We start from the raw sequence: 72,089 nt of genomic DNA, 5'->3' as shown, positions 1-72,089 counted from the left end.
TTGGTTCTTTTGGAAAGATTTGGACTTTAAAAATCCCAATTCAGCCCCAAAGGTTCTTCATGTTCCGCAAGCAGAAAAAAACCCCAACTTTCTGTTCCACTCCAATCCCTGTCATTCCCCCTGTCAGCTGTTTACTGCCTGTTCACAGCATGGATTCGGGCAGCTAATTGTGTAATAGATGATCTTGTTTGTTGGGCTTATTGTCAGCCTTGTTAACCTCCCATCAGGGGTTTATCTCATTTCTCCCTAACTGCATTGTGCCTCTGGTTTAGCTATCCTAGCTTGGGGCCTTTCCTGCATAGTCATTTATTTGCTCAAAGAGGCTTCTTCTTAATTCTCATTTGTGGTGCCCAATTTAGCAGCAACACCTACCAGAGTGTGAGACTATGACTCTTACCATTCGTAGCCAGGCTTTTCCCATGCCAGTTTTATATGCAAGCAACTGCTGTCTGAAATCTGTTTGGGTGCAAGTCACAAATTGAATTGTTTTAGTTGGACACTGAGCATAAAGGGGCCTGTTAGTATTTAGGCTAACAGCTAGCCCAGGATCCTGTTTTAAAAGTGATAATCACAATTTCTTATAAGCTGAGCATGGGCATATAGAGCTTTTACCATACTTTATCTAATATTCTGGAAGCATATTGGTTCTGAATTAGGTATGTCAAAGAATTTTGTTTTATTACCATTTTTAAGCAGATCGCCCAAATGTTCATATCTTGCAGTACTTTACAGATTGGGACACTTGCCTGGATTTTGTTATTGCATTCTCAGCTGAAATATTAAAATATATCTACGAAAAAGTGTGTGTGTTTGTATGTTACATGCACACTCTTTCACTTCACCAAAACCAGAATACAAAAGACATAACTCTGTACTAAAACAGAAACCTTGCTTCAAAAAGACTCCAGGTTTGTTTCTGGCGTATTTATTGAAAACCTTCTTAGGGCGTCACATCTGGAAAAGAAGTGATTGCTACCTAAACGGTCTACTGTTGTCTTCAGTGTAAAAGAATTTCAGAATCTGTACTTCTTCTCCAGATGTTGTTGAGATTCCCAACTTTCCTCATTTTTGCCAGCCTGGTAATTATCACAGGTAACTGAAACTAAGTATTTGGAGGTCCACTGCTTCTTCATTCCATTGCCTTGCAGAAAATCCTTCTTAAATGATTATCTTTAACAACACCATAATCAAAAGGTTTTGTAGAGAGCAGCTTTTCCAAAAAAATTTTTAACTTTTCCTCTATAACAGGTGCTTGTGTTTGGTATGTATGTAAAGTCAAAGCAGGTCACTATAGTATGAAAAGATTGGAAGATCAGACTACATAAAATCCATGAATGAGCCAAGAGTATCATAATTATAAAATTAAGCTTGGCAAGAAATATTCCAGTTTAAATCATTGACTCCTCCTGTTGATTGTTTATTCTAACGTTCCCCAATATTTTGCCTTTCAACTGACAATGCTGCCAGTTAGAGCTGAGCTGTGCTGAATTATGGCACCACTTTAGTAATGCTGAGAGGCAAGCATGACTTTAAAATATGATTAAGTCTGGAGGGTCTTCTCTCAATATTTTCTAACTGAGTTGTTGCTTTTAAGAGAGGGTAACCAGAATTATGATAGTTATTCCTACAAATGGCCTTCAGGGAACAGCTGCAGATCAATAAATTCAGGGACTGATGCTTCAATGTAGGATTGTGCAGTTCATATCTTAAGACTTCTCGGCATATAGGTTGTGAAGTAAGCTGTCAGGTTCCGAAAGAAATAACTTGTTGTTTTTTTACTGTGCTGGACCGTGTTTCCCTGAAAATAAGACCTACCCCAAAAAATAAGACCTAGCTTAATTTTGGGGGGTGGGCTTAATATAAGTCCTACCCCCAAAATAAGACTTAGTTAAGGCCCCGCCCACCTGCCCGCCTCTTCCCTTTAACTCCCCTTCTGAGCCAGACTGCTGGCGCTTTTGGCCCCCTGGCCCCTTTTGCATCTCTGCCCACACAGCCACTGAAGCAGCAGGTGGAGCCCCGGAGGGTCAGAGAGGGTGCTGAAGTCAGCCGGCATCCTTCCTGCAGCACCCATGGCAGTTGCCTCTTTCCTGCCAGAGCCAGAATGCTGCCACATTTCAGTAGATGCCAGCCTTCCCTCCAATGGGCCTGGGTAGCTTCTGAAGAGAGATAGGCCCATTTCAGTGCCTGCTGCCCTTGGGGGGGGTTGCCTTGCAACCTGCTTTCCAGCTCTGATGCATTTTTTCACTGTTGCAGAGCTGGAGAGCTTGCCGCACCACTGCCCAGATGCCCTTGCTTCCCCCAAGCATTTCTTCACTAACCTGATTTCCAATTCCGTCACATTTCTCCATAGCGTTTTTCTGCCGCTGCATGCAGGGAAACAAAAGAAGTTTGTGGGACTAAAAAAAAAAAGTTCAATCAAACCTTCCAACTTCTCATGAAAAAAAATCTGGAAAGCAGGTGGCGCGGGGAGTAGATCAGGGGGGAATCTGCCAAGCCTCATGGCAGGAGCACTGGTGCACATGACACACGACTCAGCATCCTGCTGCGAGCAGGCAAAACTGGCTGCAGAAGAAGTGGGGCGGCAGCCATGAGGTCTGCCATGGCAAGGCGAGACAAGTGTGTGTGGGGGGTTAAAATAAGACACACACCCCAAAAATAAGACCTAGTGCCTCTTTTGGAGGCAAAAAATAATATAAGACCTGGTCTTCAGGGAAACACGGTAGTTCGGTTCTATTAAGTTCAGGGCTTCCTGGGAAGGCAAAATCTTTCTGGACTGCAGGTGAGCACCAAGTGACAGAAAAGACTTATTCTATCTGGGAAAATCAAAGATGGAATCTGGATTTTTTTTGCATGCAAAGCACACAGTCAACTATTCAGCTACAGTGATAACTGACATTCCATATGCCTGGATACAGTGCAATGTAGTAGAGATTCAGCATTATCATCATGGCCATAAAATGTTTCAAGTCTGCCAGATCATATATTACATTTCCATTTACAGCATCAATTGAGACAACTGTGTTCTTTAGGAAAGTTAAGACCATTTCTACAGCAGGATCCTCAAGATAAGAAAAAGCCTGAAGGGCAGCAAATACATCTCTCTTTGTAGTTGTCAGCCCACTATGTAGACCAGACTAGGAGATCAACTTCACATTACTCAATAAAATTACTTTTACTGAGATTGGCTATATAATAGGTTCTTGTGAATCTGATTACTCTGTATCTTCTCTGCCTTCTTATACTTCAGTAAATGTAGGGAGGTGTGTGTCTGAGCTGCTTCCAAATGTTATCTCATTCTGAACTTTCAAAATGTTTCATCCCCTTTTGTCTATGTAACAGTTCCTGTATATTTCCATCAAAATCATCCTCCTTACTCTACAATAGCAAAGTTCAGATATCTCTTAGAACAAAATTCCTAGGCTATTCCAATGAAATGCTTCATTTTTAGTACAACCAATATTCAAGAGTTTTGGGCTCATATTAAATTCTCAGTGATATCTATAGAAAAAGCCAAGAAGGACTGTCTGACAGTGAGATGGGTAGAGTTGCTTACACTTGTCCTATCTGAAAACCAAACTGTCATTGAAAAGTCAGAACCAAAGTTCTGGATGAGGAAGCTTGGAAGAGTGCTGGGTTGCAGCACTTGCTATCATCTCAGGACTCCAGACAGTAACTTCTCCACATGTGGTCCATTCAGTTTCCATCCAATTAACTCGTTTAATGCTCAGCTTAACTCTATTGAATAGGATTTGCGGGAAATGTTGACTGGATCATCTCCTTTGTAATGTAGTGTACCAAATGCCAGGTCTCAGTAGATTCCTTTGAATTCTTCTCTCCCTTGTATTTTTGATGTCAAAAGCCACATGGAATTGTCTCTTCCTTTCTCCTTTTCTCTCATTTGTGGTATCAAATAGAATATGGCATATCCCATTGACTCATTAGAAAGCAATGCTCAAAAAAAATTCAGGGGAGTTATATTTTATTAGAGCTGTACCAGCTTTTTGTTTTGTTTTGTTTCTTAACCAAAATTGTATTATTATGATTGGTCCCTCCAGTATACAGTAAGCCTTTATGGTATTAATTGTTTATTGTTATGTGTGGATAATCTACAATTAGATTCACAGTCTAAGACTATTGGAAATTTAATAATTCAAATCTAACCAAGGAGCTAAGAATTATTAAGCCAGCATCTAAGAATATATGCATTCCGAAGCTGGGTGTCTTTCTGTAAAATTAGGGGATTCAGGACAGATCAATTCAATATTTCCAGATATTGAGGAAGTACTTTAGGTATCTCTCCAAGGGCTCCAATCACAATTGGTATAGCAACAGATTGCTTTTTTCCATAAGTGTTCAACTTCAACCTACATGTCCTAGTATTCTATTTTTTCCAATTGTTTTTGCACAGTCCTGGCATCACCTGGTATAGCAACATCAGTAAATCAGACTTTCTTCTTTTCAAAAACTGTTATGACAGGAATGTTGTGAACAAGATGCCTGACTTTTTGGATCTTAGTCCCATAAGATCTTAACCTGCTCATTTTGCAAAACCTTCTCAACTTGGTCAACCCAGTTGTTTTTGCTATGCTCAAATTTAAAGTTCTGGGAAATTTCCAATGAATAATTCTGGCAACTCAGTCACGACGCTGCTTTTTATCAGTTTGTGAAATTTTGCTGCAGACACTGATCATATAGTAAATTATTTCATCATTTTCACTTCAAAGGTGATGTTTGCTGTTGTTTGTTACATATTGGAATTTTCGCCTTCATGCTAAAGTTAGTTGGCAAAGTTTGTTTTGATGCTCTGAAATAAAGTTTTCAATTCCTTTCTTTAATAATACAGATCTTAACTAACTTCATGTGAGTTTTTTTATCAGCTTTTCCTTCTATATTCCTCAGTTATTCACCACGCATTGGCTTGTTCTTCCAATTAACAAATTGGTTTTCAATTGTTTATTTTCTATATTCAGTTTTTCTTTGTTGTTTTCAAGAGCTTTCCTTGATTTAGTTCCTTCAGCAAACTTTCCTGGTTTTTCTTAATGTAGTCAATAAGCCATACTTTTCTTCCTTCATGGTTTATTTCACCTATAGGAGTCCTTACATCTTTTGGCTCTTGCCAAATACAGCCAATCAATATCACTTTCTGGGTGCCAAGTATGATGCATTATTATTAGGTTTTTTTTGTCTTGTGATCCAAGTTATCAAATTCCATCTGGGGTCAGTCAACTATTCCTGCTGTATATCCAATAACAGGAACTACCCAGATATTAGTTGCTTTAATTATGTTACCACCACTTAACTTGGATTTCAAAATTTTCCACACCCATTTAATATATTTCTTTGACTTTATTCTGTACTAAATTGGAAGCTTTCATGATTCCCAAATATTTATAACTTTCTTTTCCTAACTGTGGAACTGACTGGCATGAGTAATGATGGATATTCTTTCATTGGAAGTCCTTAAGTAGAGACTCCAAGCATGGCCATCAGTCAAGGATACTCATTTGCAAGACCCTACAGTAAGCAGAGGGTTAGAATGTGTGTGACCTCCAAAATAGTTTTTCCTTTGAAAATTTGGTGATAATTCATATTATTTTGTTTACCTGTTAAAAAATTCTACAGATAAGCATTTCTGTAAAGTAATATTTTTGTTGGAATGACCAAGTATGCAATAGCCTGAAGATACATTGTGTGCTGTGCTTTTGATTTATGCCTATGGACTAGTGCCACTCAAACTCATCTGGTTCTATATATCCAAAAATAATGGAATTATAGACTTGGGAGGAATTAGAGAGAATGTGGAATAACTTTGATATCATCCTTGTTCTTACCCCAACCAAACAGAATTCTATTTGTTTGACATATTTTCAGCAGGACAATAAACAAGGCTTACTTCATTGTATCATTTGAACAACTCTGTGAGATAGGTAGACTGAATATAAATGACTTACCGAAGGCTCCATAGTAGACTTGATGATAGTTCAGGGTTTTTAAGTGAGACAAACCCTAAAACTACTGTTATTATTTCAAAAGCAACTTCAACTTCAGTAGGAGACAGATTGAATATAAAAAGAGAAAAGAGAAAATGAAAGACTCTCCTAAAGATTTACCTCACTTAATGTCAGTGACAATATTAGAAATAGTTTGTTTTATAAAAGGTAGAGATCTTGTCTCTTAAAACTGAATTACAACTCTCTTGCTCTGAGATCTGAATAAAAATGGAAAAATATTTTTAATACATGAAAAATAAACTAAATGTCCATTACTGGCAAAATTAGCTGGGTCTATAGAAAGTTGTTGTACAACATTTGCAGAACCATAATATTCCCACCGATGTTGTAAATTCAAGAAATTAAGCTGTTTTTGAACATAAGTTCCATTTTCTGAATCAAGATGCAACTGTTCTGGATTCTTTGTGTTTAAAACATCAATCTGTGTATTTTTTATTAGAACAGAGACCTGCTTATAACATTAATAAATATGTCTCAATGTTTGAATTGTGTTCCATGCACTTAAAGAATCTTTCTGGTGACAGGAAGGGAATGTGTTTTTTGGATCTGCCCTTGTTCTCTGCCACCAGAAGAAATGATTAATGATAAGCATAATGCTATAAAACCTCAGATGATTGAAACGGTTTCTTAATTATTAGGGCTGTTTAAATAATTTGATAAGACATTCTAAGATTAGCATGGCTGCTTTGAGGCCCACTTTAGATCTTCTAGGCATGCATGTTCACCAAATGGCTAAGGAAAAAACAGAAATTTTAACAACACAGGTATACAAAATTACCACAATGAGTCATGGATTTACACGTTTTACAAGAAGGTTGGGAGAGTTGTAGCTCCATAAATGTTGCTAAAAGCTACAGCCCTGTGTATCCAGAAAATATTTTCAGTAAGTTATCTCAAAAACATGACCAGACTTTGGGAGGTCATTGCATAGAACCTTTGGAAGGTATGGCCAATCTGTAATTTCAAGGAATAAAATTAGGAAGCACTGCAGAAGACACCTACTGCTATGGGGCAATGTTTTAAAGTAATAACCCCATCTATCTTCCAGGGGACTTCTTAGCTAACCTGTTTCCCCTTATGTCAGTGTTTGAAAGAGAGAGAGTATCACAACTTATGCTGGCTATCTAGCAATTAAAACATGAACATGCAGGAAGTGAAATAGTTTCTATAATGCCATATTCTGGCCATGTAGCATAGAAGCTAAAGTACTGAGAAATGGACAAATCTTACAAGAGATAAAGAGAATGAACTTTATTTTAAAATACATACTCCTTTTTACTATAAATATCAAAATGTAAAAAGTTAATGGTAAATGAGGTAAAATACAGAGATGTTCAGATCACAGACAGTTTAAAAAGCCATTGTAATAGGGAGGGGGGAAAACTAAAAACTTTTAAAAATATAAAACTTTAGTCAGACTATGGAGGGCATTCTGGCAGGATTTTAGAAGAAATTCTGGCAGGATTTTAGAAGAAATTCTGCAAACATTATTATTTCACATCATAACATTACAAATTATATTTTCATGCACCTGTCTGGTTTGTGTATAAAAGAAAGTTTACATAAAATCCCAGCTTTGTATCTTACACAGAAAATTAAAGACAATGAAATAATAATGAGACAGTAACACAGTACCAAAAGGCAAAAATTAAAATCACAACACAAACTCTTTGTTAGACTTGTTGTTATAATAGAGTCACCTTGAAACAGACATTCCACCTGTAACAATCACCAGGGCTTCTCAGTTTTAATCAAATATTCACTTTCCAAACTCTATCCATACCATTATTCCAGGGTGGCCCTTAGTTTTAAAGTGTTTCTCTTTCCAGCAGAGGTTATTTGCCTCTATATGAAGAACATGTCTAACTCATAGGAATGTCATTCCAACATAGATCTGCACCTTTGGGAATGGGTGTTTGTATCTGAGCAGGTAGCTTCAAATCTTCTGAAACATAATTCTGCATATGTGATCATAGAAAAATTAAATAAAAAATCTTTTATTGTAAACCGCCTAGAGTCACTTAGGTGATTTGGACAAAGTAGAAATGTGATGAATAAATAAATAAAGGAATCATAGACATTTTGCCTTGATTGCGTAGTCCTAGTAAATACAAAACAGAATAACATTATAAGAAAATACTGAATATACGTGTATATGTTTGCAGGTGTGTGCCTTTGAGACTCCAGAAACTCAAAGACACTTTGAGACTTAGACTTAGACTCAAAGAACACTATTTATCGATGCTTGATACTTTATAACTGCCCTCCCCAACCAGGTCCTTGTGGATGTGTGGAGTTACAACTCCCTTTAATGAAAATCAAAATGCCCAATATAATCTCTTAGCTTGTCAAACCTGGAAACTTAGAGAAGTTGGAAAGCTGCTTGTTTGTGAAATTTTGACGGGTCCAATTAAGATGTAGATTTGGCTTTTTTGTTTTTCTCCAGCATGGATAAATTTGGTGGCAAAGCATCAGTTTAAATAGCTTTTCATAAATATATTCTATTTCTTTTTCAATCTTTAACACAAAACGGCTGTCAGCCACCTTTGCACTTGGTACTCCCACTTAGCACTTGAAGCTCTCCTGTAAGAAGTGGTTCACAGCATCCCCTTTGTTTGCCAACTGCTGGATGGTGTGAACTCCAAGTGCCTGCTCTCTTACCAGCCCCTCCTTTTCATAACATTTCTGTTCACAACCCATGACTGCTAAGAAAACATTGGCCTCTGTGATGTATTTCCCGAAGCAGCTGGCAAGAAAAGAACACATGTCACTTCAAACACTTCAAAAACGGAGGTAAAAGTTAGAGGTTCTCTTCTTTTCTTTAAAGCCAATATTGTTGAAGCTTTTGGCTTTCTAGTAATACTCTATTAAATAGGTAATTGACCATCTGAAGTGGAGGCCAGAACTATTTCTACCTAGGCTAATAGTTTGTGCTGATATTTATTAGACTTACATCCCACCTTTCATTCTGGAACTTAAGACAGCACACATAGGACTCCTTCCTATTTCCATACAAAACAATCCTGTGAGGTAGGCTACACTGAGAGAATGACAAGTCTGTAGCACATCTGTGTACTTCTAGAACTGAGGGTAAGCTAAAACATGGATCTCACCTTTCATAGTCCAGCACTTTCACTGCTGCAGTAAGGTGACTCTCTAGTAAACATATCTCCTTAAGTGCAGAAATATCAAAGTGATGTTTTTGCAGTATTTAGGAAGGAATGAAGGAATTCACAATTACACAGCAGAATGTAGAGAACACAGACAGTATCCCAAAATAATAACTATTTTGGTAGTTGCTCCTCCCCCCCTCCTTTTTTCGGTTTTTTAGTGATTTTATTATATACAAGCAGGCAACATTACAGACTGGATTAGAAATATTTTCAATTCTTTGTATTTTACCTTCCTCTGTCTACAATTTTTCTTAGAGTCATGCTTGTCAAAGCAAATTTTACTGCATTCAGTGACTATCTCCCAGTGCTACAGGCAAACTAAAAGTAAAAAAAAGTGTTTATGAGTGTGTCTGGAGGGCGGGGGATTAAAAAGACAAGTTGCAGTGTGCAACTTACAATTTATTCTTGCCTGTGCCACCTCCACTGTGGAAGATGCAAACTCCAGTGTATATACATTGATGTTAGTTCTCATGATTTTGTCACATGTGAGTGCAATGCCTTTATAGTAATTCCAAGTTTTTATTACACAATCATCTTGCCTCATTAGTGGGATTTCACAGGAATTCACCCATGCTTTTTCACCATTTCCTTTTCTTTTCCCCTCCACAAATAAACCCATTAAGAAGAAAAAGTCAATATAGCTGCACAACTAGCTACAGAAAATTTTACTGACAAAAAAGTTAAAGAGGCAGTCAAGAAAGGAAATAATATAAGGAAAATTGCATACTCTACAGCTGCCATCATGATTCAGATGTCTTGCATGCCATACGCAATTTCCCAAAAGTCTGGGACTACAACTCCCATTATTACAAGCCATTTTTCTTAGTGTACCATTCAGGCACCAGTTTCCTCTATCTGCTTTCATAATACTGCCTTGACTGCATAAATGGCAGATCCCGCCCTGTTTCCCTTGATACCTTGTTTGGTTTTGCTTTGTAATTCTATGATAATCAGTTTGAGTGAATGAAATACTGTTTCACACAGAGAGAGACATAAGTCTTTATGTTTTTTAAACTCTACATTGCATCCCTCCAACCCTGCATGAGCTGGTCACAAGCTAGCATTTGACTCAACTTACCATTTTATTGGGCTTCAACTCTATTGTGTGTTTTGATCAAGGCGGCGGGAGTTCTGGAGGAAAGAGAAGAGTTCCCCCATGAATAGGAGAGTTTCATCTCAACTCTCCTGTGCCAAAAATAAATTCTACAAGCTGCTCATTAAAGTGAGACTGGAAAGTGGAACTTGCTAATGACTCCTGGCTATAGAGTAGAAGTGCTTTGCGCTTTTGTATTTTGTATTGTTAGACCAAAAAAATGAGTTCACCTTTGATACTTCATGGTTTTTTTTTTTAAAAAAGGAATCCCAGAAGCGAAGATAAAAAGAGAGAGAGAAGGGGAGGAAGAGATTTGATTCTACTAGAAAGAGGACAGTGGCAGACCATTTTTCTTTTGCTTCTTGAACTCATCTTAAACAAGGCCTGATATGTTAGTTATTGGAAAAAGTGACATTTTGATCTTTGACCTAGGCATCAGACAGGGTTTATGCCCCAGATGGGCAAATAACAAATCTCTGATGAAATTATGTTACCCTATGGGGCTTACAGCTGAGCTTGTCAGCTGGAGAGCTGACAGCCCAGGTTCCAGAGCCGAGTTTCGCATAACAGGGTGAGCTCCTGTTACTCCAGCTCCTTCCCACTTAGCAGTTCAAAAGCCTGAAAATGCATGTAGATAAATAGGTACCACTTCAATGGGATGGTAATAGCATTCCATGTGCCTTTGGCATATAGCCATGCTAGCCACATGACCATGGAAATTGTCTTCAAACAATGCTTGGTCAACAAATGGAGATGAGCACCATGCCCAAGAATCAGACACAACTGATAGGGAAACATTTACCTTTACCTTTTATAGGGCATATTAGACTCTTACAGCTTCTAAAGATGGTGGACATGGAGTAGGGTTACCAGATGTCTGGCAAAAAGAAGACCTGTCCTCTTTTTTGTCCTCATGTTCTCCCAAGCAGGGATATTCTTAAAATCAAATATTACCCCTTTTGAGTGCTTTGGTGGTCTCTTGGGACTGTAAACAGTAAACAACATGTCTTCCTTCCTCCCAGTTTTTTTTTAAAATAATGTTTATAAAGGATTTTCACATAAAGTATAAAAGACAGCAGAAGTAGAAAAAAATAAAAGATAAAAAAGTTCCCACTTTCAAGTTACGATATGGTTCTCTTCTTTCCATATTTATTCCCTTTACAATTAGTAAATCCATTATTTCCCCAATTCATTTTTTTTCCATTTCAACAAAAGTCCATAAGAGGTTTCTAATCTTTTATAACAACAATACTGTTTGTCTTATCCCTAATCAAACAGGTCAATTTTGCCATTTCCCAAGTTCTGCCATCTTCATGATCCACTCCTCCCTTATAGGTACACTTCAGTATTTTCCATCTTTTCTTTATTGGGGAGTCTTTGGCCCATTTGTAATCCATGTTAGGCATTTGAAATCTGTACTTGTGCTCCTCTTAGAAAAGTCTATACCAGTGATGGCGAACCTTTTAGAGACCGAGTGCCCAAACTGCGACCCAAAACCCACTTATGTATCATTGGGTGCTGGGTGAGTGTGGCCCATTGGGTGGGTGTGGCCAATTGGGTGGGCATGGCTGCAGTGGTAATGGCAGACTGGGTGGGACTAAAAAGTTCAATCAATCAATTCCAACTTTGCAAGATCTTTTTTTTTCCCACAAGAAGTTGAAATTGACTGATTGATTGAACTTTTTTTTTTTGCACACGGCGGCGGAGGCCTAAAGCGAAAAGGTTTTATAAAACCCAGCTGAAGGCCTAGGACTGGGGCGACGGCGCGCATGCCCACAGAGAGGACTCTGAGTGCCGCCTCTGTCACCCGTGCCATAGGCTCGCCACCACGGGTCTATACCCATGGTACCAATAAAGGAGAATATTTGTAGCTCAGGGTTGAAATGAGGGAGAGAAATGTGAGAAATTGGTGCTCCTGAACTTGGTTGTTTTCTTGCAGACATTTCATTACCCAAACTAGATAAGTGTTAGTAGTCTATACTTTTGGTGCTCAACATAATAGTCTCTTCTTCAGTATCTCTCTGTATTAGTTGAACAGCTCCTCTTTTTTTAAACCCCTTGCATTTTCTCCGCTTCCTCTTTAAACCTTTTGAAAAAAGTCATTTGAACTGAGTTAAATCAGAACCTCTTATTTAAAAGTTCAAATCACTCCTTCAGGTTTGTCCCAATGAAATGATGTTTAGGTTTGTCAGTCAAAAAGATATATTATTTTCTCTTATGGAGAATTCTGATAAGTATTTCAATGAGCACAATTACTTCTGAATTATTAAACCTCAGTTTAGGATTAACATATTGTTGAAGACAGTTCTGTCTTGACTTTTTTTTCTGATGAAGTGCACAGCTTTTGGTGTATTTCTTAACTTTGTATATCCTATGTTAATTCTGCATACCGTGTCCTTCTGTATCCATATCTTTTTATTCAATTCCCCAAAAAATTGTTAGGAATTGAACAACCCTGTCCCTGATATCGTCAACAGGTTCCTCTGGGACTGGTCTCGGGTTTAAACAAAATTCTTTCTCTCTTAATTCCAGTTGTGTCAAATTATCCTTTTTTTTCTGTTTATGACTGTCTTTTCCAAAATGTACATTTTTTTCTCTCTAAATTGTTTAACCTCTCCTTTCATCTGTATAACAGGTTGGTCAAGTTTTTTATTCATCTGTTTTTCCATCTTCCCTTCTAATGAAGTCAAATCTCTTTTAATTGAGATAGTCACATGAGCAGTTACAGTCTCATTTACTGATGCTGTCACTGGTACTATGACATTCTTTTCCATTTCTTCTAACTTCTTTTGTAAAATTTCTGGCATAATTTCTTTCTCTATCATTTGCTCTGTTAATGACCCTCTTCTCCCTTCTGAAAGTTTTCCTACTTTCCTAGTAGTAGCCATTCCTCTTTAATCTGAAATACAGAACAGAGAAGTAAATGTAAAAGAGAGGCTTTGCCCCCTTTCTCTTTAATATTAACTGTTTATTTGGCACTCTCTAGTTTAATAGTTACATGGTCTTTCCCTTATCTTGTTGTTTAGCAATGCCAATCAATCATCCCCTTCAGCAAATCAAAACACTTCTCTTTCTCAAGGAGGTATGTATTATTTAATTAATTTTTAGTACTTAAAAGGAATTATATTTCTAATTCACCTGTCTTCTTAATTTATTTTAAACTTTTTTAGTTCAAATTCTTGGCAAGCTTTTTGCTTTTAAGTATTTTTACATCTTTCTAATTGTCTTTTTACTTTAACTTTAATCCAAGTTAAAGGATCATTCACCAGATGGCTCGATCACTTTGCTGCTTGAAAGATCTCTATGACTTTTAAATTTTTTTTAGACTCCAATGTACATTAGAAAGTAGAGTGGGTGAACTCAGTGTACTTTAAGCAGGTTTCACTTGAGGCTGTGAGCTTCATCTTTCTTCCTCAATTCCTGGTGTTCAAATCACAAGTCACCTGTAAGATAATTTTGTGGGTTTACTTACAAAGATCTGCCTTCTAAAGCAGCGTTCCCAACCTTTCTGAGTTGGCGGCCCAGCATAGAGGGAGGATGGTTTTGTGTGAGGGGCAGGCGTGTGCACCTGCCGCTCACATGAGTGGCCCGGTTGGGAATAGGCCGCAGCCCACAGGTTGGGACCTCTATTCTAGAGCACAGATGGGTAGTTTCATGGCTTCTCTTTATCCGGAAGAGCTTTGCAGGTTCGGCCTGGTCATCCACCTCCTAAACTCCACCTCAACATCATCCCTGCAATATGAAGATGTGTTAATCTGCCTTTTTCTCCATGTATAAGCCATCTTTCTTCCCAACTGTCCATGTCCTACATTGGTATCCCTAATGTAGAGAGATTTCTAATGCTAGCAACTTTTCTTACTTAGGGTTGAAAATATTATCACATGGCTTTGGATTTCCAGTCAGTGTCTCCTTAGATTTGAGGTGAGGGGTGAGGAATGCAGGTCAAGATAGTCAAAGATTTGGTAAGAGAACACCTACCTGCTTTAGACAAGTTCAAATTTCCTAGACCAGATTATTTATATCCCAGGGTACAAGTTGGCAGATGTGATCTCATAACCACTGAATAAAATCTTTCAGAATTCCCGTAGCATGGGGAAACTGCCAGAAAGAGCTGATGTGGTTCCAATGTTCAAAAAGTGGAGTGGGGGGGGGGGATCCAGGAAATCATTATCTGGGAAAATCATCACGGAGCTTTTCAAGAAAAGATCAGACAACTTTTTTTAAAAAAAAGTTTGTATTGATTTTTTCATACAATTCAGTAGTACTTGTTCAACAAACATGTTGTCTGAGTTTATCATCACTATTTAAATTCTAATCTTTTATTCTTTTCTCCAGTTTTATAGGTATCGTTTGGGATAAAAACATTTTTTTGGTAATATATTCATTTTCATCACTGGAGCTTTTCAAGAAAAGATTAGACAACTTTTAAAAAAAGTTTTTATTGATTTTTTTTCATACAATTCAGTAGTACTTGTTCAACACACATGTTGTCTGAGTTTATCTTGTAGACATTTATACAACTCTGCCATCTGGTCCTGGTGTTTTTTTCATTATTATTTTTTGTCTTTTTATAGCCTCTGTCAATTCCATCATTGTTATTTTTTCATTTAATATAGTTTTGAAGTTTTCTGAGACTTTTGATAAATTATTTTTTTCCATATAGTGAATCATTTTCTCCCATGAAATTTCTTCTATATCATACAGTGTCTCATAATATTCTTTAATTATCTTTTTTATTTCATTTTAAAATTGTAAACAGCCCTTTTCGTCTACTAAATTGTTTATCAGTTTTTTCTCCTGTTTTTTAAGTTTGTAGGCTAGCCCTCTTCCTGGTTTATTTGCATTTTCAAAAAAGTTTTGTTTTGCTCTTTTTATTTGCTGTGCCAATTTTTCTGATTCCATTAAATTTAATTTATGTTTTATTATTTACATTTGTCTTTTCAGTATTTTCTTTTGTGGATTTATTTGTAGTTCTAATTCTACTTTTTTGAATTCTTCCCTTAACAATATATGTTGTTGTCCTTTTTTTAATTTTTTTTCACCATATATGTTATAGCTACACCTCTAAAATATGCTTTGGCTGTATCCCATACATTTTGTAATGTTGTATCTTCTTTTTTATTTTCTTTAAAGAAAAGCTCAATTTCTTTTGTTGCTAATTCTATAAATTATTTTTCTTTTAATATGGATTGGTTCAAGGTCCATCTTAGCTTTTTTTGTATTCCTTTCCACGACATTTTTAAAGGGTTATGGTCTGCCCATGTGCCTAATTCTATCTCAATCTCCTGCATGTTGGTTCTTAATTCAGGTGTCATCCAAATAATGTCAATTCTGGACCACGATCTATGACTATTCAAATAGAATGTGTATTGTAGTTTTTCTGGATTAGTTTCTCTCCAAATATCTTGTTCCCCAATTTCCTCTAACATGTTAGAAAAAGTCTTAGGTAATCTTTTTCTTCCTCTTTTTCCTGTTTTGCTACTTTTATAGTCTAATGTCCCATCTACTATTGCATTAAAATCTCCTACTAGGCATGTATTTTGGTATTCCATTTCTACTATTTTTCTATGAAGATTTTGATAAAGTTATTCTTGTTTATTGTTTGGTGCATATATTACTACCAAAAGTATTTGTCTTTGATGTAAAAATATTTCTACCATCACAATTCTTCCTTCTTAATCTGAATAAATCATTTTAGAATCTATTGTCTCTTTGCTGTATACAGCTACTCGTCTTTTTTTTGTGTGCTGATGCGTAATAGAGTTTCCCAATTTTTGGGTATTCCAAAAGTTTATAGTATTGTTTTTTTATATGTGTCTCTTGCAAACAAATTATATCAATATTTAATTTCTGTAATTTTTTTAAAGATTTTGTTTCTTTTTGATGGGGAATTCAGTCCATTTATGTTTACTGAAAAAAATCCATTTTCTTTCTCCATTTTGTTTACTTATATTTAGGTCTTGTCAATCTCGTGGTCCTTGGCTCTTTTGCCATTCCCTCACCCTCTTGATCTGGCTTCTCTTTCTCTCCTGTTTGTATAGTTGTTTCCTCTGTTGTTTGTTCTATCTGTTTCTGGCCTTTTCTATCATCTTGTTGATGTTGTACTCTTTCATCCAGGAGTGCTCTGTTTTTTTCGTCAAAGTCTTCTGCCTTCCAAACTCGGTATCTTGTATTGTTCCAGTTGATTAAGATCCCTTCTGGCATTAACCACCTAAAGTTTACACCTTTTGCAATTAACTTTGTAGTCAAAAAGTGATATTGTCTTCGGGTGTCTCTTATTCTCTTAGGGATCTGCTTCAACACCACAATTTTTTGGTTTTTATATTGTAATGGTTCATCTCTAACTCTTCTCAGTATCTCATCTCTTATTGTTTTCTTTATAAATCTTACATGGATTTCTCTGGGTAATTTGTATTTCTTCCCGTAGCTTGAATTCATTCGGAATATTTCATCTATTTCCATTTGTATCTCCATTCTTTCTGTTTTTAGGTCCTCCGCCAATAGATTAATAATCACTTCTGTTATATCTTCCTCCTTGCCTTCAGGTATATTTTGGAATCTAAGGTAGTGTATAGCTTTCTCCATTTCCAAGGCTGCAACTGCTCCTTTTCTAAGCTTTGATTTGCTTGTTCTAATCTTTCATTTTCTTCCATTAATGCCTCCATTTTTTTATCAGTTTTTTCTGATTTGTTTTCCATTTTCTGAATTCTTTGTTCATTTTTGGCAATCATTTGTTGATGGACATCAAATTGTGTCTTTATGTCCAGCATTTACTCATTTAGCTTATCAAAGTTGTTTTTTGTCTCTTCATGATTTTTCTGTATTGATTCTTGAATTAGCTGTAGTGTGGCTTGCATCTCTTTTTCAGAGCTGTTTGTTTTTTCTCGCTGCAACATTGTTTCAATAGATCCCTGACTTGCTGTGCTGAATGTTCCAAAAGAGGGTGCAAAAGAGGGGGTTTTTGTAATTTGAGTGAAATTTGGTGCACTCATTTTTCAATTGAGCAAGTTTTGTAAATCCACAAAGAGAAAAAGAAAAAGAAAAAAAGCCAATTGCCTTAGGCTATAATCCAACCGTGAAACAAGCCAAGTGCTTTAGGTTAATCCAAATGTTCCAGTTAATTTAAAGATGTAAAAAGCCCTCTGTTTCCTAATGGTTTCTATCGTAGTTATATCCAGGGTCAGAAGATATGATTACAGAGAGTCTTTTTCAGCATAAACTTACATATTTTTTTTGTTTACAACAGGTGTTGTTTCAAGGTCAGGAGCTTCTCTGGTTCTTTTAGTATTTTAGTATTGTTGTAGTATCTCCTTTCACCACTAGATGTCCTTATTTGCTGTATTGTCTATATCCAGGTTTGGAAAAATTCTTTTTAAGTTGTTTTCTCACAGAAATTAGATAAGAAATTTTTTTCCACGCCGTTAGAGTTAACCAAATTTTCTTTAAATCAGTCCCAATTCCATTTTTATATAATCTTTTGTATTCCTTAATTTCGTTTACCCATTTAAAATTTTTCACTGCTTTTAACTCCCTTCTTCCCAAATCTTCCTGGGGTCTTTGCTTTGGAAGTTTTATCCAATCAGGGGATCTCTATTTCCAAGTCCATAGGAAAGAGGAATAAAAAGAAACAGTCTCACCTAGTTCTTAGCACGTTGTTGACAATCAGCTGTTCGGCGGCATGCTGTGGCATGCCATGGTTCTCCACTTTTCCCCCGCTTGTCTATAACTTGGGCTGCCTGTGCATTTTTCCATCCGTTTGACAAGGTTCCTCGGTTCGTTTGGACTGACTGCCATCTACTCCAAGCTCCCAAGGCTTCCCTTCTTCTTCATCGCCTATCCAGGGCAACTTTCCGACCCCTTGGGGTCTCCAGACAGAGCAAAATCGGGCTAGGAAGCTGGAGCTTTGGTTTCCTTCGCCCATCTCATCATGACATCAAACCAGAAGTCCTCAAGATTAGACAACTTTTTGTCCAGGATGGGCAGGGGATTATACTAGAAGACCTCCAACATCCTTCCAGCCCTATGATTCTATAATTCTGTGATTGGAAAATCTGGCAGAATGGGACAGAAATTGATGAAGGTAAACATGTGTTTACTCCAAATATTGCTGCCTTGTAAATTTAAATTTACCATTGAAATGATCTGATCCTTTCTATGCACAAGTAAAAATACTATTTATTACATTTAACAGTCAGAGTTGTTTCCTTCCATGTGAATCATTTTTTAAGGTCAAATGATAAAGGCTCTAAAGTATATGTAGCGAACCAGATTAGTGTAATGGTTAAGGCACCAGGGTAGAAACCAGAAGACTGTGAGTTCTAATCCTGCCTTAGGTATAAGCCAGCCAGGTGATTTTGAGCCTCTCTCTCAGCTTTAGGAAGAAGGTAATGGCAAACCACTTCTGAAAAACCTTACCAAGAAAACTTACTCAGGGACTTACTCAGACAATCTCTGAGAATTGGACATGATTGAACAGAAAAAAATCTTTCTTGCACAATGCTGAAAGTCGTATGATTGCGGTAAAAATAATAATTCTCACTCATCCTACAGAATCTATAGTCATTCACAAGTCTGAGCACTTTGCTGCTCTGCAAATGAGCACTCTACAACAAAATAATAGCAGTTTGCCTTCACACTCTTAATAAGGATGTTTCTGCTCAGTTTCTAGCTGCTAAATCAAACATCTTTCAAAATATTTTTGAATTATAATGTAAACCTGAAGTTACCAGTGTATGAACTGCTACAGCTAGGCTATCCCTGCCAAGAAAGGATGTATTTAGTCTAACAGAAAACTGATATTTGGCATTCCTGATCAAATTTGCCAGTTTCTGACCAAAAAAAACCCCATAAGAATATATTGATTTGCTTAATGACTGCAGTGTTTGCTCAACAACCAACAAAAATAATAGTAAAATTGGGTCCGGGCCTGTGGGGCTACTTTCATGACTTACAACCATCATGACTTACGATGGAAATTCCAGGCTCCATTATGAGTCTAGATCAAGGACTACCTGTATTTAGAACAGGAAAATTATGTAATTCTCAAATCTAGAAGCCACCATCCCACAAGGATTGCCATGAATCAGTTTTAGTTTGTTTGTCCTCATCTATCCCATCACTGCATCCAAGCAGTTGGGAATATGCACAGCCTCTCCCAATTCAAATGTGACACAAAAGTAGAGATAAGTGTCAATTTCATATCGGTGACACCAACTCTAAAACCCCAGATGACCATCCCCAGAGGTTTCATGGATGTTCCATACAGCTCCATGAACAAAATAGTGCCTCACAGCACCCCTAGAGCCTTATAGAGGTATAGTCAGCTATTACTACTTATTGAGACTATCCTGACAAGTAAGATTGGAACCATTATATTACAGTCACTGAATTTCAATTATTTGGAGATGATCCAGGGAAATACTGTGATCAAAAGAAAAGAAAGCCATTGGGGATCCCACAGAATCAACAGAACATAGAATAATAATAGGGTTGGAAGGGACCTTGGAAGTCTTCTAATATAACCCTAGAGTTGTATATTCTCTCTCTTTTCCATGCAAGAATGTATATGTCAGAACAGATATGGTTGATTCTGAATGAGAGAGCTGACTATACACATATTACATATTTACTGAGGTATTGATTGATTGATTGATTGATTGATTGATTGATTAGGTACCATCAAGTTGTTATTGACTATAATATTAGCCACCAAGATAGGCAAGATTAAGAAACAGACACAGCAGAGATCCCAGGAGTGAGCTATTACTGTATGATCTTGAAAACCTGTCCAAGTTTATCTTCCCATCTTATACTAAAAAAAATCAACATGGGATTTGTTTGATATTTTTTTCTCATGCTTTCCTCCCAGGACTATGTAATCTTTCCTCAAAGTCTCCCTTAACAGTTTGCTTATTCCTTCCTTATTCCCAAGGCCATCCTTTACACTGGTCCAGGTTAAAGTTTTGATTATAAGGCCCAAACAACTTGTAATCACAATCCTAACAAATTCCCCTTCATTGTTTTAGATCAAGATGGGAGATCCTGGAACACATACTGTTACTGAATGGCTGCTTGCAGATGACATTTCTCAATGGCAGGGTCATGTTTTAGAACAGTGAAGATGAACCTGTGACATGCATGTCAAAGCTGACATGCCATGATGTTTTGGGGGACCACCTTGCACTTACACCAACATTCACCAACACTTTACAACTATTCTAGAAAGTATGCCTCATTCTCATGTGATTCGTGGAGGCTGCAGAGGCTGCACGGCAATGAGATGTGTTCTTCTGCAGCCTCTGGACCCTCCAGAACTCACGTGAGAAGGCATGTCCCCGTGCAGCCTCTGGAGCCTCCCAAAAACATGTGAGAATGGGGCGTTCTCTCACACAATTTTCAAAGGCTATGGAAGAGCATTTTTTAAAGCTGCTTGACAAAGATGGCATCATGAGACCCAAAGCAGCCTCAGGTAGGCTGTGAACAGAAAGAGAACACCACTGGAAGGTAAGTGGCGCATGGCAGATCCTGTGGAGCCCTAGACCAGGGGGGCAATTGGGCCATTCCCCAAAGCTTACGCACCTTGGGGAATGGCACAAGGTAGTCTTTTTGAGTGGCAGCAGTAGAGCTAGGGCTAAAGTCAAGGCCCTGGACCTCTATTTCAGGCCCATTCTCAGTACTGCTGCTGAGTGTTGTTGTTCAGGGTGGCCCAGATGGGAGAGAGATAAAGAATTGTTTGTTTGTGTGTGTGTGTTTGAGAGAAGAGAGAGAGAGTTGGCACAAAGTCTCATACTCTTTGTCTTTACCTGATACATAGTACTAATGATAACGATAGAGGGCAGGAGGGGTTGGCCTATGTCAAGATGGTCAAAAATACATTCATTACAGATTTAGCAGCACTCTCCTCGACAGTATTGTGAAAAACAATAAAAAAGAAGAGCTTGGGGCGTAAGATTTTTTCAGCCTCCTCAAAGATGAATGCATTCTCTCTCTATGCGATATATACATACACAGCACCAAGAACACATCATTTCCAAGTTTCAATCAGTCTTTAAATGTGCTGGTATGTTTGCACCAAGATCTAATCCTTCAAGCTACAAGGGTTGCAAAAACAAATTCTGCTTGAACATGTAGACATCATCTCATCTCCTCCTCCCTCCACGCAGCCATTTTCCAAAATGCAACCAGAAAAAAAAATGGAGATGGGGAAGAAGGAACCCTTTTTGCCTCTCTAGAAATGATGGCCTTTGATGCCGGTGTGCACTGCTCTCGCTGAGTGTAGAAGGAAGATGGCCCCTTGCTAAGAGATGCAGTGCTCCTGAACTAAAAATAGCAGCTATCTCAAGCTGCACTGTCCAGATTTCACACAGTTACTTCCCTGACAGTTATTTTTGTACCTAGGGCAGAATTAATTTTAATGGCATAGGGAGGAATACAATCACAGAAATAATTTCTTGTTTGAAAACTCCATTCCTCTATTTAAAAAGGACAGCAATCGTACAGCCCTGTTTTCTTGCTTGATCACTGCAACCTGTAAAGCAGATAACTCATCCTCTCCCTCCTTTGAGGAACGGTCAGAAAGCCAGTTCAGAATTCCCAGAAAGCCTTCTTGGGAATTCAGTCACTTTGGAAAGTAGAAGTCTGCTCTCTCTTTGAATGCTACCATTAAAAACAAACAAATCTGCCTCCATGCAAATGGAAAATATTTGTTTCTCACACCGTTCTTAATTTTCACATTAGGGCCACTAAACTCCATTGTTAACCTCTTAGAAAAACACAACCGTCTACATGCCATTGAACAAGTGTGAAAATAACAGGAAGCAATTCTCAGAAAAGGGAATTTGTCAAATCATCTTTTCCCCTTGAAGACCTCCTGAGAAATGGCTCAAGTAAATGTGTCCAGAGGTACAGAGTCCCTCTTTCCCCCAAACTGTTAACCTTGCAGCAGTTTCAAATACATCATGGCTTAGTTAAAAATAAACTAATTTGCCAAATAGGAACTTCTTGGGATTACTGGGCTATATAGCTGATCTCTAGGACCCTTCCGCTTTCTTCTTTATGTTTAACTTTTCAACCAACTTGCCTTTTAGGCCAATAGAAAAGCTCAAATATCATATATTTGACTCAGATCGACTCAGACTACCAGGAACCATGTTGTCAAGCTTAGCGGAGTTAGTTTGGGTTGCCTGAATTCATTTATCATTCAAAGGGCAGGATTTCTGTGATTTCCTCCATCTGTAGAATCTTTTTAATAATACAGAGTGTATGGATTGGAATGGACTAATAGATCATCTGATCCACCTCCTGTGCACGGCTGAAATCCACTAAAGCAATGACAATGGTTGCTCTTCTATCCCTACTGAAAACTTCAAGTAAGGGAGAATCCACTATTGCTTTAGGAAGACTCTTCTGTTGTGGTAGTTCATATTATCCAGAAATTCCTCTGAATATTCAGCTAAACTCCTTATTTTTAATTTCAGAATAATAGAGTTGAAGGCTTTCTAGTCCAACCCCCTGCTCAGGCAGGAAACCTTATACCATTTCAGACAAAGCCTTGTCTCATTCTTGGTTTCAATAGGGCAGGTCCAACCCCTTTGGAGGGTTAGAGTTAAATTGACACTATGTCAATTTTAGTAGACAGCTATCACATTATCCTTTACTTTTCTCTTTTAGAAGCTAAACTTGCCCCACTTTTTAACTGTTCTAATACTGCTAGACAACTTATTATTTTGGTAGCTCTCCTGCGCCGTATCCCTATACATCTTTCATAGTGCAGTGCCAGAACTAGAACTAGATACAGTAGTGCAAGGATGGTCTAAGTATCATAGAGTACAATGGAGTAATTATTTTGTTTAATCTGAATGCAGTACTTTTGTTAATGCGGCCAAAGATTGCACTAACCTTTTTAATTATTGCCTCATACTATCTATTCATTTTCACTTGGTGATGCAATAATAATAATAATAATAATAATAATAATAATAATAATAATAATAATAATAATAATAATAATAATAATAATAATAATAATGGGACTTGGAGGTCTTTTCTGCTCAGGCAGGAAACCCTATACCATTTCAGACAAATGGTTGTCCAGTCTCTTCTTAAAAACTTCCAGTGTTGGAGCATTCACAACTTTGGGGGGCAGGTTGTTCCACTGGTTAATTGTTCTAACTGTCAGGAAGTTTCTCCTTAGTTCTAGGTTGCTTCTCTCCTTGATTAGTTTCCATCCGTTGCTTCTTGTCCTGCTTTCAGGTGCCTTGGAAAATAGCTTGACTCCCTCTTCTTTGTGGCAGCCCCTGAGATATTGTAACACTGCTATCATGTCCCCCCTCATCCTTCTCTTCATTAAACTAGACATACCCAATTCCAGCAACCGTTCCTTATATGCTTTGGCCTCCAGTCCCCTAATCATCTTTGTTGCTCTTCTCTGTACTCTTTCTAGAGTCTCAACATCTTTTTTACATTGTGGTGACCAAAACGGGATGCAGTATTCCATGTGTGGCTTTACCAAGGCATTGTAAAGTGGTATTAATACTTCACGTGATCTTGATTCTATCCCTCTATTAATGCAGCCTAGCACTGTGTTGGCCTTTTTGGCAGCTGCAGCACACTGCTGGCTCATATTTAAGTGATTGTTCACTAGGACTCCAAGGTCCCTCTCACAGTTACTACTATTGAGCAAGGTACCCCCTATACTATACCTGTACATTTGGTTTTTCTTGCCTACAATAAATGTAGAACCTTACTTTTTTCACCATTGAATTTCATTTTGTTAGATAGTGCCCAGTGTTCAAGTCTGTCCAGATCCTCCTGTATCCTAAGCCTGTCTTCTGGAGTGTTGGCTACTCCTGCCAGCTTGGTGTCATCTGCAAATTTGATGATTTCCCCATCTATCACCTCGTCCAAATCGTTGATGAAGATGTTGAAGAGCACTGGGCCCATAACAGAGCCCTGAGGCACTCCACTACACACTTCCCTCCATGTAGATGCGGTTCTATTGAGGACCACACGCTGAGTACGGCCAGTCAGCCAGCTACGGATCCATCTGGTGGTGATGCTGTCTAACCCACATTTTTCTATCTTATCAAGTAGTAGGTTGTGATCTACTTTATCTTTGTTGCTCTTCTAGAATCTCAACATCTTTTTTACAGTATATTATGGTAATATTATATTATGGTAATATTATTTATATTATTAGTACTCTGAGATCCCTCTCACAGTTACTACTATTGAGCAAGATACAACCTACACTGTATTTGTGCATTTGGTTTTTCTTGCCTACATGTAGAACCTTACTTTTTTCATCACTAAATTTTATTTTGTTAGATAGTGCCCAATGTTCAAGTCTGTCAAGATCATTCTGTAGTGTTGGCTATTCCTGCCAGCTTGGTGTCATCTGCAAATTTGATGAGTTCCCTATCTATCCCCTCATCCAAATCATTGATGAAGATATTGAAGAGCACTGGGCCCAGAACAGAGCCCTGGGGCAACCCGTACACACTTTCCTCCATGTAGATGCAATTCCATTGAGGACCACACGCTGAGTACAGCCAGTCAGCCAACTATGAATTTATCTGGTGGTGATGCTGCCTAACCCACATTTTTCTATCTTATCAAGCAGTAGGTTGTGGTCTACTTTATCAAATGCCTTACTGAAGTCCAAGTAAATTATATCCACAGCATTCCTCTGGTCCACTAATTTTGTCACCTGGTCAAAGAATGCAGTAAGATTGGTCTGGCATGATCTGTTTTTGACAAACTGTTGTTGGCTTTTGGTTATGACTTTGTTTGCTTCTAGGTGTTCACTGATTCGTTGCTTATCTTTTTAGAATCTTCCCAGATATTGAGGTCAGACTGATAGGTCTGTAGTTTTCTGGATCCATTTTTCCCCTTTTTTGAAGATGGGAACTACATCAGCTCTTTTCCAGTCCTCTGATAGTTCCCCAGTGCTCCAGGATCTTTGAAAGACATAGTTCAGTGGTTCTGAGATCACATCTGCCACTTCCTTCAGAATCTTAGGGGTAATCCATCTGGTCCTGGTATTTTGTACTTGTGGAGAGGTGATCTCTTACCATTTTCTTGCCTATTTTAACTTGTGTTTCTATTCTGTTTTTTATAGTACTGTTTTTGATAGGTTGGACTGTTTTTTTCCCTTTGTATAAAGACAGATGCAAAAAACAAGTTATGTAGTTCTGCTTTCTCCCTCTTGCCATCTTCTTGCCAGCTTCTCCCACTAATGGACCAATCATTTCCTTAACTTTTTTCTTGTTTTTTACATGTTGAAATAAGTTTTTTTTTTTGTTATTTCTGACTTTTGTCACACACCTTAGTTCATTTTGAGCCTTAGCGTTCATCTTTGCAGGCTCAGGCTAACTACCTATATTCTGCCTTAGTTATGTGCCCCTCTTTCCACTTTGTATACTTATCCTTTTTGTCTTTCAATTTATCAGAGAGTTCTTTGTGCAGCCATGCTGGTTTCTTTTGAGAGCTGTTATTTTTTTTCTTTGTTGGTATTGTGCTAGACTGCGCTTTTACAATCTCACTTTTCAAACTTTCCCAAGCTTCTTGAATTGTTTTCCCCTTGAGGATTCGCATCCATGGAATCCTTCCCAAGCTCTCTCTAAGTTTATTGAAATTAGCTCTCTTAAAGTCCAAAACTCTAGTTTGAGTATATTCTATATTATATGCAGTGCCAGTATGCCAGCATGACAGATTTCTTCAGCCTGATATCTGTGCATTAGATTTTTACAACTGAGGTGGAAAACCTGGTACCCGACACAGTTTAAAACATAGATAATAGATTTGGTCCAATCATCAAGCCTGTTGAGGCTATTTTTTTTAATTGTGAATTTGTTTTCTAAAATATTACTCAATCCCCCTAACATGGTATCATCTGAAAATATGATACTTATGTTTTCCATTCCCTAAGAAGTTAACTAGGATTAGGCGAACAGGAGCCTTAGGAATGCCATTTGATTCTTCCCACCAGGTTGACTCAACTATTTATGAGCAATCTTTAGTGTGATTATTCAACTAGCTGTAAATCTAACAGAGTACTGTAACATCTAATCTATTTTTATCCATCTTCTAGTCCATAACAATATTTTATGAGACTTTGTCCAACACTTTGCTAAGACCAAGATATAATAAATCCATAGCTAGTCTTTCTGTCATAAAAAGAACCAAGTTAGTCTAACAACCTTTTCTGAACAAACCTTGATAATGGTACCATTCTTTTTAAAAGTTCACAAACTTAATGCTAGACAATCTAGTCTAGAACCTTGCATAGCAGAGACATTAATCTAATATATCAGTGATGGCAAACCTTTTAGAGACCGAGTGCCCAAACTGCAACCCAAAACCCACTTATGCATCGTCGGGTGCCGGGTGGGTGTGGCCCATTGGGTGGGCGTGGCCAATTGGGTGGGCGTGGCTGCAGTGGTAACAGACTGGTTGGGACTAAAAAGTTCAATCAATCAATTCCAACTTTGCAAGATCTTTTTTTTCCCCACGAGAAGTTGAAATTGACTGATTGATTGAACTTTTTTTTTTTTGTACACGGCGGTGGAGGCCTAAAGCGAAAAGGTTTTATAAAACCCAGCTGAAGGCGTAGGATTGGGGCGACGGTGCGCGTGCCTATAGAGAGGGCTTTGAGTGCCGCCTCTGGCACCCGTGCCATAGGTTCGCCACCACTGTAATATATGAATTAGTTAGATTCTAATGAGTCTGTAGTTTCTAAGATTAGCCCTCTTTTCCTTTTTGAATATTGGGATTATGTTGGCTGTTCTCCAGTCTTCAGCACCTTACTAGTTTCCTGTACTTTTAAAAAATTGTTGTCGGCTACTCTGAGATTATGTCTGTCAGTTCTTTTACTATTCTGGAGATAATTTATTAGGCCCTTGAGGCTTGAATTAATGTAAGATAATAAAGTAAGCCTATACTAAGCTATATTTCTCCCCATTCCTCCTTGTGTTACAAAGTGTTTTCCTCCCTCTTCTGAAAGAAGACAGACAGACAAATCAGTTTCATCTTCCCCATTCCTCCCCCTCTCCAATTTTACTTCTTCATCTTCATCAAGCAGCACACTAACAGCATCCTTGATTCTTAATTATAACGTATCTCCCCACCACAAATCTTATTTTTCCTTTTCTTATTTCTTATTTTAAAAATCCATTGCTAATTTTTTAGCTGCCTCTCTCCTTAAATACTTGGCTACTAATTTTATGCCATCTTTTTCATAGTAGCCAGTACTGCACCTACTTCTGTTTCCGATCTCTTTTTTGCTTCTTAATGAGCCAACTCACTGGAATAATTTATATTTTTGCTTTCAATATCTGATTTTTATAACATTTTATTTTTAAGATTTTAAACTGTAATAGAATGTTCACCTTTTGCCCAAGTTTAATAAGACCTTCTTTGTAATGTCCCATTTACAAAATTAATTTATCACATTACTGTTGTTTTTGCTTTTCCCTAGTTGCCTTGAAGTCTAAAATGGCATAGTTTCCCTCAAGGAATTAACAACTTCAACTCATTAACCAATGCCTCTTGATTGATAATGCCTCTTGATTGGTCAAAATGAGATGAAGGAAACCTGACTTTCTTTGTTTCCTCATCTACCTTCTGAAAAAAAAATCATCAAGAAAGTTCAGAAAATTGGATGTTTCTAGCTGGGTTATTTTTTTTCAACTGACATTAAGATAATCTTCAATTATTACTATAATCTCCCCTCTTGAAAACTTGATGAATTCTGCTTAGCGCTTAGCTTTTTGTTTGTTCCCATAGTTTATTAATTGGTGTACAAAGACTGGAGATGTCAGGGTTAATTGGTCTCCCTACATCTGTGTGATTCCTAAATAACTTTCCTGAGTAGCTATAGGTGCCATTTTTCTCAATGGTATCATCTTCTTTCAACTTGTTCTCATCCAGGATCTTACTTGTTCTTCTTGTTCACTGATTATGGATAGAAAATGCACAGAAACATTATTTTTGCCCGCAGCTCCAAATTAATCCAATATTCACTACTCCCACTGGAATGCCTTCTGCCTCTCTAGGCCTTTCTTTATGGTTTCTCTGCTGCTTCTGGACAATTTCCTCTGTCCTTGGGGATCTCACTCTGCTGGCTTTAATGGAGAGGTCTCTGTGCGATATCTGTGTGTTCTTCACTTTCCCTAGAGAGTTTTAAAGAAGAAAGAGTAACCTCCAGCAAAGAGGGACATCTGCATTGTCAGCAGGCATAATTAGCTACATACTCAATGCTCATCCTTTTGGCAGAACCTAAGGCTATCTGGTTGTTCCCCTCATACAGTTCCCTGTTGGTTTGCACTGGTTGCTCCCTGTCTTTTTTTTTTTTTTTTTTTTTTTTTAGGGCTAGGTGATAGCTGTGGAATAAGCTCCACCATTAGCTGATTTCCTGATCAAGAAGTCAGCTATGGCTTTAATCCTCTTCCCTTCAGACTGACATAGATGCAACAATAAATCAGTGCAAACAATAACAAATGCCCTCAGCCAAAAGAAGCTGCACAGCCTTTTCCCAAATTCTCCATATCACTCCATAACAAACCAGCTCCCTCGCAAAAACTCCTCAGTTTCTGCTTGCTCTTCTGTTTTCTCACTCTGATTTGGTTGCAATTTCACAGTTGCTTCTCCTCTTTCTAAAGTCTGTCATTCTCCTCCCTTATGTTTCTGAATGCACTGAACATCTCTTTTCCTGCAAAAAGACTGGCTGACTCTAATATAAAACTCTCTGGGGCCTAAAACATTCACAGGGATCAAATTGTTCCCTGAACCTCCCCCACATTATGTTCTCCAACTCTGAACTTTAACAAGCTGTAAATATGATACCACTGAACATTAATAAAAAACAACAGTTGGTCTATCAGATATCCCTTAGTGAGTATGACATCATAGATTATGTTTACTTATTTTTACATGGATTGCCCAATATTTTTTGCATATATGGCTACATCTAAACAACGTCCACACAAATCTTCAATGAATTCTATATGAATATGATTTCAGTTTCCCATAGACATTTCATGTAGCATTACCCAAATGTTCCTTTCTCTCTCATTCTCTTTTGTCCTATAATTTGTTTATTATTTATACATTTATATTTTTACTGTTTCTCTATGGGGATAAGAATACTCGGTGTGGTTTCTGACTATTGACATCAGAATACAGAGATAGAAGGACCTTGGAGGTCTTTCCCCGCTCAAGCAGGAGACCTTATATGATTGGACAAATGGCTGTCCCCTCTCTTCTTAAAAACCTGCAGTGATGGAGCACCCACAACATCTGGAGGCAAGCAGTTCCATTGATTAATTGTTCTCACTGACAGGAAATTACTCCTTAATTCTAGATTGGATTTCTCTTTGTTAGACTTCTATCTGTTACTTCTTGTGGAACCCTGAGGTGCTTTGGAGATTAGGTTGACCCCCTTCTCTCTGTGACAGCCCCTCAAATATTGGAAGACTGCTAGCATGTCACCTCTGTTAGATTAGACATTCCCCAGGACTCCTAGATCCCTTTCACAGTTTCTACTGTTGAGCCAGGTACCACTTATTCTATACCTGTGCATTTGGTTTTTCTTGCCTAAGTAAAAACCTTCCTTTTCTCACCACTGAATTGCATTTTGATGGATACGGCCCAGTGTTCAAGTCTGCCAAAATCCTTCTGCATCTTGAGCCTATCTTCTATTCCCCCCAGCTTTGTGTTGTCTGCAAATTTGATAACTTAGCTTTCTATCTCTTCATCTAAATCATTTAAGAAGATGTTGAAGAGGACTGGGACTAAGACAAAACCTTGTGGCATCCCACTGCATGGTTCCCTGTAATTCTATTGAGGATTACATGTTGAGTGCAGAAGGTTGGACTAGAAGACCTCCAAGGTCCCTTCCAACTCTGTTATTCTATTTTTCTGTTATCTTAGCATATGAATTGGGCTATCATCTTCTTAAGCAATGAAATGGTTTTTTTGGTTTGGGCAGGAAATGATATGCAAACACAGTGCTTGTCTTTACCTGAGTTATGGTTTTAAACAACTTTTAATTATCATTATTATTGTTATTTATTGTTTTAAAGTTTACTAGGTTTTAACATTTGTAAGCTGCTCAAAGTCACCTCTAGACAGGATGGGCAGCACACAAATCTAATAAAATAAATAAATAAATAAACTCAATCAGTGTTTTATTGACACTGAAAAAGTATATCTTTTTATCACATCAGAAAATCACTACTAATAATGATTTTAATTTTAACTACAGTTTTAAAAATGAGTTCAAAATTTGCTTGAGAAATCAGAAAAAAGTCTTAACCTGATAATGGAAAGATTATAAAATTAGCAGCAAATGAGCTTCTCTAGTATGAATAGCCAAATTTGTCAATTTTGATTTTGCTTTACTTCTTTTTTTTAACATTATTTATTTCATCCTATAACTATTTTAGTTTGCGGAGCTTTAAATGTCCATGTAGCATTAATATGCACATTTATGCAGGCACTTTTCCCTACTAGGCATTTTTGTGCTTAATTTTCCTAATTTATATATTTCTTGCTCACAGTTTGTCCTTAATATAATGCATTTTGTATGCATTTTAAAATACAGGAATGTATTATCACTGCATTCTGGTTTGCACATAGAATGAGATATGTAATTTGAGTAAATTACACAACCAAATTCTCTGCAGTCTGCATCCCAGTGACAAGGTGCTGCTACTAGAAAAATACATCCCTCCGAAGAAAGGATTCTGAGAATAACCTCATGATCCAGGAAACTCTATGCGTTAGAAAGTTATGTGGTCCCAAAATTGCATTCTTCTAGATTGCCAGGATACATATATTTGAGGTTTACATGGGAGTTTGCTCATATATCCTGAGGATAGAGTAATGTTGGTGGCACCAAAGACTAAAATAAATCTACTGTTGATCTACTTTGTGGCAGGGTATTCTTGGATCAATATCTATGGCTTGGTATACCCATTTATCAATGCACTGTGCTTGTTACTTGAACTCTGAGGTTACCATTACTCCCATCCCTGTTGGTAGAAACCACCATGGGAACTTGGAGAAGAAAGATGATAAATAATTCCAGTGCCCTCTAGTGGATTTCAAAAAACTGATTCTAGTAGCCTTCAGTCTTAAAAATTCAGTAGTATTTTTTTTTTGCTCAAATGGAAGCTGATCTACATATCCTACAGATGGATTCTTTTCTAGTGCATCTCTAACACACTTTGTAGCTGTTGGGACTGACGTTGCTGTTTTTGGAGGCAGGAAGTCAGACAGGAAGGAAAGAAGGAGGGTAATTTAAGGCAAAAGATCCAAACTGGGCAGCATAAATAAAATATCCAAAATGCTGTTTGGTTGATTCTATTATTCTTATGAACAGCAATTTGGCAAGATTAATATCTTGTCTGGAGCAGTGAAAGTACTGACCCAATTAATGGGAGTGATCAGTGGGACGGGCCTTGAAGTGCAGCTTAAATTGAATGAAATCAAGAGGTAGAGCCGAACAGAAATTATTCCTTTAAGTTATACTGTATATATAAATAGGTAAAAACAAGATGAGAGAGCACAAAAAGAAAATAATACCATCCCAGATTGTAAAAAAAATATTTTTCTGTTTAGAATTGTTCTGAAATAGGATAGCTTCCAATTCTAATAAAATAAAAATTAGTTGCAGAAAGTAATCAGAGGACTAAACAGATGATTCAGCAGAGAGAAAGATAAGTATTTGTGATTTTCTTAAATGTATTTTTAATAAATGTATAAGGAACATCTATCTATCCTGATATTCTATCAACGTATTTGCACCTTTTTATATAGCCAGTGCTATGTTGCTGGTTGACCATTCGAATGATGTGTAGCAAATAGCACAGTAGATAGAAGTAACAAGAAGTATGGATTGAAAAAATAATGTATCATAGACAAAGTTAGACAAGGAAAATAGACTGAATTATTGCAAGATGTACATGTATAGTAAAACACTAACACAAATACATGACCCTGTATATCTGGATAGACTATTTATTAAAAAAGGGAAGAGATGGACAGGTTTTAAGATGTACAACTGCTGGTTCAAAAGTAGTGTGTAGTGTATGGCCCATTATTTATTATGAGGAATGAAAGTTTGTCAACAGAAGCCAAAGTGACTTCCTATACGAATGTACTTCTGCCTACTTTATTACAGGAGAATCAGAGATGAATTTGTCAGGGGGAAAAAATGAAAACAGATTGAATGCAGTTAGAATTAAGAGGTATGGAGATGTAGTTAAACAAGAAGACATAGGTCAAGAAAGAAGGATGAATGAAGATGGATTGAATCTAAATTTAAAGAAAAGGGGCAATAGTTTAAATGATTTAGGGATGTAATGAAAGTAAGGATAGTTTGCAAGGATAGAAAGCTAAAGTTAGCTACTTTTCTTTTAACTCATGCTTTAATTTCTTTTGCTTTTTATTCTTTACTCTCTTTCTGTATTTTGTATAACACTGTTTATCCTGAAAAGAAATATCATGACAGGTATGTATGTATGTACATATGTATGTATGTAATTTGTGTGGCTGCCCATCTCAACAAGTGACTCTGGGCAGCAAGCAAATTTTTTAAAAAAATAAAACAATTATAATAATGCAAAAATTAAAATACACAGCAGTCAAAAAATAAATCATTCACCATGATCACTAAAATAACTAAGAAAAAGGTCCCTGTACACACTTTCCTCTTTTTTAACAAATAAAATAAATTGATCAACCAACCAGAGTATATTGGAGTTGAGGAATGAAACTCTTCCTACTGCTAGGCGGCTAAATCTCTTTGAAATCGCTTATTACTAACAAGATTAAGTTTTTGCCTGGAAGTATAGCAACTACAACTTCCTTCTAATGCTGGTTTGATATTTCTCAACTGATTTCCCCAGTCAACTTTTCAAATCTAAGAAAGGCATACCAGTTTGACTCTTGTGAACAGGGAGAAGAATTTTACATATGCTCAGAGAAATTCAGGATTAGTTGCCACACTTTCATTAAATAAGGGCAGCTACATTAGTTGGAAGCATTGATACAGTTTTGTCAGAACTGCATTTAGCTTCCTGCATACTGGACAAGAGTTCTCTTTCTCCTTACTGCCTTATTTGAAACTCTTGTGCAGTTTTGCCTCTTGCATTGAATGTGAACCAATCCACTTGAGTTTACAGATACATTTGTCAAGCCAAGTCTAGACACTCTGCAAACATTTGTTCCGGGACACAAACATTTGCCATTTACTGCAAACTGCTGAGGAACAAGGTTAGCTAACATTTAGAATCACATTAGCTAAACTCAAGTTAATCACCCATTAATTAATCCAAGTGCAAACGGAGACAGAAAAAAAAACTGCTTAAAAAAACCCTAAAGAAGGGAACAACACATGGAGTAGGAAGAGAAGGGAATGTGTTGATACAGTCCTCAAGCAGAGGAGGACTATACCACTTCTAGCCAAAACAAAGAACATTCTGCTCTAGCTCTTTTCATGCTGTATGCAGTTACAAAACTTGAACAACTATGTGAAATGTCAGGTGTTTATCTCTTTTTGCCCTTTCACCCTTGCTCCATTTTCTGACAATCCATATTTCTACTTTTGTTTGAAAGGTGCTGTAGTCACTGAGAAACTGATGATGGGGAAATGTTTCCATGGTTTGTACAGGAGTTAGCTCAAGATTTCTGAACTCTAATGGAGAAGTCATAGAGAAACTTCTCTGAAAAAGCATAGAAAGTAGAAACCAGGAAAATTCCCTTCCGGGTTTATTTTTATTTCCTAAGCAAATGTAACATTTATGAAAAGAGGAAATTGGCATTAGTTGGGGTTTACTGGGTTAAGGGGAAAGAGAAACATTTGCCCTATGTGCAGTTTCTGTTTGCTTTTTCTCTTGGTGAGAAAGATCCCCCTTTTAATGTGTAATGAATCAATTAAGTCATCAGAATGATTAACACAACCACAATTTTAATTTTACAAAATATTACTTTGCAGATTATACACTTTTGGAAATGATGGCTAAAGTAACTGGAAGTGCTTTGAACACTGAAAGGTGTTTTAGGCCAGTATTTCCCATGTGTTTAGCAACTTTAAGAGGTATGGACTCTCAGAAATCCCCAGCCAGGATTGTTTAAAGTTCACACATCTTAAAGTTGTACAGTAGAGAAACACTACTTTAGATGAAAAATAAGGACTTTTTTTTCTTCCTACATACCCGCCATGCTTTAAAATCTGTTCTTGCCTGCTCTGTTCACCTGGACATAACTAGTTTGGGTTTGAGCTCATTCTGCCAACTGTTTTCCATGTCAGGGCTGGCCCAGATGTAAATGAGGGCACTTCTGATTATTGCTGGAAAAGAAGTTATTCTGTATTTGTTTCTAATAAATCCCATTCAGTCTGACAAAAGAGAAGTGTTAGAAATTCATTCAGATAATAACATTATACAGAAATTCTTGGGGATGGAATAAGGTATTCTTGCATTTAGTCACAAGATGGTTAACAATTATATTTTTCTCTAATTAAAATATTCTCCATTCATCTTTGAGCTGGCAAAAAACTCAATGTGAAATTTGCTGTTTCTACTGCCAGTTCCTCTCATACCTCTTTTTGCTTGTTTCAGATCACTTCAATCGTTTGACTTCAGGTTTCAAAACCCTTAACTTTGCTCTTAGAGGATATCAGAATAAGAGAGGAGACTGCTTCAATCCTGAGGCAGCTAAAGATGACTTAACTCTGTCTCATTCATGGACTGGAGATGAGATAATGGCAACATGGAAAAAATGTTGCCAGGGCATGCTGATGCCATGGTTAGGTTCAGGTAGGGACAGGCCCTCTGCTCTATCATTAATTATAATTAAACTCCAGGGAATCACATCATGAGTGAATATTTATCATAGTTCTGTTTTTTATAGTGGTGCTATTATCTACACTTAGAGGTAACTCTTATTTTGTGTGAGATATTATTGGAGAATGTATTCATCTAGTGTTTCTCCTGAAAAACATGGTGAATTTTCAAACAAATATTTGGGCCATGACCAGCTTCAATTTGTGCAATGGTTCCTTCCACTTTATACTGGACCATCCAATGCTGAAGAGTAGTAAAACTAAAGTGGCTATGTCATTCTCCCAGTGTGCTTCCTGTTCTCTTCCAGACATCCCTTTATTCCTTCAGACTTCATGTTGCTATACCCATTCCTGAGTCAGATTAGGACTTTGCTTTTTTACTGAAGGCTTCCAAGCATCTCTGCCCACTCATTCTGTTCACAGGCTTCCACCTTCTTTCTCCATATGTCTCCTGACACCCCTGAAGTAGCTTTTTAACTCAGATGCTGCTTGCAGTTCACCATCTCTAGATTTATTCTCCTGGCTGCATATTTTTTTTTCCAGCTCTGGCCCAGTCTTTTAGCTCATTGCAAACTTTGCTTTCTATAGCTATTATCTTGCAAAGATTCTTGGATCAAGTCTCAAAATACATTTACATTTTAGAGATTGACATCACACTTCCAGGTACTTAATTGTTCCCTAACTATGGAGAAAGGTTCTCTAGATGATGAAGATTGGTCTTGTTCCCTATTTCTGTTCAGGCAACCATGGTGCCCCAAACACTTGAAGACGTCAAACGTGGTTGACAGCTCTGCAAATATAATTATCTTTATCCAATTTGATTTATACTTCAGCTGTACCAAGAGAGAGTCAAATGAATTTGTTCAGAGGTGTAAATCTGGCATTCATTGGCGTCTATTTACTGTAACGGAAACCTGTGACTATGGAGCATTTACACTTCAAAGAAAGCTGCAACTGCATGCTGAGAAACCCACTAGCATATAGTTTTGCTACTTTTTTTGCCAATATTTTGCACTCTTCTACAACCATCAACTACAATCTCCCCCCCTTCCCCCCCATCGAAATAATCAAGGCAATGTTTTGCTTCTTGCTTGCTTGTTCAATCTTGTATGCGGCCATATTTCAGAACAACTCCTGGTGTTTAGCAACAGAACAATACAATAAAACATCCACAATAAATTAATAATTAAGTAATTAAATGAAAACATCTACAATAATAGTAATAATAATTAAAACCATAAATAAAAGCCAGATCATTGTAATACAACAGGCAAAAACATCTTCTAGGCCCCTGAAAGTTCAGTGAAAGAGCTTTGTCTTTATCATCTTCCAGAATCTGATCAAGAATGGAGCAGATACTGTTCCACAATATCGGGATTGTAATGGAGGAGCCTCCTGGTCTGAGTCTCCCTTATTTCGTGAAAATGAGGAAACATAAAGTTTCTCTTAGGGTAAGATATTGGATGAGAATCAGTTGGTCTAGTGCAGTGTTTCTCAACCTTGACAATTTTAAGGCATGTGGACTTCAACTCTCAGAATTCCACAGCCAGCAATGCTGGCTGTGGAATTCTGGGAGTTGAAGTCCACATGCCTTAAAATTGTCAAGGTTGAGAAACACTGGTCTAGTGACTAAGGCATCAGGCTAGAAACCAGGAGACCATGAATTTCAGTCCCGCCTTAGGTGTAAAGGAAGTTGGATAATCTTGGGCCAGCCACTTTCTCTCAGTCCTAGAAAAGAGGCAGTGGCAAACCAGTTCTGAAAAACCTTGCCAAGAAAACTGCAGGAGATATCCAGACAATCTCCAAGAATCAGACACAATTGAACAAAAGAAGAAGAAAACAATATCTATCGGACAGGCTGATGCCAGTCGATGAATACTTTAAAGTTACTTTGAATTATATCAGAAAATCTATTAGCAATCAATTTAGGTGTAGTATCTTCTTGAGGTCTAATGCAAGCTAGTAAATAACCTGGTTCTTAGTTTTCTCCAATGATACACAGTTAACTAGTTGGGATGCAAAGTGGATAGATATTAATATATAGATTTACAAAGATTTACAAAGGCTGACACATTTGCAAAGAAATGCACATTTACTTAGCCATCTATTTATATCCTACAGGCTGAACTTGGGCAAAGTGGCTTAATTATATGACTAAAAGGATATAATTGAATTAAAAAACACCACTACTATATGGTAAAAACACTGATGTTATCTAAACTATCTGGGCAATGGGGTCTATACCTTATTCTTACTCAGAGTAGAATAATAATAATATTGATTTATTAAACTTGCATGCTGCCCAACTCTGGGCAGCTCACAACAATAAAACAAATAAATGACAATAAAACATGAAAAAGAAAAGAAAAAACCTAAAATCATAGCCTTTCTTTGCCTTCAGTGATGACACTGGGGTTAATGGAAGAGCTAATATGCACTGTGATGAAATTATGATCACAATGTCAACTCTAATTCACAAAGATCTTAAGGTGAAATGGGGATTTCAATTTTTTTAAAAAATATTTTTTCTGTGCAGTCTAGGAGCAATTGCTTTTTACACAAAGGGTTAAAAAGAAGTGGGAATTATAGGGTTGAAATAAGGGGTCCTTGGTGCTGAGCTTGGTTGTTTTCTTGCAAATGTTTCATTACCCAAACTAGGTAATATCATCAGTGCTAGCATAGACTAATACTGATGATGTAACCTACTTTCAGTAATGAAAGGTCTGCAAGAAAACAACCAAGCTCAGAGAGCACCAAGGACCCCTCAGAAGTGGGAATTCTTCTGATATTTCCTCCCTGCTACTTTTACAGTGAGATCATTTTTTAAAAAAATTGTAATGTGAAAATGGAATAGAAAGTAGAATCCTGTTTTTACCCAAGGTATAGGTTTACAACCTAAATATCAAATTTTGTATAATAAGAGCATATTGCCACCTAGTGTCAAACCTAAGTCACTTCTTGCTCATTCTTTTAGAAAAAAACAAGGTTTCCAGGCCATCCTGCTTCATTCAGAGTTGACCTTGTTTTGCTGCTATTACTATCGCTATTGTACAAGTCAGGATGAAATTTTTGAGCTTCATCAAAACCATCTTACCATACATGAAAGACAACCATCCTTTTCATAGTTGAAAATAAGAACGTAATAATTTGCTTTTAACAGGATGTCTGTCCATTTATACCACAGTTATACCATTTGTCTGAAATGGTATAGGGTTTTCTGCCTGAGCAGGGGGTTGGACTAGAAGACTCCAAGGTCCCTTCCAACTCTACTACTACTACTACTACTACTACTACTACTACTACTACTACTACTACTACTACTACTACTATTATTTGTTCACTCTGATTGCTGGTGGTTCTCTGAGAGAGATTGCAAAGCATACATTCTACCATGGAACAATGGCCCCTCCTAAAGTTCTGATAGTGTGACACAGCTGCTCTATCCCAGTCCTCTAATCAAGTTATCTGCTTATTAATTTTATTACATATATTAAGGCCACACAATCCAAAAGAGTGGCTGAATGGGTACCAATCCTCACATTGTATATTGAAGAAAGCTTTTATGTATTACTTTCATTCTTTCTGCAATCATTTATTTTCTGAAGTAAGAGGCATCGGTCAACTAACCAGAATTGTCCTTTTATTCATTTATATACAGCACATTTTTCCATTCTTAATTTATGCATGATTTATGGAGTTAACGCCATCTCCTAAGAAAATGACGACACCACTAACCTTGAATGAATTAAACAACCCATTTGTTTAGGCCAATACACTGAGCATTATCAATGTGTTTGAACTTTGGTGTTGGAGAATTTTTTTTTAAGAATATTGCTTTGGATGCTGACAACACGGTTGCAAGCTATAAGTACTTGAAATCAATCAAGTTGTAAGAAAGAAATGAATATGATGATACTGAGGTGTAATTGCCAGACATATTAAATAGATGAAAATGCTATAGTGCTAACCTGACTATGTATATAAGTCAGCCAACAATATTCATAGTACAGTCTTATATAATGTATGAATACCCAAAAATGCTCCAGTTAGATGACTTACTTCAAGTAAGACTATGTAGATTTGCCCTCATTATTATTACAGTACGACAGTCAGTTTGAAAGATTTTGATAAAATAAGCAACTGTTCCTCTTTAATTGACCTATAAGAATTATTCCCCATATTAAAAAAGTATTTGTATTTTTTTCCATTTTAGAGAAGGAACTCCATTCTGATCACTGGAGAACAAGAAATACTGCTTCAAATTGATTCTTTGTTGCAATACATTACCTGCATCCTTCCCAAACAAGGAACTATGCTAAATGTTTTCATTTAAGAAAATGTAAGAAAATTCAGTACATAGAACAAAGAAGTAATATCTCTGACTGTACAGTTTAGAAGAATGATAAACCTAAATGGAAAACATGGGGGCTAGGGGGAGACACAATGAACTGATATGGATGAAGGAATTACCTTTCACCTGATCCTCTCACCACATCATATTTTGTCCATACTTTTCTCCTGTCTCCAGATATATCCGAACCATGTATCTGGGGATCCAAAGCCAGAGGCAAAAGGAACACCAGCGGCGCTTTTACTGGGCTATGATGTATGAGTATGCAGATGTCAACATGCTGCGCCTCTTAGAGACCTTTCTCGAGAGCGCCCCACAATTGGTGCTACAACTCTGCATAATGATCCAGAAGAACCGTGCAGAAGCTTTACCGTGTAAGTGATGTGACTGGTGCTCCTCATTTTGGAACAGTTTGGCACATGTTTGAATTTCTCACCCAGGTGGAAGGTGGCAATCAAGAGCAATTCCCCCAACTGAAAAGAATATCTGTACTTTAGGGTAGAATTGTGGAGTCCTTGGTGCTCTCTGAACTTGGATGATTGCTTGCAGACATTTCATTATCCAACTAGAAAACATCATTGGTGCATGGCCCTGATGGTTAGTAGTTGGGTAATGAAATGTCTGCTAGCAAACAAGCTCAGAAAGCACCAAGAACTCCACAATTCCCCCAACCCTGTACTTCCCTAAGATTAAAGAAGGTATAGCACAGAATTTCTGAAAGCTAAAAGGTATTTCCTAAGAAGGTCTATGAGAAGGCTTCCATTCCTGCTTTTGCAGAATTTCAGTTTACTTTCCCCTGCTTGCCTTGCAGTGAATATCCTTGTGAAACATTAGAGAGGAAGTTAGGTGTCTAGCATTTGCTTTTTCATTACTACATATTGATTTTCCAAGAAGGAAAATCATATGGTTTCCTTCTTGGAAAATTTCCTAGAAAACCACAATCAAAGTGATTTAACAATAATAGTGCCATTTCAACAATGGAATTTTCTTTTGCACATAAATTATTGTATATAAATTTGGAAGAAGGTAATAGTATAAAGTAAATAGAATCGGAAGAATTCTAACCAGATACAGTACAATGAGAAAGAAAAATTTGTAATAAATGGCCATTAATAATGACTGGTAAAGCACTATCTCTCTTGCCCATAGTTTGCCTTGGCATAGATAAGTGATCAGTTCAGTCCCCTGGCAAGAGCAGTCCCGTACTTGCTGGATAAAGAGATGAGGGAAAAGGAGGGAAGGAGGACAGGAGGCAGAAGAGAAGAAGAAAGAGAAGAAAAGTATTAAAAAGAGAATATAAAATATTCTAACACCCTGTCCTTAGCTTCAGCCTTTGATTAAGTCTGAAGGAATGGAAACTCAGCAATTCACTTCTTCTAGCATAACACATCCCATTCCCATGATTTTGTTTATAAAATAAGTCTTGGCAGAGAACAGGATTTAACCCCATTCCGTTAATCCTGGACTTTCTTCTACAAACTCATGGAAAATTCTGATTCCGAAATAACTGCTGATGTGGCACAACTATTTTTTCACTATGTTTTAAAAGGACTTGAAGAATTCACAAACTCTAAAGAACTGTGAGCTAAGCTAGCTTCTAACCACAGACCCCGAGGCCTTTGATTTAGGCAGAAAAGAAATCTCTGACAATTTCTTATTTTTCACTTTTTGCAATGGATATCTAATTAAATGTTTTTCAGTTTTCTGAATTTAGATCACTATTTCTCAAACTTGATAAGTTTAAGATGTGTGGACCTCAACTCTCAGAATTCCCCAAGCAGTGCTGCCTGGGTAATTCTGGGAGCTGAAGTTGACACAGTCTGAGAAGTACTGGTCTAGATAGTGCCAGCAAGCATAGAATGAAATTATGTTTGTTTTCTTTCTCTCCTTCCCTCTCTTCTCTTTCTCAGATACACACAGAGATATATACACACATACAAGCATATACTAGGAGGACATGTTTATCTGCTATTTCAATTTCTTGTTATTGTTCTAAACTGGAGAAGCAATACTATTATCTCATATGGGATCATGTCATAAGCTTTGAAGCATTCTAGTGTCCTTACCCCTAAGACATCTTAAGAGCTCTCAGGGTCTTTATTTCTGCTTTATCCACTGTTTGGAGAGAATTAACTCAGCAGAAGTTTAATCTTCCCTAATAACCCCTAGAACAACCAGAAACACTCAGTGGACCAAGGCATTTTCAGAGAGGAGATGAAAGTGTTAAGATGGCACCTGAAAAGAGAGTGGGGCTTCACTCACATCATCACAATTGCCATTTTGATTTTTTGACACCTGCCCCCCACTAAAGATGCCCCTCCAGTGAATGATAGGAAGGCAATATACTGTTGTTAGGCATCTTTGGCTGGCATCTTCAGAAGCAAGGTGGTCTGCTATACAGACCAAAGGCAGCTGAGCAGGATTGACTGGGGTCCTGCCTTTATAGCCAGATGTCCTGACTTCCCAATCAAATGTTATAGTCCATAGTCAGGATGATACCTGTAAAAGACAGACTAGACTGTCGAGATAGAGGAAAGAGGTGGAGAGGTCAGGATCAGTTATCTTTAAGAGACCAACTATAAGCTTGTTGTTAAAAGGTGATAACTCAGCAGCAGAGCATTAAAACTGAATAAATTAATGACCTAAACTCTGAAATTTACCCACTTTGTTGTGGAGAGATCACAATAGAATAGCACTTTGTATATTTTCATGATTCTCTAATTCCCTTTTAAAATAAACTATTGTAACCTGTGGCTAGTGGACAAAACTACACTAGTGCCACTTTCAAAGATTTCTTATCAATCATGAATCAGAATATAAACTAAGCTGAGACACCTATCCGAGAACACATGTAATGACAGAACACAGAGAAGATTTTGGGCCTATTTTGTGCACAGATGAATTCAGTGAGTGTCCCTCAATAGCAGGATTTCAAACAAGAGTAGAAAAAGTTCACAATTCACTTTTTTTCTGGACAACTTTAATTCATGAAATTAGAAATCATAGTCACTTAGGCTATTATCTAACAAAATGAAATTCAATGTAGAGAAAAGCAAGGTTTTACACTTAGGCAAGAAAAATCAAATGTACATGTACAGATTACTGGCTCAAAAGCAGTAATTGTGAGAGGGATCTTGGAGTCCTAGGGGACAATCACTTAAATATGAGCCAGCAGTGTGCAGCAGCATCCAAAAAAGCCAACAGAAACAGAGGGATAGAATCAAAATCACGTGATGTATTAGTACTGCTTTATAAAGCCTTAGTAAGACCACACTTAGAATACTGCATTCAGTTTTGGTCAACTTATCAGCGACTCTGGAAAGAGTGCTGATAAGTTGTGTTAAGTCTAGTGAAAACAAAGACTGGGGGTGACATGATAGCAGTGTTCCATATTTGAGGGGTTGCCACAAAGATAAGGGGGTCAACCTATTTTCCAAAGCACCAGAAGGCAAAAGAAGAAACAATGGATGGAAACTAATCAAAAAGAGAAGCAACCTACAACTAAGAAGAAATTTCCTAACAGTGAGAACCATTAATCAATGGAACGGGTTGCCTTCAGAAGTTGTGGATGCTCCATCAATGGAGGCTTTTAAGAAAAGACTGGACAGCCATGTGTGGAATGGTATAGGGTCTCCTGCCTGAGCAGGGGGATTGTACTAGAAGACCTCCAAGGTCCCGTCCAACTCTGTTATTCTTTTATTCATTACCTGCTTACAGAGAGGCTATTAGCAATTTAAGAATTAAGTCCTTTTATTGATAGGCAATGAGATCCATCATCATAAATCATAACTGCATGTAAATTATAGTTGCTGCTTCTGTAGGTGATAAAATTATGCAAATGGTAGTCAGTATTTATTACAGGTGGGATCATGTTTATGCTTATTTGTCTCTCTCTGTCTCTCTCTCTCTCTCTCTTTCTCTCTCTCTCTCTCTCTCTCTCTCTTCCTCCTCTAGATCTTTTTCGCTAACCTGACTCGCATTATAATCATGTTTCACACCTGCCCCTCAAGAGGATGATGTAAGCAACTGCGTCCTTTCTCCTGTGTCTCCAGTTTAACTCTGTGGATTTGTGTGTGTTCTCCCGGCAGGTGTATCCTCTGTGGCCTCCCTGATGTCCCTGGCTTGGGTGCTAGCCTCCTATCACAAGCTTCTCCGGGACTCTAGGGATGATAAGAAGAGCATGAGTTATAGAGGAGCCCTTATCCATCTCTTCTGGCGTCTCTTCACCATCTCATCCAGAGTTATCTCTTTTGCCCTCTTTGCTTCCATCTTCCAGCTCTATTTTGGGATCTTTGTCGTGGTCCACTGGTGCGCCATGGCCTTCTGGATCATCCATGGTGGGACAGATTTCTGCATGTCTAAATGGGAAGAGATTCTCTTCAACATGGTGGTAGGGATTGTGTACATTTTTTGCTGGTTTAATGTCAAGGAAGGGCGGACCCGATACCGAATGTTTGCCTATTACACCATAGTCTTGACAGAGAATGCTGCCTTGACGCTCCTTTGGTATTGTTACAGAGATCCCGACACTACTGACTCATATGCTGTGCCAGCGCTTTGTTGTGTCTTTCTTAGCTTTGCTGCTGGGATAGCGCTGATGCTCTTATATTACGGCATCCTGCATCCCATGGGGCCGAGAGCTAAGATTTTTGCCAGCTCCTGTTGCGCCGAGCTGCTCTGGGGCATTCCTTTGCCCCCTGACATTGAACCCATGGCTCCTCAAACCCCTGGGTATAGGGTGGCCCAGGCTACGCCACCCAGAGCGGCCACGGAGCAACAGGAGGAACTCACAGCTGACACATGCTTACCAGTTTTCCAAGTGAGAGCTATGGTGCCATCAACTCCGTCTGGGAGACCATTCCACCCAGAAGGCCCTCTCATTAAGATAGACATCCCAAGAAAGAGATACCCAGCTTGGGATGCTCATTTTGTAGACCGAAGGTTGAGAAGGACTATAAACATTCTCCAGTATGTCACCCCCACCGCTGTAGGCATTAGGTATAGAGATGGACCTCTCTTGTATGAATTGCTACAGTATGAATCTTCACTTTAAAAGCTCCTTTAAATGCAAATGCCCCTACACACACACACATACACACACACACACACAACACACACACAAACAGACACACAGATACATGCACACTATTGCAAATAAACACCCACCTATTAAAAGAGGGATTTCATGGGCGGGGGTGGGGGGGAGAGGTGGGTTAACTGTTTATGGTCAAGACAGTTCTGAAATAACCTTCCAATAAGTTTTCTTTCTGGTTGCTGTATGTATTTAAAGGAAAGAGAGATCCTCTATGTTTTATAAGTAAAAACGAAATGGAAAGGTTTTCTTTTGTTTTTTACACATAGGAGAAAACAAGAACAACAACACAAACCAACCAGTATTGCAAACTTCCACGATTCAGAGGTTGGAGAAAAATTAATTACTTCACCTCTGAGTTTTATATCTTACACCAAGTGTAGGACATTATTATAGGGATTGGTGCTGATTGAAAATAATAATACTAATAATAAAAAATAAAACAAACAAACAAAAAAACCTACAACTGCCTTATGCCCTTAGGTGCTGAGTTTCATTATGTACTGTCACCTTCCTCATGCAAAATGTTTGATTATTTTAATGACATATAAATAAATAGCTAGATATAGTGACACACACACACATAGGTGTATGTATGTGTTTATACATAATAAGAAATTGTACAAAAGAATCAGGTAAAAAGGAAATGCCATTGGTTTAGTTAGATTGGCACAACACGGGTGAAAATGATTACCCTCCCACCCCCTAGTGAAGGAAATGCCAAGCTAAGTTTGAAGAGGGTTCATGGCTGTGTTTTGATTGGCATAAAAGTTACTTTAATTTGATATATTTAAGTTCCACTTCCTCATGCCATTTTGAATGAGACTGTACATTAACTGCATAGTCTCTGCTATAGAAAAAAGGGGGTGATTCTTTATGATTCACTATATTAAGCTTGAATCTCAGGGTATAATCCTCTTTTTCCCCCCCAAAAAAAGCAATGAAAACCCAGATTTTGACTTGCATCTGTTGTACAATGACCCAACGATTAGCATGGATCAGAAGCACAAAAATGTCCCTTCTGGCATAGAGTCTGCCCAGTTCATTGAAATGGGAGATGTTAAAAAAAAGTCCATGCGCAAAGCTGCTTATTTCCATTGAATTGAATAGGGAAAGCATTATATCCATTTACCTATTTTCTTGTCTGAAAAAGTTGAACCAAGATGCAAGTCTCCAAAATCAAGTTATTTCATTGGTTTTCAATGCAATTGTCATTGGTATCTTTAAACTTTAAAGCATAACTGGTCTATTTGATTTCTTGGAACACCTTTTAGATCACCTTTAATTTTAAACTAAGTACCAAAAACAAGCATGAGAGAAAAGAAGTAGTATTTGAAGGAATTTATAAAGTATTTTAAAATTCCATAACAATTTCTCTCCTCCCCTCTCCCAATCATTTTCAGTCTTAATAAAACTCAGCATAGTAGCAAAAAGAAAGTCCATTTAAAGGAACATGCTTTGATTGGAAATTGGGCTTCTGACTACAGGCATCATTTTAAGGCTACAAAGAGGGATATATGAATTGAATTTGCAATGATGCAGCTTGTTTTTGTGTGAGCCTTAAAGTGATCTTATGGCATTCTCTGGTTTGTTTATGTTTTTCTATTTTCTAAGGAAAAAAGGAAAACACAAAAAATGAAAATGGAGGATTGAATCTCTGTATGGAAATAACTCATTACTGATGTGTTTCTGGTGAAAATTTGGTGCTTAATATTTCTATTGTTTCTATAGTTGTCATGATTTAGCCAAGAATCATTTGACTCTAATAGCATTTCTGGGGAACTACAAACACAGACTTGTTCTGATGGTGTCCTCCGCTGAATGTATGTAGAAAAGAAACCACCATCCAAACAACAAGAGGACAGATTAGTATAGAATTTCAACCTCAACGTTTCAGATACCTGCTCACAGGAAAACTCTACAGCTAGACTCTGCATAAACCATTTGATGTCCGAAGGTTAACATTTTGCTTATTTTCTTCTTTGGCTCTCAGCTGGAATAGCAGACTGTGTACAATATTTCCATTCATGAATTGCTTTGTTAAAATTATTTTTCTCTTGTCTAGGGCATCTAAGATTTCAGGCTCTTGTCACCAATACAGAGGGACAAAAAGGGAACAAGTGAACCATCCAAGACCAATGCCAGTTTTGGGGTATGGGTGAAAATGTAAAAAAATGGCATAGCGATCCAAGCCAAATAGGTATCTTCAGAATAGAAATCCAACAAGGGAGAATGGGTGGAATCTAAACTGGTGGAAGCATTTGAAAAAGTCATACTAATTGTATATTTTAAGCTGAAAGTTCTTTTCACCTGAATATACCTGACAGTAACAGATTTTGCAGTGATGCAGGCATTGTTATCATTATTATTACCAATATGCTTCAGAAAAGGGTTGAGGATTTATTAGGGTAAACTCCAAATGCACAAAAGTCTTATTATTTTAAAAAAAACCAAATGTTTACTAGTCTCAGGGCAATTAATAATTCTTTTAGACTTAGCAACTCTGGGCTTCTTACTGAAATTTGTCGTATGGCTATCTTTTTATCCACTGTCATATTTTTCATTTTTTCCTATTTACTGAGGATAGTCTTATTTCAAGCATCCTGTTTTTAATAAAACACTGTATTAATTTTTTATTGGAGGGCACATACTAAAATTGAAATTCTATGCCCCTACCCAGAACCCTGGCTGTTTAAATATACGTAACAGATACCTTCTTGTATTTATTTATTTAAGAAAATTTGTATGGCTGCCTACCCACTCACTCTCAGTGACCCTCAGTGACTGAGAAATTAGAGAAAATATTTTCGCACAGGCAAAAAATGCAAAGAATTACAAAATGTTTGAGTCAACATAATAACACTATCACTATTAGCAATCCTAATTTAATAATGAACAGGGTTTCCCTTTCTGACTTTTTCCCCATAGAAATGAAAAATGGTAGACTCACGCAATATTTCACCTGTAAAATTAAAAATGAAGGGTTTTGGTAGAAGTACTCATTATGTGTAAAGAATTCTACAAATGATTTGTCTGTAACAAAATGCTTCCACTGTTCTATTTTTAAATTTCCCCTCCATTACATCTACATCCAAATAATAAATAGCAAATAAGACTGACAAAATTTTCCATGCAGCAAGTTTATTTAAATAAACCTGATTATTAAGGCATTTTCTTTTTAGGATATAGTATTGAAGAGAAATTAAAGGAATAGAGAAGAAAGTGCAAATATGTCTGAAATATGCAGCAGTGCTTCAATTCTCAAATAGAGTAGTATAGAATATGTGTTTATATCAAACAGTTCCAATGTAATATCCTTTACTTCATGCTATCAACCATAATAGTACATTCTTCTACATAGAGATGAATCACTCTATTGATTGACTAATTTATCATAATAAAAGTAGTCCAGCCTTTTCATAGTCATTATGGGATTGTGCTTTGTTAGAATTAGAATTAGATAGCAACTACCATCTGAAACCAGCTAAACATTAAAAAAATGAAAACAAATTCAATGAACAGAAAAATCTTCATATCATGGACTTCAGTTTTCTACTACTACAAGTAATGCATCATATTAACAAAGGTCTCCTTGTCATGACAATTATTGATCTAGAAGGCTTCAGATAATTCTCTATATATACTTTTCTCCTTTTTGCACATTCTTTAATTATCATCCCCCATCCCAAGACAAATACTTCTAAATTGAAAATAGTATAGGAGAGTAAGTCACTGATTTGGTTATTTTCTGGCTGCAGGGAGAAAAGCATTCAGCATGGGATATCATCTTTATTTGGCGCTACAGAGGCCACAAGACTTTCTTGCCAAAATACAAAGGATAGAGGGCTCTCTCCAGTATTCAGTTTCAAAATGAGCCTGTGATCCAAAGAAAAAATAGTACTAAATAAAACAAACCCTCAGAAGAAGTAGTAACATTACCTTCCAATAAATGGCTGTTTTGTGATTAGCTAGGCCCACCTTGGCAGCCATTTTAGGATTAAGCATGATAGTCCTTGTAGCAGCTTGTTTGTCAGAATAGCCACAATTTTTCACAATTGGTCACCTATTCCAAGGAATTGTTTACTATGGGAAAGCAATTCCTTTAGTTTCTCAGCAATAAATATAATTCCCACTCTCCCTTGAAACTGCAGGGCAAAATATCTCATTTATTGTTCCCATGACATTGTTTGAGTTGGATATAGTCAGATAGGATTAATGTCAGATTAAGACTAGGAAGACTCAGGATCAAATGCTTATATTCTTATGAAATTGACTGAATGACATTATAATAGTTATCTTCTCTTGGCCTAACATATTAAAAACAGTTTTAAAGATCATATAGTGTTGGGGGTGGGTGGAAAAATGGATACTTGGCTCTGAGATCCTTGAAGAATCTTAGAATATAAATGTAATAAATTATCCATCCAGGAACATAGCACTCCTCTGCTACTAATTAAAGCAGTCATAATTTTATTCAGGCTTCTATATGGAAGCTTATAAAAAAGAAGTGATTGCTATAATGAAGAGCAAAGAGTTTCCATCCTTCTGCTTGTATCAAATCCAAAACGCTTCTTCCATTTCAAAGCTTGTTTGGCCCACATATATCTCTGTTAACTTTTAGTTCTATGTGTAATTGAAAGGTAAGATATACACTTAATAAATCAATAATGAATTCTAATTATGACATTTCATCATTCTGGAAACTCACCAAAGTCTGAGTTAAAACTTTAAAGTGTGCTTCAGTTGTATGCAGGATAAAATACCAGAAATAGATCCTTATTAAATCCCTTAAATGATCGTGGGTCACTAGTTCTTAGTCCACCTCACAGAATTATTGTTGAGAAAAAGAAGCTTGCTCTTGAAAAAAAAATATAGAAATTAGTGCTATCCTTTATGTTCCCTTTTTGGTTTCTTTTGTTTGTTATTTTTATGTTTGGTTAGTTGATTTGGTTTTGTTTGTTTCTTTATGGTCTATTGAATTTTACATTTTAAATTGATCTTTTTGATTACATTTTATACTTAAGTGGTCAGCATGGCATTGAAATATGCATTAAAATAATTTAAATTAAAATAATTTAAATAGATTATGATTGATATAACTGGAAAATAAATAAATAAATTGATTTTTTTTTCTTCTTCTTCTATTCTTTGGGACAAAAAAACAGGTATGGTTCCTCTCCACCCCACTTTAGGCTAATCAGTTAAGCTGAGCATTGATGGAGAGTTAACATTGTATATCTGAAATTCTTCAGTTTCTGCTCAGAGACATTTTAATCTCCACTCTCCTTTTACTTATGGCAGCAATATCTATTAACATTGTTTTTAGCGTGTTCAGATTGTTACTCTTTTAATTTTATTCCCAACCATGCTATGGGAAAGAGCAGGCATGAAGACAGTATTGAATAAGTCACAGCTATCTAATATAATTGATGAACAAATAGAGATCTGGAGCTACTCTCCTATACTTAAAAACTTCACTTTGAGCTGATTATCGCTTTTGCAGACCTCTATCTCACCCCTATATCAAAGAATACTGATAGAGACCAGGGCTTTTTTTCAGCCGGAACGCGGCGGAACGGCGTTCCGGCACCTTTTTCCGGGCCGGCCGCACCGGAAATAGCCCCTCCCAAATTTTACTTGCATTCCTGTTCTCTAAAGGGGCGGTCCTAGGGTTTGATGAGGGCGTGGCCAGGTTTGAGTTCCGCCACCTTTTCGCTGAGAAAAAAAGCCCTGATAGAGACTATACACAATTCAACTTTACTATCATAGTAAATAACAAGAGAAGGCTGTGAATAAAATATAACAGGTATTTGCATATAATTTTTCTGCAAATTCCCCCACCCACAACTTTTAAATGCTACCATATTTGATCAATTAGGAGAAGAATGATCCCCAGTTGTAATGTGGCCTCTGACACAAACACATTAATCTTAAGCAAAACTAGGATGCCTGTGCCTTATGTCCCTGTATGCTACCCTTCCTCTCAAGTGTATAAGGTTTTCTGAGAAAAAAAAAAGTGAACTAAATCAACTTTGGCACAATTTTTGTGGAAGATCAATTCCCAGCAAAGAGTTGGGTAGCCACTCGTTTCCACCAAAACCTATGTAGACAGCATCTGCTCCATAAATCTGAAATATTAAATATGGTTCTGTTATATCACATATAACAGATAATTCTCAGATAGGATTATCCATAACAGAAATATGGAAAGTTTAAAAATTTGGTGCTAAAGCAACATTTTTGTCCTGGCATATTTCAACAGAATCCCAGAGGTGCTTGGAGTAAAAAGAAATCACAAAGCTGCAAGCACCAAGGCATGGCTACCATTCATATTCCTGCATATTTATTTTGGAGTTGGTGATTTGCTAGTTTGCAACCTATTCTACTACAAAAGCCTTCTTGTGCCTGTTTTGCTGTGCCATTTTTGGCACAAGGCCTCAGATTTTTATCAGCACGTCAGTAAAAAAATTACGCACTGCTGATTCTGCACATACAACCCAATTCCAACATTTTACAAAATGAAACCATGGTAGCCTACTTGGAACATTTCGCACAAAATGAAGAAAAACATTTCTGTTTCAGAAAATTGTGGGAAATGTTTCCATATTTGTCTGCTGCCTTAGACATTTTCAGGATGGCCTTGACTGTTCAGTGCATGGAGGCTGAAGGAAAAGATCAGTATTTATCTTTGTATCTCAGGTATATTCTGGTGCAGGGAAGCTCAGCTAATAGGACATCTCAAGGCTACCCCCAAAGCAATGTGGGCAAATGTTTCATTGAGGCATTCTGCCACAAACTGTTTCAGTATTGACAGGTCTGAATAAAAGTTTACAATACAATCACTGGTTTCTTCTAGAAACAGGGTTTAAAAAAACAGTGAAGAACCCTCCTACAGAATCACCACTAAATATTAAGTACCAAAGTACTATTTTGTACTAGAAGATTCTGTGACCTCCAACAAGAAATTTAGGAAATGGAGGTAACAAGTGTCTATGTTTCCACTGGATCTTCTTTGAGCCACAGCCTAGTTTATTCACAGAGGTCTCTTGATGGCCATACGATTCATTACAGTGGGAGAGTCAAAGCTGAATGTAGGAAAAGATTCCATTGAAATGCATTGTGTTGATATGAAAGTTGGCAATATGAAAAGGCACTCACGTTCATGTGCAAGAAGTATGTCATCATTTGGTGCTGTTTAATCACAATTTAAATGATGGTCTGCATAAATGAAGCAGTCTGTGGAGTAGAATAATTATAGCATGTGGGAAAGAAGTATCTATGGGCTGAGAGCAATCTAGCCATGAAATCGTCTTTGTTCCCCCACGTATCTTGTGAATTTGGTGAAAGAAAAGGGGTTTGTGTGTGTGTGTGTGTGAGAGAGAGAGAGAGAGAGAGAGAGGAGGGGAGAATGAATTTAACAACACCAAGGATAATTTTGTATTTTCCAACAGTTTTATTATGCCATTGTATTTTTTTGAACACAAAAAGGACTAACTGCTTTGGTATATATATATATAGATTTCAGGTTTGTTTGATACCAGTGATAATATTGGGGTTGTGGTGTTGGGGTTGTGATGAAGACTGTTCATTGGAAACTGTGGGTTTCTATTTCTGTTGTAGAGTCTTTGAACAATGTGAAGTCTCTCCGTAATAGGTTTTGTTGTGTCTTCAACTTATCTATTTGTAAATTATTTGTGATTATCTTGACCTACCTCACAGGGATGTTGTGAGGCCCAGCTAACCATCTCAGAAGCTGATGGACAAAAAGTGCTAAATAAGTGTTAATCAATTTATAGTTTAGTTTTATATTATCACTAGCTGTGAGAGTGTTTAGTTAATCTGAAAGAGAAAATGTTCTCTGCTAATAATAGAGGCCAATCTCTTTCATAAATGGTCTGAAAAATAGTTTATCCCTCTGCACAATGTTGAGGCACATGTGTGTCATGAGACTGGTTCACGCACATATATATGTAAGCCTGATTTACCTGATGACTTTCATCTGATTGTGTGAACAGGTTTCAGTGAAAAGCCTTATGGTGAGCAAATACAATTTCATGTGTGATATTTGATAGCATGTTCACATACACAGACCATCTCCTGCTCCACTCCTTGTGATAAAATTGTATGTGTGAACCAACCTTTTATTGATCCTCAACTTTCACCAGTTCTTGCCATCTGATAAACCTGAGCAATGTCCTAACCAGTATGATGACAGTGGTGTGATTCTTAATGTTAGCAATCTTCTTGTTAAATCAGTGAAATGCTTGCTCATACTTTGGGGAAAAGCCTTGATTTAATGAGGAAAACAGTTGACAGTTGTATACTACAGAAAAATTCATCTTTGCTTGATGGGTTCATTTGATTGCCTTTGAGTTTCCTGACTGCCTAACCTATGAATCACAAATGGAATTTGTTACTTGCGTAGGGTTTTTTTCCAGGGTGTGCAACTGTTATATGTTCTTACTGTTATTTTAACTGCATGATGTTATGCAAAGACTGATGGCAGTGGTGACAACGGAAGATTGAAAGAGATGTCAAAACTCATCAGAGATTTTCAGCTATTCAAATGCAGCAATTCCTCCTAAAACCTTGAAAATAACCCAGCAAACTGTGCAATTAACAGGACTGGGAGGGACAAGGTGTTCTGTGTTATATCAGCAGATCCACCTTTCTTATCATGCAATGTTCATGTCAATGTTCAGAGGTGTCTTTAATCATATGGAGACAAGGAACAGTGATCTTACATTAGAGATCCAATGGATAATCGTGGTTTGATCTGTTGAAATAAGTAGAGCCCAGGGTTGCAGTGGAATAACTATAATCTCTGGGATTAAATTGATTAATGGTTGTCCTTTATAACTGTTTAAAACCTGCTATGAAAATATACAATGACAAATAAGATGGGAACAGGAAGAGAACAAAAAGTATTTCCAACTCCTTTATTTTTCCCTTTTCTTCTGGATTATATTTCTCCCATCTAGCTAACATTGTTTATATAGCACTATTCTGGAGATCAATGAGGAGAAATAATTAATCTTTGAATATTGGAAAAGGAAGATATTGGATGTTCTTGATTCTTGCAGGTTTAATTCAAAGAAGCATTATTAGCTGTCCAAAGAATAATGTGATCACATTTAACCATGCAAAGGACATGTAAAACATGTAGAATTGTATGCAGTAATCAGATCAATGGTTTTACATTGATCCAATGTACATCTAATAGGAAGCAATTCTGTATGTAAGATTTTGTTTTCAGGGAATCACTAAGGATTATATTTACATAATATATAATTTATCACAGTGTATTATAGTGGTTAGAACATTGAATAGGGTCCATTAAAACCAAGATTCAAATCCTTGCCTAACCATAAAGCTCCCCTGATCACATGGGGCCATTCATTATCTTTTAGTGAATGTCACCCTTTTAAAGCAAGAAAAATTACCATATCTTCCTTAAAAGAAGGATTGGATTTAAAATATTAAATAATTCTGAAATAAAGGAAAGGGAATTCTGGTTTTACTTGGCAAGGGTAAGAAAATTGGTGCCTTCCAAAGTTCCCTATATTAAGATTATTTTTAAAGCCTTGTATAGTAGGGATGGGCAACCCATAGGCCATTTGGAACCCTCAGCACCCCACTCATACTGCTCAGAACCTCCTAAAACATGTGAGAGCAGTTTTGATGGAGGGGAGCTAAGGGGAAAATGGGTAACTTTAACTGTTGCGGAGGTTTGATGCGCCCTTAAAACCCCTGAAATTACATCCCTTAAAAATCCCCAAATTGGACCAATATTTCCTTCAGGAAGTGTTACAAAACAAAAAGTATTTATTTAAACATTAAAGAATTATTTTGCTATTTGAACCATCCCTCCCAAAAACACACATAAATTCTTCCAAAATTACTAACCCCTTCAATGACATCACAGCATCAATGACCAAATTCTTATGATCTCAGAGAGAGCAACTTGTCAGAGTGTCACAAGTAGCTCTTGCGTCTAAAAAGGTTGCTCACCCCTGACTTACAAGGATCTATTCCAGTCATGGAAACAGTCATATTCTTAAAAACACCTATTTTTTATGCAAGAACTTGATTACTAGAGTTCAAAGATGGTTGCCATGGTGAAACTGTCTTTTCATTTATTTGCTCAGTTTAAAATCTGTAAAAAATTTCCTATAGTGTAAGGTCATGATTTCATTGTGGCAGAAATAAATAAGGAGAAAAGAAGAATTCATAATTTTAATAACTGAATGCTATCAAAATGCCATCCTTAGACTCTGAAAACTATTAGAGATAAATTGTATATTTATGAATACAGTCATCATGTCCAGACTGTCTTTTAATCTCTACTTTCTTCCAGAATTTCCTGCTATTTTCAGATCTCTCATTAGGTTTGTGTCTGACAATAGGATAAATTTGTGTTCCTTTTTTGCCCACCAAAAAGTTTTGTTCAATAGGTAATGTCCACTTATTTTGTCTGGCTCATAGTCTTTTTCCCCATCAAATGGGTTAGGTTTAGGCTTCTTGATCAATGGTTGACAGTTGCCTTTGTGAATTCATGTATCTGCTCTTTAATCCCAACAAGGATATTGCATCCATCAATTACACAGCAGGCAAAAACAGTTTTTTCACTAATGGAGGACCAAAAAGGAACCAAGACTCCCAAGATATTAAACTTGAATATTTCCGAATGTTGAATACAATGAGAATTTATTAATTACTTCCAATCCCCTAAGTCTATGGTAGTGTCTATTTCAATGTTTTCATGAAAAGAAAATACTCCTGGTTCACCAAGTATTGGCTGAAACTGTACAGTGTTGAAGATCCCACACTGTACCTGATTGCATACAAAATATTAACATTTTAATTATAACAATAGTTGTAACTTTTTCTACTTGTAGTACCTGTTGCACAACTTGGCTGCACTTTCAATATGTTATCAACTCCATCCTAGTGTCACTTTATACAAAATGGGCTTGTATATCAATATTATTGCAGGATTCAATCTGAGTCAGTCAGCAGGACCAGAGGTTGGTTCTTCCAAGCTTTCAGGCTCGTGCTGGACCCCATGCTTTGAGATGGACTGGAGATTGAGAAGATCCTGAGGATGGGTTCCAACACAATTCTGAAAGCTTGGAAGAAGAAACCTCTGTTCCCGCTGACCAACTCAGATTGGATCCTGCAACATTATCCAGGGACATGTATATTTGCCTTCATTCGTAATCAATATTATTGAAATTACAACCTGGCCCATTTCCATGCTTAAAAGTGAGTTAGTGGATCCTTCTTCCAACATGCAAATTCCTGTCTGATTGCTCTTGTTAAATAGTGGCACCATTAAAATGCATGGCCTTGCCTAAGCAATTTTAAGGTGTAGGCTGAATAATGAAATGGTGCTTAGCAAGTATAAATTAAAGAAAATCTACTCATTTCTATATATAAATATTTTTGAGAGAATAGTCTTCTGGTCTAACTTGATTTAATAGTCCAAGAAAACTAGCATGACAAAAAGAAAGCTGAAGTAAAATCTTAATTCTGTCTTGATAGTGTTTTCTGTGGACGGAGCGTTTCCATATTGAGGAGAATATAATTATGTGTGTTTCTATTCCTGCAGTCTGAAATGTTGCAGCCCAGACCCAGACTTATCATCTTGTGTTTTAGATCAAAGTTGAAAGCTACCAGTACAGAAATTCTATGAGCTGGTCCTTTATGGATGCTTGCTATGGCTATTAGAAAAATCATAGTCTAGAAAAGACAAGGATGATGAGCTACAGAGCTGCAAATGAAGGAAATAAATGAATAGTAGCATAGTTTAAATAGTGTTTTACCCCAGGAGGCTATGTATCAGTTTTCCTCTCTGAACATCAAAGTAAGTATAATAACTCCACATTGAGGTTTCTGGTCAGTCATTCTAACTGTGTTGTACAGATGAGCATTGCCTTGTTTGTATTTTCTTATGATCATGCTATATAGGTTGATTGGGAGGCCTCTTTGGAAAGTCTTTTCAGCATGCAGTAGAAACAAACAATTTTTTATTTTTATTAGGTACGTTCTATTATTAGAATGTGCACTGAAATGGCCACTGATTCCATGTCTCTCTTTCCATATCCACAAATGAATAAGCTCTAGGAGATTATAAAATAAAAGTAACAATTTAAAAAAATTGCTAACGTTTGTACTATTTCCTGTCAGTTCATATCAGTTTAAATAACATGGGACAACTGCAGAATGAAGGAGAGACCAGTTTGTTATCATTCTTACCCAGTTGTTGGGACTTCAGTAGATTCTACTACATATGCCCTTCTTTCCACTGCTGCCATCTTCAAATAAGCTGGAGTGTGGCTTTGGTATAGAAAACAATGTTGTGCCAAATCTCGAACCTGAAATCTAATTTGGGAAGAAGGAAGGGAGAGTGCATTACATACACTTGAAGATACAATTTACCTCTAATTTTCCGTGCAAGCTAGTTAGAAAAAACATTAGATCTAGACAACAGTTTAGTTATACACAGAAACAACCCCTTCTCCACCCCTACACACTCACTCAAATCATAGTACGCATTACCTATTGTTTGCATGGATCAAGAGTGGCAGTGTAGAAGAACTATGATGGAATTGCCAATAAGAATTTGAATATACCTGAAATGGCAAGATCAAGAGCTACATATATTCCAAACAGAGAAATTATTCACCATTGTTTCCTAATTTTATCCCTTTATACTTTGATAACATGGAAATAACTGAAACTGCTATCAAAGACTATCTTAGTTATTTAGAAGTAAATCCTATCATATTCAATGAGACTTATTCCAAGTAAAAGTGAGTATAGTAACATTGCTATACAGTATATTGTAGAGGAACTCAACTGGATCCTAAGCACTTTGTGGATTGGTATATAATTTTTTCCCCAAAGGTGCTTTTTTTCAAAAGGCAACTGGACTTTCTTATTTTGCTTGAAGAAAGTCCAGTTGCCTTTTGAAAGAAAGCACCTTTGGGACAACCGTGACCTGGATGACTGAGAATCTCCATAGACATAAAAAATTCCTCCTTATTTTACTCTCTGAAGTCATAATGAAAATGTTATAAATGGGGAAATTATTCCATATATGTCTCTTTCATAGGAGAGTCCATGCATAGTCTTTGTGGTGAATGCACAGATGTTTTAGATAACATAGTGAGAAGCTCCAAATTGATGATAAGCTCCAATTATTTATTGCCGATGCATAATTTATTTTAAAATGTGTTTATACTAAGTCTGTGCCATACACAGACTTTTGAAAAATACATAAATTAATACAATCTAAATAGGCTGAACAAAATAAATAATCCAGCTAATTCATATATCTATAATGAAGGAATAGAATTTACTACCAAATACAAATTATTTTGCCATTTTTTAAAAAAAATAAATGAGAAGGAGGCAAAACCACATTCTTATGGTAGAAATTTTTCCATCATTGGGTCAATTAAGAGATGATCCTGCTTCTAATAGACTTTTCAAAGGATGGAATGAGGTTCAACCAACAATATTAATGCCGGATGTGGAAGATTTCATAAATGGCAATGTAATCTACATATGAAAATAAAATATAATAGTGTACTCATACAATATATACAGTTTTCTACTGACATATTCATGTAGCAAATTCATCATGCAAAGATATCTTTATGATTTTTTTTCTACTTTATATTTCATTGCACATGCATATATTCACATTTGGTTCCAGTTTAATCATTTCCATCCTCCATTAAAGTGTACGACACAAGACAACGAAATATAAAATTTAAGACAGAAATAGAAGATAAGTCCAACTCAACTTATGGAACTAGGCAAATTCTAAAACTCCATCTCAGTCTTTTCCATGTTGACTTATTTAGATCTGAATTCTTTGATTTAAAAAAAACACTGTATAACATTGGTGCTTATTTGTAGATTGTAACAATAATCAATTTGATTGATTTTTGAGGTAGACTAGACCAGTGGCCCCCAACCTTTTGGGCACCAGGGACTGGTTCTGTGGAGAGAGGTTTTTCCACGGACCAGAGGGGGCGTAGTTTTGTGTGCTGCCTGCATTCTGTGGATGGGGTTTCACTTGTTTGTGCAGCCCAGTTTCTGGCATGCCACGGCCTGGTGCCGATCCACGGCCTAGGAGTTGGGGACTCCTGGACTAGACAATGATTTCAAGAGGGTTATGTCACTGAAAATAGAATAAATCTGGGAAAGAAATATGCCCTTAATCTGAGCCAAAATTGCTGAAGTTTAAGTTTTGGGGAATAACAAACAATTGGTGCTATCTTTTAGTACAATGAGACTTATAGCCTTATTTTACTTTTTTAAAAAATGATGCAAATATTTTGAAAACTATTTTTACACATCTTACAATAATTATTAGTCGTCATTTTTTCACTGCAGGATGCTGAATGCATTCTCTGTGTTATTAAATTGAGTCTGATCTCTGATGTACTACCTGATCCTAAGCATGTAAACTCAAATATTTCCATTGAATTCAACTCAAATATGTCCACTGAATTTAATTTACCCCAAGGTAATAAATTGTAGGCTTAACGTTTTATATATATTAAGCCAGGATGTGAGTTTCTTTGTAAATGATCAAAAATGGGTTATTCCTTTCCAGTAATGTTTAGCATCTTCAAAATATTGTGATATTAAGCCTATCCATACACTGGCACAACAATAGTTGGATATCTGTAGAAGACACTATAGATCACTAGTAAGGATCCTGGGTGAGGAAGGGAGGTAGGGAGAGATGAAGGAAGGAAGGAAGGAAGGAAGGAAGGAAGGAAGGAAGGAAGGAAGGAAGGAAGGAAGGAAGGAAGGTTTTCTGAAATATTATTTTAATTAATTTGATTAGTTATTATCAGCCAGTAACCTTTGTTAAAATACTCAGATAAAAAAATAGATACTTCTTTAACATGCAACATGGTTTGGCCCAGATCTACCTTGATCTAATTCCAGCATATTCTAATTCTAATTTCTAATTGTAGAATTTTCTTTGCCCACTTCTACCGATATAAAGAAACAACTATTTATAATAACTGATTTTTTAAAAATGACATAGAAAGCAATCCTTGATTAGTGTAAAATTAAAAGGAAGATCATTGTTCAATGACTTTGAACCGATTTTCTTTATTTTGAACTGAAGATATGTAAGGGAAATCTTTAATACAAAAAAGCTGTAGCTGTCTGCATGGTCAAATATAGATACCGAACTTGCAGGCAGAAACTGGGATTGCAAATACAACTCCAGGTTTCTGTTCATAAAAAAGAAAGTGAGACACTCAATAGAGATGACATTAACAGGACAATAATAGGAATTGAAGGCTTATTCAGATCCTAAAATTCCTTTTGAACCCTAGTAGTTCCTTTTCATGGGTCATTTACCATTTATAAATAAACATAGAAGGATTCTATATTGGGCTACAATAACTGCAATGTTTTTTTGTAGTCTCCCTCTAGACATACTGCCAAATTTCAGCAATGCTGTTACATTGTTGTATTATTAATTGTGTCCATCATCCAAAAATCAGAGTGAGTTGCAGCTCATGAAGGTTTATGGCTTTTAATAGCATTTGTTAGTCAAAATGATGTCCCTTCTGATTTTTATCACCATAAACTAACATGACTCTCCTACAAATTGCAAATGAAAATTGACTCTTGCATTTTATGATGTTCTCTCTTCCCGCCTCTGTGCCCCAACTCCTCACAAATGTTGCGTTTCACCCCTTTCTTCAGTGATACTAAGTGTATTTTTTAGTTCTTCCTGATCATGACAATTTTCCCCCCACTGGAGACAACTAAAATACACTGTTCAAAAGTTTAAAACCATATCTATTCAATGATAAGGATAAAGGTTCCAGATCTGTTTATGAATGTTCAGAAGTAATTATTTTGATGATCAACATGGACTTGTACATTTGAAAACCTTCCTTCCTTCCTTCCTAAAAAAAAGCTCTAGGCAGTTTACAAAATATTAAATATTACTTTAAAGGACAAAATTATAAAATCCAAATAAGAAGAATTACATAATGCAATTACCATAATGAAAGATATTTAAAATAAAACATGAAGCACTTAAGAAAAGCATCCCTCACAAATATATATATATATATGTATGTATGTATGTATGTATGTATGTATATGTGTATATATGTATGTATATATATATATGTGTGTGTATATATGTATATATATATATGTATGTGTGTGTGTGTATATATGTGTGTGTGTGTATATGTATGTATATATATATGTGTGTGTGTGTGTGTATATATATATATATATATATATATATATTTGTTTTCGTAGATTTTCACGGGTACAGGTATGCAGGTCTTGGCGTATTCGGGTCTTTTCCGTGTAAGATTGAGAGTATCTTGGCGATGTTTCGACGAGGTCCCACTCGTCATCTTCAGGCTGGGGTCTTCGCCTTCGTGCTTATGCAAGCAAAGTGTGATCAGAGCTGCTGTCTCTGTATAAATATTGGTGGGGGTGTGTGGAGTGCTGGCTTAGTTGCTGTAGGTGGGTTGGTTGGCTGTGTAGGGGTTATTGTTTGCAGATTGTTCAGCTGTTTCGTAACATCCTGACCCCTACACAGCCAACCAACCCACCTACAGCAACTAAGCCAGCACTCCACACACCCCCACCAATATTTATACAGAGACAGCAGCTCCGATCACACTTTGCTCGCACAAGCACGAAGCCGGAGACCCCAGCCTGAAGATGACGAGTGGGACCTCGTCGAAACGTCGCCAAGATACTCTCAATCTTACACGGGAAAAGACCAGAATACGCCAAGACCTGCATATATATATATATATATATATATATATATATATATATATATATATATATATATATATATATATATATATATATATATATATATATATATATATATATATATATATATATATATATATATATATATATATATTACCTTGAGTGGGGGTTTTTTTATGCACCCTGTCAGCCCAAATATGGGAGGAAGAAATCTTTTGCCTGTATCAGCTCAATCTAGAGTCATCCACAGGCAGCAGTCACTACTGTGACATCATTTGTGGGGGTTTTTGGTTTTTTTTTTAAATGTGCAAGCAGCCCAGGTTCGAATCTCAGAAGGGTATATCTGGCTGATGAGAGTTAATTAGCTCTAAATAGCTATTCCAGTCTCCCTTAATTCTTTATTAGCAATCCAAAAATTTAAAAAAAACCATATATACACATACATACATACATACATACACACACACACACACACACACACATATATTGAATTCTTCCATATTATCTGTTTTCTGGTGTTCACAGAATTCATTTGAAAGTAGGGGCATTCAGCAAATTTTACACATTCATTGCAGCATTTTAATTATAGATATACATTGACATAATTCTCTTTTCTCAAGGAAACATGGAAACAGTAGTTTATTGAATGGAAGAGCATAACACTAATTCATAATCACGCTAACCTATAATTTTCCTTGTTGATTGAATAATTCTATGGAGAAAGCCATGATAAACTGTTAATAGTACTATATTTTGGTATAGAAATGGCTTACAGATCTATTTGGAGTGGAACTCAGTTTGACCCGAACTATCCTCACGGGTTTTCAATTCCTCTGGTTCATTTTGCCTAGGCACAAGATCAGGATGAAAAAAGTAATGCCAACGCAAATCCTCTCTCTATTCACATAGCAATAGCCAAGGTTATGGCAGTAATTCTTTAATGCAGTGTGTGTCAGCAATAGATGAGATAGATAGATAGATAGATAGATAGATAGATAGATAGATAGATAGATAGATAGATAGATAGATAGATAGATAGATAGATAGATAGATAGATAGATAGATAGATAGATAGATAGATAGATAGATAGATAGAATCTCTCCATCAACCCAAGTTTCATCTTTAGAATACCACAGTGAGTTCCAATCCATCAATTTGTGGTAAGATTTTTTTTTCCTTCCTCCTTCTGCCATTGCACAGGAAAAGAAAAGGAAAAAAGAAAAGTTGGTTGAAGAAGTATTGCAACATATGATCTGAAAAACGTAGGTTGGTGGAAGCAGAAGTACAGCAGTCAGGAATAATAAGCCTTCTAAGTTGTTGCAGTTGTGCTCTCTTTTGTTTTAGTGGTTTTCCCAACTATTGGCTATGTGGCAAACTATTATCCATTGTGGTTATATTTAAACAGAATGCTCTTCTTTTCAAAATATATGTATGTATACCCTCTGAGAGGAAAATGTCAGTACGAAAGTAAATGTCAGAAGAATCATTAATACTATATTGTATGGGAATGAGTATACATTATAGAATGGAGCTCCATTACCAATTTAACTTTCACCACACATTTCTTTACATTGTTTTCCTTTTAAGATTATTCAGAAACCCTTTCATTCCAAAAAGATTCCTAAAATATATAATTTAAATCGCAAGAAAAAAATCTGAATTATCACGGCTTCCCCTGAAGAGGCATCAGTATTAAATTTCTGTGAAGGAGTGGAGATTCTTCCAGATCTTTCCTCTCTCTGAAGAAAGACACTTTTGCCCTCATCTCCTGTATGCTCAGTAGTTAAACTAAAAACACGTCTCCTGTGGGTGTGCTCTTAAAAACATTGGATCAGAGAAAAATTTAGATGTTTCCACAGACTATCACATAAGAAATGTGGTGTTCTCCTGTTATGTATCTTCTTTGTTCCTACCAGGGGCAAGTCAGTCAAATCAATACCTAATTAATTTTAACAACAAAAAGCATCTATTTTTAAGTACTTTTGATTCTAAAAACACTTTCTTCACCATGAATGCCTCATAATAATTCTGTGAGGTAGACCATTATGAGTTCCTTACCAGACAAGTCACTGACCCAAGGCAACACTGAACCAACAAGCAAGGTGCAATTTGAATGCTGGTCATTCAAGTACAGATACCAATAATAGCTCTTTACTGACAACAGGATTTATAAAAATATGATGAAATATATTTCACAGTTTGACTAATATGGGATGTGTTTATGGGGAGCAGGCAGATAATCAGTGGCCTTGATCTATTGGCTTTGTATTTTTATCAAAGCCATAGATTGCAGCTATTTCAACCCTGGATCTATTCTGGAACCTCAAATATTGTGTTTTATTTCCTTATTGAGAAACAAATATTTTGGTCCTCTGGAAAAGAAAAGCCAAGCCATCTTTTCTTCAAACAAATGACACTGTTATATTGCCAAGGTTAATTTTCCTGACCCATTTTAAGCAGCCTTTGTACCCCCAGTCTGCCCTACAGTTTTTTAAGAGTTATTATACTGACATATCAAATGAAATGGAGTTTGAGAGAGATGTTGAGCTGTATTTTATACTAAATGGAGACACATCCATAATTATTCTATATAATAGGTGCTAGAATAATTTTATATACTTTGGTTCATAGAAACAACAAAAAAATTACACAGAATTCTTCCCATATAGCCTTACTATAGATAGTTATAAATGTCTATCCAAAAATTAACAAATATATATATATATTTTTAAAGCAAAAATTTGAAAAGAGCCCCTGTTGAGACTTAATATATAACAAAAAAGAGAAAGTGCTTCCTACATAAATGTAAATGATTGGACTAATACATAAATATATTTCAGGTAGGCAGCAAGACAAGATTCTGAAAGTATTTTTTTAAACCCAAGAATTGTTCTTTATTTTCACATAGGATATCGGGGGGGGGAGTAAATATATATATTATATTATATTCCATTCTGACAGAAAGGGAAGCAAAAATTTAGCCAATAAGCTACCCAGCCAGAGTAGAAGTGAGAATGGAGGAACAGTCTGGAGGTTTTTTTGTGGGGGAGGAAAGAAACTTTCCTATTTTATAAGTATGCAAAGCTATTAATAACTCAGTGCCATTAAAAGCCTGAGTGTTTCCACATTTCATTCTTATTTCAACAAAGCTTGCACTTTTAATCTTTTTTTTATTTTTCCCAAATGTCCATTTTTGTTTGTGTGTTTGTTTTCAACATAGCCATAGATGAGCAAGGGGGAAAACAAACCTTGAGGCATCACAATGACACCAAATTATTTTGGTGCTTACTCTGACCTTTCCCTGACATATATTTCTTATTTCTGTGATGTTGCTACAAATCATCATTACGTGAGGAGTCTGAGATATATCTCTCTATATATATTTTCTTCAAGTCTTGCAGAATATGAAACAAAATATATTTAAAAGAGTACAGATTTGCATGGGGTGGGGGGGTGGGGGTGAAATCCCAAGGTGGAACATATAAGAATGGCTGTTGTCGGTGTCAAATGTTAATTAATGAGCATGTGTGAGGATATATGGTATGTGTGGATATGTGCTGTAAATATCTTTTCATGTGTGATATGTAGCAGCAGATTGAAAAAATATATAGACATATAGATATACTGTGTATGTGTATGGAACTGAACAATGACAAAAAAAAATTCAGATACTATTTTATCAGAAGATGCACTTTTTTCACCTTGATGAAAAGCCACTGTTCGCAACTATGCAATCTTTCCAGGAGTCTTTTCTTTCTCCAACTTTAACTGTCCAAATAATTTTCTGTATTTTAAAAAAAACAACAACACATAGAGAGAAAGGGTTTTTTTTCCCTTTTTTTTAAACAGAAAACACAAAAACAGTTCCAAATATTGGTTCAAGGTGAGAGTGCTACAGTGACTTTTCTCAAATTATAAGAGCTAACAAAAAACAGATATAACAAAAAGGGTTTAATTTCTGTTGGGTGTTTTAAGCAGGAAAAAAAAGAGATTTGATGTCTCAAATTTCTGTTGAGTGTGTTTCATATACATTATTTTGTATCATTCATTTTTATCCATTGGTTTCATTTTGATTTCTGGAAAATATATTTTTCAACTATTACAACAATCTGATTTTGCATTGTAGATATTGGGGATACTAACACTGGGGCAAAATCTGGCTTAACTTTAAAATCTAAATAATGTGCATGTTTTTCAATAGATAGTAAGATATTATATCCATCAAGATGCACTTTATAGCTCACATTTTTAAAAATGTTGATATAAAATATACCTCCCTATAGTTATGTTAATTGAACTTCATAGTTTTTTTAAGTAAAAACTTTAGGTAATTGCTATCCACCTCAGGTACCTATGTGATTATTTTAATTGATATTTTAGTTTAAAGCAATTCCCAGCATTCCCCAGCCAGGGATTGAGAAACATTGATCTAAAGCCCCTTCTCTGTTCCTATGCATGCTCTGGACTAAAATAGAATAATAGAGTTGGAAGGGACCCTGGAGATCTTCTTAGTCCAACCCCTGTTCAAGCAGGAGACCCTATACTATTTCAGATAAATGTTTGTCCAGTCCCTTTTTATAAGCCACCAGTGATGGAGCCCCCACAACCTCTGAAGGAAAGCTGTTCCATTGGTTGGTTGCTCTCACTGTTAGGAATTTTCTCTTTAGTTCTAGGTTGCTTCTCACCTTGGTTAATTTCTATTTACTGCTTCTTCTCTTGTCTTTTGGTGTTTTGAAATAGTTTGACCTCCTTGTCTTTCTAGGAGGCCCTCAAATATTGGAACATTGCTATCATGTCTTCCCTAGTATTTCATTAGACTAGACATATACAATTTCTGTAACTATTCTTCATCTGTTTTAGCCTCCAGCCCCCTAATCATTTTTGTTACTCTTCTCTGCACTCTTTCCAGAGTCCCATGTGGAGATTCTAGAAATGGACTCATGTGCATTTAAATTGCCTCATTTACTCCATTGGAAGATGACAACTCTGTCGGCTCCATTGAAATGAACAGATGTGTTTTTGTGGAAAGAGAACTCCTTTTTCTCACTGGAACTTTAATAGCTACACAAAATCAGAGCCAAGAAGAACAACAGTAAATGCTATGTGATGCTGTATTTACAGTATCCATTTTGTCAAGTCCCAAGCAACCATAAAACTTTCAAACACAAAGAAAGGAGTCATCTGAGTACTTATCTTCTTTAAACAAACCTCTCAGTGGGGAATGACTTACCACTGCAGGTATGGAGCTGTCTCCATCCATGTACTTCAAATATCAATCTATCATAAGCGTGTACTTTGATTAAATTCTCAGTCTAGTTATTTTTGGCACAACCTAGTATTAATATCAACATAATTATTGCCATCTTTATTTACTAGTGTCTTTCCTGAGGGTTTCCTTTGTAGAACATGTAGGCTTGAATTTTGCTTTTCTTTGGATTTTCTTCAAAATTTTTGTTTTCTTCCTTTGTCTACAAAGCTGTCTTCTATTGGTTTGTTCCTTGAGGCTCAATTTGGCTCCTAACATAAAATGTCAAGGTCAGTTAGCAACAAACATGGATACAGTATTTAGAGCAGAAGAAAGCAGCCTTTGTGCTACTGCATTTTCAGCAAAATAAATTGGTTCAGCAGCCATACTTTCAACAAAGCACAAGACAGCAGAAACAGAATCTATGCTTTCTAGATCTTGACAGACTTGAACAATCTTGACAGACTTGAATATTGGGCACTATCTAAAAAAATGAAATTCAATGGTGAAAAAGTAAGCTTCTACATTTAGGCAAGAAAAACTAAATGCACAGGTATAGTATAGATGGTACCTGGCTCAATAGTAGTAACTGTGAGATGGATCTTGGAGTCCTAGTCAACAATCTCTTAAATATGAGCCAGCAGTGTGCTGCAGCTGCCAAAAAAGCCAACACAGTTCTAGGCTGCATTAACAGAGGGATAGAATCAAGATCATGTGAAGTGTTAATACTACTTTACTGTATAATGCCTTGATAAGACCACACTTGGAATACTGCATCTAATTTTATAATAATAATAATAATAATAATAATAATAATAATAATAATAATAATAATAATAATAATAATAATAATAATAATAATAATAATAATAATAATAATAATAATAATAATAAAGTTGGAAAGGACCTTGGAGGTCATCGAGTCCAACCCCCTGCTCAGGCAGGAACCCTACACCATTTCAGACAAATGGCTGTCCAGTCTCTTCTTAAAAACCTCCAGTGTTGGAGCATTCACCGCTTCTGGAGGCAGGTTGTTCCATTGGTTAATTGTTTTAACTGTCAGGAAGTTTCTCCTTAGTTTTAAGTTCTTCTCTCCTTGATCAGTTTCCATCCGTTGCTTCTTGTCCTGCCTTCAGGCGCCTTGGAGAATAGCTTCACTCCCTCTTCTTTGTGGCAGCCCCTGAGATATTGGAACACTGCTATCATGTCCCCCCTCGTCCTTCTCTTCGTTAAACTAGACATACCCAATTCCAGCAACCGTTCCTTATATGTTTTAGCCTCCAGTCCCCTAATCATCTTTGTTGCTNTTCTCTGTACTCTTTCTAGAGTCTCAACATCTTTTTTACATCGTGGTGACCAAAACTGGATGCAGTATTCCAAGTGTGGCCTTACCAAGGCATTGTAAAGTGGTATTAATACTTCACGTGATCTTGATTCTACCCCTCTGTTAATGCAGCCCAGCACTGTGTTGGCTTTTTTGGCAGCTGCAGCACACTGCTGTCTCATATTTTGGTCACCACGATGTAAAAAAGATGTTGAGACTCTAGAAAGAGTGCAGAGAAGAGCAACAAAGATGATCAGGGGACTGGAGGCTAAAACATATAAAGAATGGTTGCTGGAATTTGGTATGTCTAGTTTAATGAAAAGAAGGACTAGAGGTGACATGATAGCAGTGTTCCAATATCTGAGGGGTTGCCACAAAGAAGAGAGAGTCATGCCATTCTGCAAAGCACCTGACAGTAGGACAAGAAGCAGTGGATGAAACTAATCAAAGAGAGAAGCAACCTAGAACAAAGGTGAAATTTCCTGACAGTTAAAACAATCGGTGGAAGTTGTGAATGCTTCAACAGCGGACGTTTTTAAGAAGAGATTGGACAACCATTTGTCTGAAATTGAATAGGGTTTTCTACCTGAGCAGGGGGTTGGACTAGAAGTCCTCCAAGATCCCTTCCAATTCTGTTATTCTGTTATTCTATCCATATAGTTATCTATTTATATGCAATCCTAATTTGCAAAAAGGAGCATTTTTAATGAGTTATGCAAAATGTGGGTCCATTCATTCAATCACTCAACTCTGCTTCTGGTCAGGGAGGTAACAGATCTCTTTTTGATGAGTCCTTGATGCTCTCCGAGCTTGGTTGTTTTCTTGCAGATGTTTTATTATCCAAACTAGGTAATATCATCAATGCTAGATCTCTTTTTGTTCAGACAAGATAGAGAGCTTGCTTTCAAACTTCTTTCTTCCCCTGTGATTATAAATCATAGGTATTACTATAGAATGAAGGAACAAATGCAATAGTTCCTGTGTAGGAATGGCCCAGGAAGAGATATGGACAACTTTGGTGTGAGCTACTTCTGTAAGTAATTCACATCAAAATTCACTTGCACTAAGGCAACGTATAGCATGCTTATTTTTCAGACATAAAATTCAAGTATCAAACTCCAGCATCTCAGTTTTAAAAAAAATAGGTACACTTAATGCAACTATTGGCTTCTTATTTGTAGTTAAAGAAAATTTTGGAGTGTGATTTGCGGAATATGAGACATATAAAGAGGGACCTGGACAGCATGTGGCCTGCAGCCATAGGCCATATGCTGTCAAACTCTAATTTAAAGAATCTTAAGTTATAGAAATAAATACAATCGCAAAAATCTGGGAATCCTACTCTCTGCCTTAAAAGGCAATTTAAGTCATTTCAAATTTGTAACTTGTCTTTCATTCCAAAGGGAGGCCCACCTTAATGAACTATAGTACAACATAATCAATGCAATGCTTATTAAAAAAATAAACCTAGATTACACACAATATAATAAATCCACAATAACACACACACATACACACACACACACACAAACACACACAATAGCAGTGGAAAGGGGGGGAAAGGCCCATACATCTAGAGCCTTACCAGATAGTTCAATCTCTCCATGCCAAAAGCTGCCCAGAATATTAGGAAATAATATAGCTATTCTAATTGCTTCAGCCACTTTACAGGTATCAAGGCCAACCTCAGCTGATGTGGCTTGCACACTGCACTGTATCATATTTTATTAATTCCAGAGCAAAATAAGGCTTTAACTGGAAATACATAGCCTTAAAAGAATTACAAAGCTGCTTGTTCTTGGTTTGATATAAGTAAGTATAACTAGGATATCCTGTCTAGGAAATTACAATACAATATATATATATATATATATATACTAGTTAATTTTTAACTTAAAGCTGCATTGTCGTTGAGTCAAACCACTAGTACATACAGCCTGTATTGTTTAATGGATAGCAACTATTTTTGCATTTATGCTGCAGAGCTACTCAGAGATGACTGAAGTAAAATAATATTCTGAGGAAGTAGGCAGAGGATGGCACTATTGTTATAATTTTTATTATAAACTTTAAAAGATATTAATTGAAAAGATTATTAAGGGAAGGAAGGAAGGAAGGAAGGAAGGAAGGAAGGAAGGAAGGAAGGAAGGAAGTCCATGGTTGATGAGTTAATATGTTTATGTCAGATATTCACAACTTGAAGTTACAGAGCCATATGCTACTCTCAAAGCCTCAGCGCCAGACATACACATAATAAATTCACACACATCCTCCATTTTCCCACCAAAAACTAATCAATGAAAACAATTATTAGATTATTTTAGAGGAGAAAAATAACTTTTCTCAATTATTCTCAATTCTTTCTTGTTCCTAGTAGCTTGAACAGAAAGATATGGAAATATTGTTATTTTCCATATAAATTCATAACCAAACCTAAAAGATTTTTCCTGGATTATTGAAGTCTGAAGTTTAAACTTTGGGTCTGCAGACTAATGATAATTGTTTATACATCATGCCTGGTAAGATAAATAAATAGAGATAATAAAATTATAAACTTTATCAGTGGAGGGGAGATTTTTGTATCTATACTTTGCATGTTTACAGTGCAATACTATGGAAGGGGTATTTTGCACATATATAACCACACAGCATCATAGAAGCATAGAAGCCCTCCAAAACAGTTTATGTAAATCAAATGACCCAGTAGCCCAAGAAAAAACAGGAGTCATCTATAATAAGGACTGTAAGAGCCACTATATAGGATAGAAAGGCAGAAGATTAGCATAGTGCATTCATGAACAACAACTAAAGGTCAGAAAACATGATGAAAACTCCTTAATCTCATGACAGACTTAACTATAGTTTCAACTTGGAAACTGTAAGCATTTTAGACCAAACTAAATCCAAAACCACTAAGGAATTCTTGGAAGGTTGGCATTCAGACAAATCAGCCATCAATAAACACACAGAGATAAGCCACATTTACAGACCATTCAAAAGACAATAGAAGAGCTAAGAAGGAAACAAAAAGAATAGAATACATTCTCTCCAGCAACCCACATCCAGATAAGCAAGGATTAACACCAGACAAATGGGCAAAGAGAAAGCATTACCCTAATCAAGAAACTACCAAGAAGAAAACCACACTCTTCCCAACATTGGCAGGTCAAGCTACTATATTTAAACAGAGAGCAAACTCCACACCCACTAGTACTGATGATGTTACCTAGTTGGGTAATGAAATGTCTGCAAGCAAACAACCAAACTCAGAGAGAACCCAGGATTCCAACTTTGAGCTATATATATTTTCTTCTATTGGAATCATTTTTCTATTGAAAGGAACTGTATGTATAGTAAAGTAGTATATGAGAGGGCATAATAGGCACAGTGAATTCTTATGCATTCATAATATAAATAATTTATCTCAATGCAATCATTTCCTGCATTGAACAAAGAGAAAGAAACAGCAAAAGCCACTTTTGTCCAAAGCAGTACTGTTCTCAATTCTTTAATTCAGTTTGCATGACATAATGATCAGTACTTAAATTAGCTAGACAATGATATATTTTAAATTTCTAAGAAACTTTTCACATATCCTAAAAATGCCCTTTTGATAATAGAAAGTTGCCAGGTAATGAAATAATGTTAACCTGATCTATTTCTCTTTTGAGTGTGATAGTTGGTTTAAATAATGTTTAGCCAATTATTTTCAAACTGAGTTCAAAGGAATATTTCAGTTCCTTCCTGAAATATCCATTTCCTTACATTAATAGCAGCCAGCTATAAACCATTTTTCCTTGAAGTAAAACAAAGAAAATGCTGAGTATGTCCTAGAACAGTGGTGGCGAACCTATGGCACGCGTGCCACAGGCGGCACTCTGAGCCCTCTCTGTGGGCACACGCACCATCGCCCAAACCCCGCCTCCTCTCATGGCCCCCTCCTCACCAGCACCCCCAAACAAGAGTCGCCCCGGGCACGGCCCACACAAAGCAGTGCAGCCAAGGACATGGTAGCCGGGCAGCGGGGACAAGACTCCCCCCTTGTGCCCCGTTGCGCGCAGATGATGCTGCAGGGCACGGGCGGAGGGCGTGGCCATCATGGCGCTGCTGGGCTGCCTGGGTGATCTATGGCAGGCCGTGGAGGTGGTGGGTGGC

At 36.7% G+C, this 72,089-nt stretch overlaps 1 protein-coding gene across 1 annotated transcript; it reads left to right on the top strand.

Annotated features, from left to right (window-relative positions):
* Nucleotides 1-31,444: 31,444 nt before the first annotated feature.
* Nucleotides 31,445-44,528, top strand: XKR6 (XK related 6). The gene is made up of 3 exons (XM_015813772.2): nt 31,445-31,471; nt 39,636-39,849; nt 43,564-44,528. Exons 1-3 carry the CDS (start codon nt 31,445-31,447, stop codon nt 44,526-44,528), a joined length of 1,206 nt encoding a protein of 401 aa, XP_015669258.2.
* Nucleotides 44,529-72,089: the final 27,561 nt, after the last annotated feature.

Source organism: Protobothrops mucrosquamatus, unplaced genomic scaffold (genome assembly GCF_001527695.2).
Source record: "Protobothrops mucrosquamatus isolate PMUCROS unplaced genomic scaffold, P.Mucros_1.0 scaffold193, whole genome shotgun sequence".
Lineage (NCBI taxonomy): Eukaryota > Metazoa > Chordata > Lepidosauria > Squamata > Viperidae > Protobothrops > Protobothrops mucrosquamatus.
The sequence above is the reverse complement of the archived record's forward strand: the minus strand, read 5'-3'. Positions and strand labels throughout refer to the sequence as shown.

What these genes read in the sequence shown, in the direction of transcription:
- XKR6 (XM_015813772.2), top strand. Translation starts at nt 31,445, where the DNA reads ATGGAAGCTGATCTACATATCCTACAG. An exon ending in CTGATCTACATATCCTACAG is followed by an intron (nt 31,472 to 39,635) that starts ATGGATTCTTTT and finishes TTTTGTCCATAC; the next exon opens with TTTTCTCCTGTCTCCAGATA. An exon ending in CCGTGCAGAAGCTTTACCGT is followed by an intron (nt 39,850 to 43,563) that starts GTAAGTGATGTG and finishes TTCTCCCGGCAG; the next exon opens with GTGTATCCTCTGTGGCCTCC.